At 38.8% G+C, this 72,089-nt stretch overlaps 2 protein-coding genes across 2 annotated transcripts; one reads left to right on the top strand and one right to left on the bottom strand.

The window, feature by feature from the left end:
- Window positions 1-17,868: 17,868 nt before the first annotated feature.
- Window positions 17,869-65,978, bottom strand: prkx (protein kinase X-linked). Its single transcript, XM_079615745.1, has 8 exons — window positions 65,261-65,978; window positions 39,420-39,588; window positions 38,515-38,778; window positions 31,571-31,690; window positions 26,614-26,709; window positions 24,166-24,223; window positions 22,637-22,714; window positions 17,869-21,749 (listed from the first exon to the last, which is right to left on the bottom strand). Exons 1-8 carry the CDS (start codon window positions 65,421-65,423, stop codon window positions 21,624-21,626), a joined length of 1,074 nt encoding a protein of 357 aa, XP_079471871.1. The 5' UTR covers window positions 65,424-65,978; the 3' UTR covers window positions 17,869-21,623.
- LOC307000390 (uncharacterized protein) lies at window positions 47,557-49,932 on the top strand. Its single transcript, XM_079615952.1, has 2 exons — window positions 47,557-49,824; window positions 49,878-49,932. The coding sequence occupies exon 1, from the start codon at window positions 48,724-48,726 to the stop codon at window positions 49,729-49,731; it is 1,008 nt and encodes a 335-aa protein (XP_079472078.1). The 5' UTR covers window positions 47,557-48,723; the 3' UTR covers window positions 49,732-49,824; window positions 49,878-49,932.
- Window positions 65,979-72,089: the final 6,111 nt, after the last annotated feature.

Genomic DNA, 72,089 nt, shown 5'->3' with positions numbered 1-72,089 from the left:
GCAGAGAGATCGATGATGATTCGTTTTTTGCCGGAAAATTTTCTGGTGGCTACTCCGATAGGACTTATACGGAATAATTCGAAAGGTGGAAAATCAAAAGGGCCGATCATGAATCCGGAATCTAGTTCTTTTTTGATGAGGGCTTCCACTATATCAGGTTCGGCTGTCGCGGATTGCAGATTGTTGCAAATCAGGCTGGAATCAGGTATGCTTTCCAAGCCGGGGTCAAAACCTTCTTTCAGGCCTGAAAGAAGAAACTGGGTGAAGTTTTTGTCTGGATGGTTGTCTAGTTCTCTAGCTAATGAGGAAATAATGATTGGACTAGAGAGGTACTTTTGAAATTTTTTATTAAGGTTTGCTGAGGAGCGGCGCACAGGGCAAATAGAACGGGCGTGAGCTCCGCCACAGAAGTTACAGACATGGAGGAAGCGACATCGTTGTCTGTTGCAGCCTGAAGAATTGAAGCTGTTGCACACTTGTCTGCCTGAAACTGAGGTAAAAATCTGATTACGGTCATTCCTTGATTGAGGGACATATGAAGTGGGTTTTTCTTGGAAAGGAGCTGGATGGGTTGGAAGATCTGGGTTGGTTTGGGGACATTCTGAAGTAGAATGAATGATAGACCTGCAGATGGCGCAAGAAAGGCTTCGAACGCCTAAGAAGACTCTGTTGTATAGTTCTAGGTCCAAGGCTCCCCAGTAAGGACACTGGTTCCAGTGGGTGACACGGGCGGCGCATTTAGCTGAAAAAAGCTTATGATATGTATAAAAATGACTACCTCCGAAAGAGAGACTGAGCTCTGCTATGATGGAGAGGTAGTCATTTAATTCCTTGCGTCTGGCTGGAAATGAAGTGCAAATTACTTCTGTATATCTGGCAAAAGCAATGCAGAATTCTGCAAGTGTGAGAACTCGTTTGGAAGGTTGTATGGCATTTTTAAGATTGATGGTTAATGGGCCGCAGTCAAACGAGCGGTGGGATTCATTGAGAGGGACGGAAGTCAGTAGAGAAGGAAGATCAATATCTGCACCTGATAGAATTAGGGAACGGAGATGGGCTGAGACTGGAGGTGGTTCCATGGCTACTGCATTGGGAGGAGCTGGAAGATGGACTGCTGTGGAGAGTGAATGGGCTGGCAAGCGGATTGTACCTGAAGAGCTAGTGTTAGTGTTGAGAAAAGTAGATGAATGTTGATCGGAGGGTCCCATTCCTGACTGGTGTACAAGATGGCTGGCATGGGCTGAAGTGAGAGGAAGGGGAGGGTTTGTGGGGAAAAAAGGTGTAGACATCCTTTGCGGAGGCAACCTCACGCTCGGATGTGAACTGGGAAGAATATTAGGAGATAATTGGAAGATAGAAGGGGGAAGAAATGAATGAGGAGAATTGGAATGGAAGGAAAGAGGAGGGGGTGGAGGGGGGATGGCTAGCGAAGGCAACCTCGCGCTAGGATCCGCTCTTTGAGTAGGTTGGTTTGAGGGTGAGAGAAATGTGACTGTGTGCGAGGGTGACCTGGCACAAGGGTTATTATAAAGAAGATTAGAGAAAACTGGAGAAGCAGAGGGAAGTGCAGAGGAATGTGTTTGTGAGTTTGGTTCTTGCCTGGGGAGTGGGGCTGACTGCATGAAGTTTGTGAGAGCTGGAGAAGAAGCGGAACTGTTTTTTGCGGCCCTTGTTGTTGGCCGGGTGGAAATACCGGCGGACAAGGAAGTGCGAGCCGCGGCGGCGCCGGCGCCGGCGGCTTTTGGATCGGCGCGTTGGGATTGTGTGGGTTCAGGACGCCGGACCGGGAGAGAAACGGAGGTAGAAGAGGAGCGAGTCTTGCCTTTATGGGATGTTGAAGTGTTTGATGGCATGCTGGAACTGAAAGAGCTGATGAAAAGATCGTAAAGTTGAGCTTTTGATGATCTGCGGGAGAAATGGATTCCGGAACTGGAGAGGACTTGACGTAGGCTGTTGACTGAACATTTTGAAATGGGTGGAATCGGTGTATTAGCGGCGGTAGAATGGAGAGATGATGTCTGAGAAGATGTACGAGGCTCAGTTAAAACTGGCGATCTTGAAGGTGGAGGAGAGCGTTGCCTTTTGGTGCGTGGTTTGTATGAGTCCGCTGGATTTCGCGGCCAGAGCGCTCATGAAGATTATCCGTGTTTGCATCCGAATGATCCGATCTTACGCGGGGTGTGGCTGTCGGTGTCTCAGGAAGGCTTGTCAGTTCGTCGTCTGAAGGAAAGAGTTGGATTTCCGGGATGTCGGACATTATTCCGTGTGGCAATACCACATACTGGAACAGCTGATGCTATGGGGAGAGGTAAGCAGCTGCTTATATACTGTACTCGGCTGATGATTGAAAGATTAGATTGGCTCACTCCTCCCTAACTTACGTTTAGAAACTTCATATAGTATTTAAATATCACAAAGAATTACAATAAGGAATTTCTGAGAAATGTGTTTGCTGCTTGTTGTATTAAGACAATGCATTTTACAGTCTAAAAATAAGACTGTTCAGATGTTCCTCCAATGCTCTCATAATGCTTTTCAGCTGAGTCAATATTTATCCAGAAACTGTAGGAAAACACTGCGTATCTAAGTCACATAATCAAGCTTTAGGCAAATGATTCACCGAAAAATGCACAGCACTCCTTTAGTGTGCACACTCATCTGTCATAGAAAAGCTGGTTTGATAAATATTCCTCATATTAGAGATTAATACTGTTAATCTTGCTCAGAAAAAACCTGAATAAATCTAAAATAGACATAGCACATGCAATCTCTCTGCAATGAAGGTACTGTAAGATGATCTCTTCACCAACACATGTCTTTAGCAGGCATGAAAGATCTTCTGCATCTCACTAGTCATCAAAACAACAGTTGGATCTCCAGGCAGGCAAACTTTATATGAGTTTACTCACAAATGCATTTTGTTAATGAACAGCTTCCTGCAACAGCTAAATCACATGTTGTCAGTTGCAATATAATACCTGGTCTTGTTTACTGTGATATAAAATGACAGTAAATCACAGAACTAGTGTGTACTACAGAGAAATCATAGCCAAGGTATGTGGAAACTACTGGATGTGATTACACACTAAACCAAACATGCCCTGGCACATTCTTATTTTTATTTTGTACAGGTTAAAGGCATCACAGACTTATGGAAATCTCCAGCCTTATCCAGGTCTTACATTAGTTTGTGTCCTCTAGAGGGATTTTACTTTCTCACAAATCCAGTCTCCAGAGACGGAAGCAGACCCTGGTATTCTGATTAAAACACTTTAATGAAGACCATCTGTGGAACGGCACTGCAATTAATACCTTTCTTTCCAGGTTGTCACAGAAAGAGAAAGAAGAAAAGGAAAACTAAAAATGAACTCTTAAGTGATGCTTTGTAAAGTAGACTACTTTTGAAAGATAATACAAATTGATCTGGAAAGAATAAGGATTTTTTATTAGTTATTATTCTTTTTACAGCTCTGACTTTTTGAGGTAACAAAACTTAATTGATGCAAATGTTGAACTCCAGTGACTGGAAAACCTCTCAGGTCACTGGAGTCAGTGAGAGTATAAATCAGAATTATCCCAGATTACACAGTGTAACATATTTTCAACATGTCTGGCACAGATCACAAACAGATGCTAAGCACATAAAATGCATACTGTAAGTGCATGATTATATAACAGATACTGTACCTGTAGCAACAGTAATGACTTAAACACAAACCTGCTCACATAATTAACTCAACAGCTGTAGAACGCATTCAAGGAATGCATTTCAAAACAACCACCTCAAAGAACAATGGACACTTCTTTAGCTGTTCTGCCAAGTGAAATCAGTCAGAGCATGAGATGTTTCTAGGAGATCAAATCGAACATTAGCTTGCTAATGAATCACTAAATGGTGTAACAGACCTATTTAACATCTGCTGTAGAGCAGCCTGTCCACCAAAGTGTGATAACGTGATACTTTTTTCAGATATGCTTCCAGAGCAGTTGTTTTAAATTGTGATTTTGATTAAACGATTTCTGAAACTTCCTAGACATGGTTGGGGTGCGCCGGATATGGTCTACTAATATAGTTCTCTGATTGCTAACTGTATAGGTTTGAATCTATATTTCTTTAGTGAATAAATCTGCAATCCCTAATTATATATTACACCATTGCAAGTTTAAAAAAAAAACACTACTTGTCTTAAACTCTTGTCAAATAGTAACTGAGAGAATTTGGATTTTTTAACAGATGTGCCTCTAAACAAATCCATATGGACTCCTTTGGAGGAATGTAGTGAAAGGCGAGAATGTGGAAAAAAGTTGTTGACCCCCAGAGGAAGAGACCCTGATAGGATCAACACACAGCTGAGGATCCACACACACAGAGGGGCTCCTATGTGAGAGTAATTCAATTACAGAGCTTTTAAGTGAATTTCATATATTGCTCATTAGAGTAGATCAACTGTATGATGACATTACGATACGATCTGGAAGCATACATTCAATTAGTTTTATCTCCTCACACGGCAGACATTAATGTGGTTGCCCTATCACACTTGACAGCCGGTGTTGAAATAATGTTGTGTTGACCTTTTGCTTCTGGAATGAGAGAAACTTGATGTCTGTTTAATGAGTGAGAAAGCAAGACATGTCTATCGGAATGTCCATCAACAGCAGCCCAGAATATGTATAAGAAAAATAACTAAAAACGACAGCAGCAGTCCAATCTTTAAATTGGAACCCAGTTTATTGAAATCCCCTCACTGTTATTTGGAATCAATTACAATTATATGCGCATTTACGATTGCATTTACAGTTATTGTTTTGCACGTGTTGCATGTGTTGTATTTCACTTTTACCTCCTTGAGCAAATGGACAACATAAATGTCGATTGTAGTCTGATTAACAAAGGTGTGCTACAATCACATTATCCAGGTCTGTAAGTCCAACTTCGCAAAACAAGGACTAATAAGATTTTAAGTCAGACTGAAACATTCACATGATATATTAAAAAGATAAATTAAGGTTTTTGTCCAATTAAAATCAAGCTCTTAAAAGGCCTGTAAAGGCCTGATCACACAGTCAAAAATGTGTCCTGTTTGACATTAAAATTTGTCTGATTTTCACATGCTCTTTGTCTGTTCAGACAAATGTTCAAACACAGAAAGGGAGCAGAATTAAAATGCACTTTCACTCTCTGGCACTTATAGAAAAGTCAGTTCCGAATTCTTCCTCTGCTAAAATAATCTGTTTAATCTGAGTTAAATAGCATCAGATGTTCATTCATTCAAATGAAAATGTTTATTGTGCCAAATTTCTCACCAAATATTCTTCTTGGTGTTTATGGGCCTTAAATGTACTTGTTGGTTTATTTTCCCAATTCATGGAACAGACCAACCTTTCTCAAACAAAAAAATTCACTTTTATTATTTGTTGGATGAAGAATACGGCCAGACAGATAGCTAGTTACTCATAACCTCTGTTTTGATGTTTAAAGCTACAACAGCAAAGGCTTTGCTAAGATGTCCTTGGTCACACTTCAAAGGGGAAGAGATGGTGAACTAATGGCAGTTTACATGCAAGGCAGTAATAACAGGGTGATGACAGGGGTCGACCTTTATGGGAGTCCATGTTTGCATAATAACTTGCATAATAAAGAGTTACAAAGGGTTCATGGTATAATCAAATTAATATATATTTTCTTCTCTTGATTTCATTGAATCCCCTCAATGTGGCACACAACAGCTATTTAGTATGTTAAAGTAAAATTGAAGAAAACAGAATCACTCAATTAATCCTTATAAAGTGTTTGTATCAAATACCTCGTCATCATATACACATACATCTGTTAAGAAATTAAATCAACCTGTTGTCACTGACCTGGAAATGTCTAAACTGATTTTAAAGGAAACTGCATTCAGTAACAAGATGGGTTGATAGGAAGGCCTCAGGCAGAGCTTAAACTTGCAGTGTGTGCTGATGGTATGATAAATCTTTGGATTGTCATTCAGCCATGAGCTTTAGTTTTATGTTTCCTTTCACAAAGCTAAGACATCTCCTGGAAACTATGCCAGAATACACTTCACTTCTGCCAGGGCATGACGCACTTGTCTACTGGTGCCTGTTGAGCATGTCAGTGTGTCAAGAACTGAGGGGCTTTTATAGGGGCTTATAAAAGGAATGACAGCTGGGACACTGAATTCACCATGATCAAATCGAATTGTATAGTAGAATTGTTCATCACACTTTATACTGCAGGATTCATATTATTCTGTTTTTGCATATAGTATTGAAATATGTTGCCTGCTCATTCATTTTTCTAAGCCATATCAACAAGCTTGATGCGACATAGATTATAATGACAACACACCAGTGGCCTGTCATTCTAGGTACACCATTTGCCTCACGCAGTGCAACACATCTCCTTCGCATAGAGTTGATCAAAGTTGTTGATTGTGGCCTGTGGAATGTTGGTCCACTCCTCTTCAAGGGCTGTACGAAGTTGCTGGATATTGGTAGGACCTGGAACATGCTGTTGTTTACGCCGATCCAGAGCATCCCAAACATGCTCAATGGGTGACATGTCCGGTGAGTATGGTCATGCAAGAACGGGGATGTTTTCAGCTTCCAGGAATGTGTACAGATCCTTGCAACACGGGGCCGTGCATTATCATGCTGCAACATGAGGTGATGGTCGAGGATGAATGGCATAACAATGGGCCTCAGGATCTCATCACGGTATCTCTGTGCATTCAAAATGCCATCAATAAAATGCACATGTGTTCGTTGTCCATAACATACGCCTGCCCATACCATAACCCCAACGCAACCATGGGCCACTCGATCCACAACGTTGACATCAGCAAACCGCTCACCCACACGACACCATACACACTGTCTGCCATCTGCCCTGTACAGTGAAAACCGTGAAGAGAACACCTCTCCAAAGTGCCAGACACCATCGAATGTGAGCATTTGCCCACTCAAGTCGGTTACGGTGACGAACTGCAGTCAGGTTGAGACCCCGATGAGGACGACAAGCATGCAGGCGGTTCCCTGAGATGGTTTCTGACAGTGTGTGCAGAGATTCTTTGGTTATGCAAACCGATTGTTGCAGCAGCTGTCCGGCTGGCTGGTCTCAGACGACCTTGGAGGTGAAGATGCTGTACGTGGAGGTCCTGGGCTGGTGTGGTTACACGTGGTCTGTGGTTGTGAGGCCAGTTGGATGTACTGTCAAATTCTCTGAAACGCCTTTGGAGACGGCTTATGGTAGAGAAATGAACATTCAATTCACGGGCAACAGCTCTGGTGAACATTCCTGCAGTCAGCATGCCTGCTTGCACGCTCCCTCAAAACTTGCGACATCTGTGGCATTGTGCTGTGATAAAACGGCACATTTTAGAGAGGCCTTTTATTGTGGCCAGCCTAAGGCACACCTGTGCAATAATCATGCTGTCTAATCAGCATCTTGATATGCCACACCTGTGAGGTGGATGGATTTATCTCGGCAAAGGAGAAGTGCTCACTAACACAGATTTTTACAGATTTAGGAACAGTATTTGAGAGAAATAGGCCTTTTGTGTACATAGAAAAAGTCTAGATCTTTGAGTTCAGCTCATGAAAAGTGGGGCAAAAACAAAAGTGTTGCGTTTATAATTTTGTTCAGTGTAGATAAAAATAGTGTAGAGCGGGAATTGATAATAATATTCATTAGTTATTGTTTGAATTGTGAAAAGTGAAAATTGCATACTAGATTTAAGGCAGATCTAAATGTGTTTGGCCGAACCGCATTGCATGTCAACAGAGAGAAGGGAGCAGATCACAATCAGATCAATAATTTTTTATTAAAAACTACAAGCAAATTGCCTAATGCATGTACAGTACTTGTTTTTTTAATTAATTTTAATTTATATATATTTATAAAATAACAAACGAATGTTCCATTCAATTCTCTCCATTCAAGTTTTTGGATTCTTCTTTAGAGATTATCTTTAGGTGTTCAAGCACGAAGTGCTGAAAACCTATTGTAATTGTACCGATTTTTAGGTGTTCAAGCACGAAGTGCTGAAAACCTATTGTAATTGTACCGATTTTTATTATTATTATTATTATTATTCTCCTGTAAAACGCATCGTGCAGCCCAAACCGTAAGTGCTAGAGACTTGAAACTTTGCCACAAGGTAGTACAAAAATCGAGGAGAGGTTATCAAATTATGAGCCCGATTGGCCTATAGGTGGCGCTATAGCAATCAATTGCGCGAAACTGCTCATAACTCCTAGACCGTATGTCGTAGACTCAAGTGTCTTATATCATTGGAAAGCTGACCACCTGACGTAAAAAATGTATATCTCTGATTTCATTTCCGGTATGCAAATTTTTCCGCCATTTTGAATTTTGTCAAAAATCTACTTTTGCAAACTAGTCCCTGGTTTTTTGCCCGATCGGAACCAAACCAGTGCAGAAATGTTCTCTGGAGTCTGAAGATCAATAATGATCGAAAAAAAGTTGAATTTTCAAATCGGGCTCGCTAGGGGGCGGAAAATTAACGTTGTGGGAGGAGCCTATTTGACTAAAATGCCTATAACTCGAGAAGTAAATGAGATAGCTTCACCAAACTTGGTACACATGTGTAGGAGGTCAATCTGAGGTCACGATAAAAAAAACGCGTCGATTGGCCACATGGTGGCGCTATAACACAGAAAAAAACATATAAACACCTGACCGTTTGTCCGATTGACTTAAAATTTGGTATGCAGTGTCTTGGCCCAAGGCCCCATGTATGTGTAAAAGGATATTGGCGTATCTCAAAAAACATGGCCGCCATTGGCCAATTAAGTTAAATCACCTATTAGACTAGGTTAACGGAGGCCAATCAGAACGAAACTCGGTGGGCGTGTTCAACTCATGGCCCCAGAGGTCTGTAAGAGTTTTGAAAGAAATCGGACACTAGTTGGCGCTAACGAGTTTTAAGGCTCTGTAATCACGTGGTGTTACAAATATCGTCACAATATGCATATCATTTGATAGATCTCCTCATGGTGAACATATTTGCCTCAAGAACCACTGCTGTCAATCAAACCGTTTATTAAATATTCACGAATATGTTAAAAACCTACTTTTGCGAACTAGTCCCTGGTTTTTCGCCCAATCAGAACCAAACAAGTCTAAGACAATTCTCTGGACTCTCTAGATCAATAGTTATTGAAAAAAGGTTGAACTTTTTCCTTTGGGTGGCTGTAACAGGGTCATTTTAAAAAATGGGCGTGGCAAATTACACTCAAAAGCCTATAAATCCTAAACAAAAACTCAAAACTTCACAGAAATTGGTAGGCATATGTGTCATAACATGCTGAAGAAGCACGCCGAGTTTCATGGAGATCGGACCATATGTGGCGCTATAACTGTTAAAAAGCTTTGAAAACCATGTATTCCCTATGGTGACTTGCCTGTATTGGCTGTAAATGGTATTTTCCATCTCTGTAATCACGTGGTGTTAAAAACATCCACATAATATGCATATATTTTGATAGATCTCCTCATACTGAACAACTTTGCCTCAAGAACCACTACTGTCAATAAAATTGTTCATTAAATATTTGCTATTATGTTAAAAAGCTACTTTTGCAAACTAGTCATATTGACATAAGTGGTTTAATACTGCTCCCTTCTGGTCACTTGGTCATACTACTCAATATTGTTCTATAATTCATATTTAGACTTAAATCTTAAACTATAAAATCACTATTTTAACATTTACAATCACATTTTGACAAAATTCATCTATTGGAGTATTACTATTGACAATTGTATCACACTGAGAAATGGGAATTGTGGAAGTGAAAGTGAAACGGAGGCCGCTATTTAGGCCACGCCCCCCGCAGTACAAATTCACTCATAACTCGAAAACGGAAAGTCGTTGCGCGCTCAAATTTTGATGGTAAGGTCCTCTCCAGGCTCTTAATCGAAATCTATTGTCGCGGAGCTCAGGAACGCCCCCCCCCCGCGAATGTCGAATTCGCGAGACCTCCGAATTTGAACGGCTGTAACTCCCGAACCAGACCACCCCGATCCTTGTGGAATAGCTTGTTGGAAAGGGCCCGTCCCCGCCTAGCTTCGATTCGATTTTGGTGCGATTTGGCCCGGGCATTCCCGAGATATAAGCCAAAAAAGGATTGCATTTGAACGGGAATAACTCCCGGCCCCAATCGCCCACCAACACCAGGATGGTCTCATTACACAGGGCACCTCGAGCACTATCTAAGCTCCGATTTTCAGATTTTTTCGCCTTCTCGTTCCCGAAATATAAGTGAAAAACCAAATTTCCATTCATTCATTCACTTCAACTGTAAGATGGAGGCTGTACCACTGTTGTCCACTAGAGAGAGCAGCAGGATTATATTTGTAATCTTTTTATCAGCTTTCAGCATTGACTAACAAACAAATGCTTAAAGCTATATCTTTGTTATTTTGATGGACGTGTAATGTGTGTAAGCATGCATAATGGAGTTAACATGGAAAAACTGGTTTGGTTTAGTGCAAAATACTGGTTAAAATCAAGACTTGTAACAGTACATGTTAAAAGACTATTAATAAGTAGAATGTCCAGCAGAGGGCAGTAGAAGACCACTTATTGGCTCACTTTCATTTTACATGTATATATTTAGACACTAAAAAATCCCTTACATAACGATTACTATTATAACAGAATCATATTTTGTCAGAGTTTATCACTTCATTTGTTCTGATGCTTCACATTATTGCTAGCAACATGGTAAATCATGGTAAATAACGCTAGAAACATGGTAAATCACAGTAAATAGGGTAAATCATGCTAGAATGTGGTGTATCATGGTTAATCATCCTGTAACATGGTAAATCAAGGTAAACAAAGATAAATCATGGTAAACTATGGTAAATCATGCTAGAATCATATTAAATCAAACTAGAATGTATTCAATTGTTGTAAATCATGCTAGAACAAGGTAAATCATGGAAAACTATGGTAAATCATACTGGAACATGATAAGTCATGGTGAATCATGGTGAATCATACTAGAACATAGTAAATCATTATAAATCATCCTAGAACATGGTAAATCATGGTAAACTTTGATAAATCATGGTAAACTATGGTAAATCATGCTAAATGTATGGTAAATTGTAAATCATGGTAAATGGACTTTTCTATCTATTATGTCAGTGGTTAAAAGCTTGCTAAATACAACTTAATGTCTTAAATGCTTTAATGTGCTCAAAGGCCTTAAAGGCTTGAACACCGATAAATGCTGCTTGCAGCTTTAATTATTATTATTATTATTATTCTCCTGTAAAACGCATCGTGCAGCCCAAACCGTAAGTGCTAGAGACTTGAAACTTTGCCACAAGGTAGTACAAAAATCGAGGAGAGGTTATCAAATTATGAGCCCGATTGGCCCATAGGTGGCGCTATAGCGCAAAAAACAAAAAAATCACACTCTTTTGCTTATATCTCAATAACCCTTTGTCCTAGAGTCAAGTGTCTTATATCAATGGAATCCTTGGCTCAAGACGGAGAAAATATCGCGGAGGTTTTTCATTTCCGGTATGCAAATTTTTCCGCCATTTTGGATTTTGTTCAAAACCTACTTTTGCAAACTAGCCCTAGGTTTTTTTGCCCGATCGGAACCAAACCAGTGCAGAAATGTTCTCTGGAGTCTGAAGATCAATAATTATCGAAAAAAAGTTGAATTATCGATTCACGGTCGCTAGGGGGCGCAAAATGAAAGTTGTGGGAGGAGTCTATTTTACTAAAATGCCTATAACTCAAGAAGTAAACTAGTTAGATTCACCAAACTTGGTACACATGTGTAGGAGGTCAATCTGAGGTCACGATAAAAAAAACGCATCGATTGGCCACATGGTGGCGCTATAACACAGAAAAAACGTATAAAATCGTGGCCGTTTGTCCGATTGACTTGAAATTTGGTATGCAGTGTCTTGGCTCAAGGCCCCATGTATGTGTAAAAGGATATTGGCGTATCTCAAAAAACATGGCCGCCATTGGGCAATGAAGTTTAAGACAAGGTTAACGATGGCCAATCAGAACGAAACTCAGAGGGCATGTTCAACTCATGGCCCTAGAGGTCTGTAAGAGTTTTGAAAGAAATCGGCCACTAGTTGGCGCTAACGATTTTTTTGGCTCTGTAATCACGTGGTGTTACAAATATCATCACAAAATGCATATCATTTGATAGATCTCTTCATGCTGAACAACTTTGCCTCTAGAACCACTGCTGTCAATCAAACCGTTCATTAAATATTCACGAATATGTTAAAAACCTACTTTTGCGAACTAGTCCCTGGTTTTTCGCCCGATCGGAATCAGACCAGTCTAGGACAATTCTCTGGACTCTCTAGATCAATAATTATCGAAAAAAAGTTGAAATTTTGCATTTGGATGGGTATAATTGGCTCACTTAGAAAAGGGGTGTGTCAAAATACACTCAAAAGCCTATAAATCCTAAAAAAAAAAATCAGAACTTCACGAAAATTGGTGGGCATATGTGAAATAACATCATTAACAAGCATGCAAAATTATATGGAGATCGGACTATAGATGGCGCTATAACAGTTAGAAACAGTTAAAAACCATATATTTCCTATGGTAAACTGCCTGTATTGGCTGTAAATGGTGTTTTCCATCTATGATCAAATAATGTTCATATCATAATGTTCAAAACCAGTGCAGAATAATTATCTGGACTCTCTAGATCAATAATTATCAGAAAAAGTTGAACTTCTGCATTTGGATGGCTATAATAGGGTCACTTCAATATGTAGCCTTGACCTAGTGTCCCCGAAAGCCTATATCTCTTCAATGAATGCTCAGATCTTCTTAAAAACAGGTCAGAAAATGTGAAATAACATGATAAAGAAGCATGAAAATTGTGTGTGTGTGTTTGTGTTTGTAAGCATGCAGATTACTGGTGAAACCAAGTAGTTCAAAATGAAAGTGAGCCAATAAGTGGTCTTCTACTGCCCTCTGCTGGACATTCTACTTATTAATAGTCTTTTCACATGTGCTTTTGCATTCATATATTTAGACACTAAAAAATCCCTTCTATAACAATCACTATTATAACACAATCATATTTTGTCAGAGTTTATCATTTCATTTGTTCTGATGCTTCACATAATTGCTATCAACGTGGTAAATCGTGGTAAATAACTCTAGAAACATGGTAAATCATAGTAAATAGGGTAAATCATGCTAGATTCCTGGTAAATCATTCTAGAATGTGGTATATCATGGTAAATCATCCTGTAACATGGTAAATCAAGGTAAACTAAGATAAATCATGGTAAACTATGGTAAATCATGCTAGAATCATTAAATCATAATAGAATGTGTTCAATTGTTGTAAACCATGCTAAAACAGGGTAAATCATGGTGAATCATACTAGAACTTGGTAGGCTATATCATGGTAAACTATAGTAAATCATGCTAGATTCATGGTAAATCATACTGGAACATGGTAAATCGTGAAAAATCACACTAAAATGTGGTATATCATGGTAAATCATGCTGAAACGTAGTCTTTTCCATCTATGATGTCAGTGGTTAAATGCTTGCTAAATACAACTTAATGTCTTAAATGCTTTAATGTGCTTAAAGGCCTTAAAAGCTTGAACACCGACAAATGCTGCTTGCAGCTTTAATTTTTGTTGTTGTTGTGATGAAAAGTGGCATGCACAAAAAAACACACAAAAAAAAACATAGACGATACAACTGTACCACAAAACACGTCAAGGACAATTAATTATATAACACTTAAACTAAAATGGATTTTGTAATGAGGGTTGATCCTTCTATTGGAGAAATTCGAGCTTGAAGTGCCATCCTTATATTTTTTTTTCGTTTTCTGCTAGGCTACTACAAGCAACGCACCTTCAAACCACACCTAACATAGGATGTGTTATTGCTTTCAATATGGAATAGAACAGAATGCAGCGGTCTGCAACACATTTTACAAGGCCCTTCTTGTTTTTCACTAGACCTTTTAAACAGCGTGGCACTCATTGCATTAAATAATAGTCAGGCGCAATACCCAAAGACATCCTTGATTAGATTTTTGTGTTTAGATCCTAAAACTTGTTTTCATAGGCAAAATATTTGACGCCATTACTCACAAACAAGGACAAAAACGAGATATAACAAATCTTCAAATAAATCAGTTCCTCATTTTGAATAAAAACCAGACAGACTCAGTTTGATGGTGCAGACTGACCACCAAGTAATTCATTTACAAAGAGCCTTGCAGTTATTTGAAGACTTTGGAAAAACAACCGTTAAAATGATTTGTTTGTGTCATACATGTGTGTCTGCTTTACTTTAAAAGTCTGAATAAAGGCAGATCAAATTCCGTTAACAATTAACACAAAACAACACTGCATGAACAATGAAGAAATCTGGTACAAGGCCTAAATAAAAGCATTACAGTTAAGTATAAGCGTTGAGTGTTTAGTCTTTTGTACGAGTCCAAATCATAATGATACTTATACATTCTGACAGTTACAGCCATGAATCATACATGTTCACTTAAAAGTCTCTTCTATTGCTCTTATCCACCTCTTGAATAAGACACAGACCCAGTGCAATATCATTTCAATTAGATCTTTTACTTCTCCATGCAAGAAGATCCTCTCTAATTCTATTCTCATTTCCGTGCAACTTCTTCCCCTCTAATCAGACCATTAGACTGTAATCACGAGAGCTACAGGTCACTCCTTCCCCAGAGGCTCTGCAAATGGACGTTTAGATCTGAGTAAGCATATTTGTGAAATGACCATCACCGGAGAGGCCTGCTCCAAATTCAGTTGCTGTTACACTCAACAGCTGGTTAATCAAGCAATATTACAGCATTGCCAGTGTTAAAATGGGGACTAGGCTGACCTAGATATGGTCTTCATGTATCTGCTGACCTTAACTGTCCCCCTGTACCGACAGGGTTTTGTGCCTGATAGCCACATGCTTTCACTGACACCTTAGTTCACTTAAAAATTTCATTTATGTCATCATTATACTCACCCTCTTTTTGTTCCAGATGTGAAAAAAAGACGATCCAATAAAAGGGCAACATTGGACCCCACTGACTTAAATTGTATGGGTAAAAATTGTTTTGTCAAACAGGTTTGGTCAACATGACTGTGAATTATATATATTTTTTCTTTTTTTTCTCTCAGATGATCTATCCCTTTATCCCTCAAGCCAGCTGTATCATATTTTATACACAAATTACTAAGGCCTTTAAATTATCATCATGATAAAAAATGTTGCTGAATATTTTTGAGCAAGTAAAAGTCCTTCTAGTATAATAGTGTCAATCTTCAGGTTGTGGTACACGTGTCCTTTTGCTGTGAAATCTTTAATGATTTTTATAACTTAACTGAGCAAAAATGCAATTTGGTGCAGTTGCGTGCTTTTTTTCGAATATATATATATATATTAGAAAAAAATAGAATTCAAAATTTGAATATAAATGCGTTAGATCCTCTTTTGATCATCAGTAACCCTCTCCATATCTGCAAAAGCAGTTACATTAGATTATGTGTTTACCTTGACCAGCTTAAGGGCACAGGGATATTGATATATGAGCAGTGAAATGCAATGAGTTCATGACTTGGAAACAGATGCACTTTGAATTATTCCTGTTACACTATCCAGCTGCCTGCTTTCTTTGTTTACTTGAAACAAATCTCTAGGAAGTATGTTCCACCAAGCTTGAAACGAAGACATTTCTTCTGATGACTTGTTTGTCTTCTGATTCATTGATGTTTTTTGAATTTAGTGAATCATTTTGCGGGTTTGCTGACATGTCTTTGGAAGGCCTAGTTTTGGAGTGAGTGCATGTAATTGAAGTTAGCAAAATGGTGGAGGCTAGTAAAATGCCTGAAACCATGTACAGCACCTTTAATTGCCAAGAAGAAGCTCCCGAGCATTTAAAGGGATGCTTAACTATCCCTAAGAAACAGATGCACTTTGTTTTGCACTTCCTATAAGTACTCCCAAGCCGTCCTATATACAGTATGGTCCTAAGGAGGACATGCAAATCATGGTATAAAGTTTACATTTTTATTTATAATTCATTAGTTTAGAGAAAGAATAGGAAAATCATGAAATATCAACCTGGGCTTGTTAAAATGTTGTTAAGTATATATATTTTTCCCAAGCTAAAATAGAGAAACAACCAAATGACCTTTAAGGGATGATTGCAGGATTCAATGCTATAGTGCTGGATCTGAACAAGGCAAAGCTCCTCAAGGAGACTGACTGTGTGCCAAATCTGAGATAAACCATCAGTTTTTCTATTGACCGAGACACAAACTCTCAGACGGCGAGCTTCCCTTCCTAAGTACTAACAGGTGTGTATCAGTGAAAGACCTGCACTTGATACATCTGCAGAGAAAAAGTTCATATCAGAGTCAAATCCAAACCAAATCCAGTATCTGAATGCAGCTCGACCTCATTCACACACTCCTCTCTTTAAAAAGATGGACATTACATGGTTTAGCCCAATAATAGCTTTTTGTTGTGTGCACAATGTGCAACACATCAACTTAAATACTATTTTTGGTCTTTAAATTAGTTAATAAAACGATTTAACATTGGTAACACTTTATTTTGATGGTCCCTTTTGAACATTCTGTTGACTATAAGTAACATTGGAACTACATTATCAACTAACTGTCATTAGAGTATTAGTAGACTGCTTAATATCTGCTTATGATGGTCACCCAATAGACATTCTACTGACTATTAGTAACTTTGGAACAACAGTTCAACTTAGTCTAACCCTAACCCTGCAGTCTACTAATACATTTATGAGAGCTAGTAGACATGTTGCTACATTACTTACAGTCGACAGAATGTTTTAAAGGGACCATCAAAATAAAGTGAATTTTTTTTTACTACAATGAATTGAATATATTAATTTAGTCAAAAATATGATTTATGATTTTATTTTTTATTTTATTGTTGGACACAGTTGAGAAGTTATCCAACCCACATCCAATAGTTCTCACAACACAACGAATTTGTTCCTGTAATGCATATGTGGAAAGTGTCATTTCCCATTTCCCAATTAGTTTGGCAAGACAAAAAGGTGTCTGATGCTGCCTTCGTGTGCTATCGGAAATGTCCCACTTTCCACTTCTGAAGTTGTAATTACGAGTTTGTCGCATTCAAGAGCTTTATTGTTGAAAAGAATATGAATCGTGGAGGACACCAGGTTCATTCTTGCCTATTTCTTGGGGAAACTTATTAAAGCTAAAATGTATTGAAGATATTTAGTCAATATCCGACATTTTGAATGAAATATAGCGTCCCATTCATTGCCAACCATTTAAACATTACTGTACCTGCACTATTGTATGCATTCACTGTACTGCGCATTTATAAGGTTTGGTAAAATAAACTCTTGTATAATAAATCTTTGTAAAATATATTACATTTACATCAAATGGTTATTTATATGTCAATATACGACTGTAACGGCAAGAGAAAGCAATGTAGATGTTGTTGGAAAAAACAAATAAAACTTACTTAACAGTCACTACAGCAATACTCTCCTCATGTTTAAGTTTATGACCTGCCAAAACTCGGGTAACAAAATGACCCGTTTCCCATTCGTAAAAACAACTTGAGAGGCCGTTGATGTCCGATAGCACGTGAAGGCAGCATGAGGTGTGGCTGTTTGGTTTGGGGTGAGGTTTCCTCTATGATATCTCATTGTGGGTGTGGTGGTGTTCTGATGACAGGACTCTTTGATGCGATCAGAACGGCACTGATCACTGTGGTTACCTGCTATTACAAGGTGTCGCCCCACATATCTAATGGAGTTCTTTGTGGTGGTTTGACCTGTTTACTCCAGTAGGTGAGGGGTTAAGTGAGCGACATGCAGGGGAATGAGGGCGTAATGGTAGGTTTGCAGTCTTTTTTTTCTTTATTTATGAAGTAGACTCCACCACACTCAGCAACTTTCAAGGTTCTTTGCTCCAAGCTACAAATTCACATCAGGTTTATTTCCATCACAGCAGCACTGATCCTGTAATTTATTTTCCTAATAAATAAAGTAACTGATGCAATGAAAAAAAAAACAAAAAAACACTTCTTTACCAACAATTCCACTACAGGACAAAGGGAGATTAGAGAACATTATTCAGTGCCCCTGACTCAGCCAAAAAGTGTCATCAGGTAAGTGCAGCGTTGACAGTATGAAGAATTAAAACAGCAGCTGCAACTTTTCACATCGCAGCTTCAGAGAATACATATCAACGGGTGATGTATCGAAATTCTGTTGGATTTGAGCAACCCAAGAGTGTACATAAAGTTGAACACACCATAGTCTTAGTGTTAAATGGAAATGTCATTTACATCTTACTAGTTAAATGTTTTTCTGCTTTCCTGTCACATGTGGGAATATATTACGCAGAACTGCCAAAAGTGCAGAGGCGTGCACACAAATACATACCATACATTAAAAACCATTTCATATCAGGTTGGGGACAGATGCATTGTGCAGGCATTTAGAAGACCGTAAGGGAACCATTAAGTAAAATTAGTCTGTCCCAGTGGTGTGTCTGACAGGACTAAATGTTTAAACTGTAGTCGAATTTTACAAGGAGCAGAGAGAAGAAAGAAAGTTACGTTTGAACATTTCACCACGGGTGAAGTCTAACCACAGGAGTTAGAGAATGAAATAACCTCTTAAAAATGCAATAGTCTCAATGGATGAGATCATTCATCTGCGTTTGCAGGGAATGAGGGATGCTAATTTGTTCTGTTAACTGCTAATGTACATTTAATATACATTTTACATTAATACTTAAGGAAAATGAGCTACTTATAAAGGGACCAAAAGAAGGAAATACAAGCATATGAAACTGTGGAAAACACTTGATCGTGGGTATAGGAAAATGAGAATATACTAAGACTCTTACAGTAAATGGCCTAATAACTTTAAGTTTAATAGGTTACAGAGGCTGGTTTGAAAAAGTTTGCTTAGAGGGTATGGCTTGGCGCCATCAGACTGACTCAATAAGACCTCAACAAGTTTGGTCAGAGTACACTGAAAAGTTATAACAGGCAGTAGGTGTATTAGTCAAAATTGTTTTGCCCACATGAAAAGTTCGGTTTATTTTCAAGATTATAGTACTTGCAGATTTTCATAACAGCTTGGTTGAAGGTAACATTGCACTTGTACCATCTCAAATACACCATCAATGTTCAAGAAGGCAAAAAAAGTAAAGTACTGAAACTTAAAAGAAAATGTAATCAAAAACCAGTATAAAATCCTATGCTGGGTTCGTTTCAATTTTTAAGTTCATAGAACTTCATTTTAGTTTTTGCTGTTGCAAATAATATAAAATACAATCTTTTCTCAAACAAGTGTAAAAAAGAAAATAACACACTAAAAATTGAGAATACAGCAAAAATGATCCACACTTGGTACAACAACATACAAACAATAAGAGAAAAATCCAAAAGATGGTAACAGCTGTAAAGTCCATAAGAAATCTGCAGGTTCCTCGGTATAAAATTGCATTTGCAATTTAAAAAGAACAGCCATTTCAAGAAATGATCTTCAGTAGACACTTTACAATGATAGATAACTGCTTCAAACAAAAGCAGTTACCAAAAAAACTAGGGAAGTCCAGAAAAAAGAACCGTTTTGAACATACACACAGTAGCTACATTTTTGAAGCATTTCAGACCATACTCCGTTCTCTTCCCATTATGCAAGGCTTTCCATGTGCCAACCATATATTAAGTAGCATTACAAAGCAATGTAAACAGTGTTCGCTAAATTCACCCCCATATAAATGCAAGGCAACTTTAGAAAACACATGGCTAGTAAAATTTTAAGTGTTTATGCACTTAAACAATTAGTAAACACATATAAAACATCATAAAGCACAACAGCCAATGTATTTGAGCAGGCATTTGATAATACAAGCATTAATGCCGATTTATTAGTTACCTACAGGTTTGTGAGGTCATGTTTGATTAGGTAAGTGCTACTGTACCTCTATTTTACCTGCTATTCTCAGTATGACATCCTGGCAGAAATGTGTTCAAAAGCTCTTTGGATACTTGGGGCCGTTCACACAGAACGCGTTTCCCCCCACCACTTAAGAAAAAAAAAAAAAAAAAAAAAAATCATATTATGATAAGCATAATTGAAATGAAAAAAAAAAAGAGTAAAAATTATTACAAAATGTCAAAATTATGAAACATAATTATGAGAAAGTCGAAATTTAGATAAATCAAATGACTTAAGTCATGATGAGTCAAATGACAAGTCAAATAAAATCTCTTAGTCGTAATTAAAATAAAAATGATATAGTCAGTTAATTTTTATCTTCATTTTGACTTGTCATGACTCATCTCAATTGTAACGGTCAAAATTGAGATACAAAGTCATAATTATGACAAAAAGCCATTATGAATAGTTTTTTTTTAACTTATATAAACATAATTTAGAATTTTTGTCATAGTTACGACTTACTATGTCAAAATTAAGATTTACCAAAGCATTTTTCCCTAATGTGTTGGAAATGGGCTTCGATGATTCATATGAACAGGCTATAGTTTTCAAATAGAATACCAGAGGCAAACTATTCACCTATTGTCGGAAGGAAAAATAAATACAATAAAAAAATTAATAAAATAAAACGCAAGCAGCACTTTCAGTAAATATGACTGAATTCAGGAGACTTAAGCAGTTTGGGTTCTGTTCTGTGTAGATTAATGACTATTTGGATGTGGCCCACAACCTCATGTAAATTACATTTTAGACTATACATTTTTGTAATCATTTTATTGAATAAAAAAAAAAACTACCATTTTAAAATGTATGGCCGTTATTAAAGGAAATATTTATAATAGTAACCACAAAATTTGACTGTTTATTTACCCTTTTCTTTTTTAGTATAGACTGGCAGTTTTGTAACGCAGTTGAAACGCTGTGAGTAAAAGCGTGATGCAGTTATGCTGCGGTTTTGATTATGTGCCTGCTCAAGTGTCCGGTGTGAAACAGGCCTTATGTTAGGAAATTTATATAGATAAACCATGTAGGAGGAAAGGATCAACACCACAGCAAGTTTAGATAACCAGAAAATAAAATTTGTCAGGCTTAAAGGTTTGATTCAACAAGCTTTTCAATATATATAGTCATAACAAAAGCATGACCATACATGATCAGGTATATAAGCGAAGACATTGTCTAGAATAGATCCCGCAAAAGGGACCTTGAACAAAACCTTGTTATTATTGCTAATTTAAATGATATTTTTGCATAATATAAAGAGACTCAGACAGTGAAGAATGATGTTATTCATCACTTTGTAGATGCTGAAGTGATAAACTGTTTCCTCCTTATTCGTTTGATGATAATTCTGATGCCAATAATGGTGATCACAAGAAGTCTAGTTCTGTTTCTCAAGTGTGCAGGACTCAGGGACAAGCAGGGAAGACATACCTATAATAATGCAACTATGACCTTTTAATGTCCCCTGAATGGCTAGGTTAAACATTTAGCTCCAATTCATTATCTTCTACCAAGTCCTGTCGTTTGTGTCATTAAAAAGAATATCCTTTCAGAAGTTCTTGAAAATTTCCAGATCCTTAGCTGGTACAGGTGTGTCCTTCTTCCACTCATCCTCTGGATAGGTGTCAAAGTTAGACGTGTCACCCTCATGAGATACCTTTGGAACTATGGGTGGCTGTCACAGGAAGGAGAGAGAAAATCATTAACAAAGCTACAGATACAGCTAAATGTACATTAGCATTCAAACGTTTGGGGTTACTACTTAAAAATAAAATAAATTACTATTTTTAATCAGCAAGTATGCATTAAACTGATCAAATCTATCAGTTTCCACAAAAAATATTCAGCAAAACTATTTTAACATTGACAATAATAATAATAAGTGTTTCTTGTGCACCATTTATTGACAATATCCAGGTTTTTTTTTTTTTTTTTTTTATGACCAGCTTACATCCTCTTTTAAAAGTGACTCATATCCGATATCTGTATTTATGCTATACACTTGGCAAAACAACCCAAGGTAGACATACTGACCCGGAAAAGCTTAGGCCGATGGACGTAGACAAAAACGATACAAGCTTTTGCTTTCCGCACCAGATCATCAAAACATTGGGTTTTGATAAACCCACTGAACCCTAAATCCACTGAATTATTATTTTAAATAGTATTTATTAAATTCTATAAAGAACTATAAATTCTATTAAATAGTTCTATTAAGTAATAATATTTCACAATATAACAGTTTTTACTTTATTTTTGATCAAATAAATGCAGCCTTGGTAAGCATAATTGACTATTGGTAGTGTATAGTGTACTTCCCATTATACAGCTAACAAGGTCTTCTGGGAAACGATGCAATGTGTCCAGTAAACCTTGGGGAGTATTCTGGCTTTGTAATTCTAACAATAAAGCAAGTAAAATAGTAAAAAATAATTACTTTTTAAAGAGGCGTTGACACTTATGTGGCCAGCAACGACTTACAAAAATGATTAGTGGTATTAAATGAATCTTTAATAACAGGGCATATCCTAAAACTCTATACGACAGAACTGCGGTGCTTACCTTGAGTTTTCTACAGGGCACAGACTCCCAGTCTACTGACTTAAACCATCTGTGCTTTTTCACATCATCAGCCCCATTCTGGAAGAAGACAAAAATAATATACAATAATGTGATGGATTACTATAACTAAATGAACACTTTAAAGTAGAATAAAGTCTTACATTTTGCGACAAACCATCACAGTTAAAACTGTGACAAGAATAAAAACCTGAAATGTGCTACAATGAATAATATATCTATTAACACTTTTAGATCTGACATTGAACATTGCACTTTTCATTTGAATCCATTTGATATCAAACAGTCTTTTCAGCCACTGTGTTGTCTTTTTAGTTTCTTAGAGAGGAAAAGAAAAGTGGGGCAACAATGCAAAGTCTTCTAGAAACCTCAGAATTTGGGCCACGCATTGCGCAGTGGGACTATGAGAGATAGACACCCACTCAAGTGGAATAACAGATATCTGCACTTGTGAATGAGCGCTGCCAGCAGGACCTGGGCTTGCTGTGGAAACAGTGCAAACACAGCTGTGATTGGGCTGCCGGCTATTAAACTCTCATAAGGAGTCAGAGGAGAATAGAGTGAGAGACAGAAAGAAAGAAAGAACGAAAGAAAGATTTACAATAGAAACATCTAGCCTGATAAGTCCACCCAAAGTGACATTGCTTCAAAAATTTGCCATCTTTGTCTCCTACTCTGAATATGCATTGACAACAAAAAGTTAATCTGATTAAATCACAATTTATTAAATCTAAACAAAACCAAAAAAAAAAACAGAGATATACACTTCAGCACGGCTCATTCCTCACATGCGGAGAATTATAATAACAGCATTAACTGTTGCTAATGGGAAAATGACGCTCAGACGCAACCATTCACAAACTTCCCATGACATCACAGTCATGATATGCATCACATTACGCGTGACAGGCCTGGCGCACTGCTGCCACCTCATCTGGCGCCAGTTATTGAATTATTTCCTCTCAAAGGACAATTTAGAAAAGTAACTGCCATTAAACCGCAACTGTTTGAATTACTCAAGCTGGAGATGCAGGAACATTTTGCACAAGGCCTCTGTCTGCAGTTCTTTCCTCTCTTTCCACCTCGTCTGATGGGGGTTGGAAGGGAGGTATGGTGGGAGAGTTTCCCGGTGTCAGAATCACTTTGTGAGTGTCCAGGGAGTTTCTCCAGAGCCTCATCTCATCCCCTCTAGGCAGATAGGCAGCCTCCTTATCATAAATGGAAACATGTGGCCAACTGTGGCCTTTGGGAGAAACATCTCGCAGGACTCAATCGAGGTTGCTTGCTTATTAAGACGCAAAACTGGCCTAGAAAGAGTTTAATGTGATGGATGATTCATGGATTCTCAACCTGGCCTTGAATGTGATATGACTATAAAGAGTCCATATGGACAGAAAGAAGAGTGTATCATAATAATGTTCTCAAATGAAATATCCCAGATGCTGATTCCTGAAATACCTTGCTCAATACAAGCACTATAGAAAATATCTTGTTACTAACACCTTGCTCACCTTCATGTTTCCAAGCCTTCTTGCCCGGTCAATAACCAGAAACTTCTTGATTAGGTCCCTAGACAAACAAAGACAGAAGATGAGAATCACTATGGTAAAAAGGCACATTATTTAATTATTCAATACACACAGGAAAGTTAAGATACACAAGGCAGAAATTAAGATTAGGAAGACTCCATTATTGAAATTCTGGCTGATTCCAATAATTGTTGTAATGTTATGATAACCGATACATTATTAAATACCAATATTGTACCAAAGAATTAAATTAAATTAAAAAACAAAATTAAATTATCTGTATACTACATTTTTGCCAACATAGCATTATAAATGTGCAATATTGAAATCTACAAATACTATATAAATACTATATAAAAGTCTTCAAAAAATTATCTAGGAATGTGTGTGTTTGGAAAAACAGTTTGTGGAACGTTTCAATATGTAACATGAATAAAGTTTGAACTATTCTGCTTGTACTATTCTGAACAATGTCTGAAACTTTGTATTATAGCACTTCTTGCATTTATTGGCTGCTTAGGATCAATCATTTGTTGTATTCCTCATTTGTAAGTCACTTTGGATAAAATCATCTAGTAAATGTAAATAATTGTAAAGGCAATGTTTGTTGTACTTTTTCTTTCAAGAGTTAAATCTGCACTATAATACAATTAAATGTTATGCTAGATAATGGCAAATGTAAATCTATATATTCAATTAAAACATGTGGAAATATATTTAAGGAATCTAATATCCACCTATACATCAAACTATATATAAATAAATGTACAAAAAGCAAAATATCTCATTCTTGCTGATATCGTGTGTGTCCCCATACAAGAGTGGCCTGCTTTGTACAATACAGATTGTACAAATATGCAAATGTATTATTGACAAATGACTGAAAAGTTTGAGAACCACTATCATACAGAGATGATTCATTGTGCAAAAGCTTAAATCAGCTTATGAACATAAAAACAATTTCTTCAAACATAAACATCTTTGCACTTTGACAAAAATAATCTGTATCTATGATCCAACACGCTTCAAGCTGTGAAGGCGAGCGCATTAGCATGTTGACTGCTGTGGCGTTGATATTCTCACTCAACAGAACACGAGAGACGCCTGGAGCGATCTTGCTACAGATGACCTTACCATTCACTCTAGCCTCACTGGCAGATGTTATTCATTCTCCAATGATCATGTGTGTTTGACTTCACGATACTATTATCTTATCAAGCTTGTTAAACCTCTAGTGACAGGAGACGTCGTTCGGCTACTTTCACAATTGTAACTAGAGTAAACATGTCAGTTAAGGAAACACGGATTAGCTTTGCCTGAAGTGACTGTCTGTCTCGATTTCCGAGAGCTTTCTTTAAGCTGTCTTTGTCTCTGGAGTGCAGACCGTTTGAAGCAGTAAACAGCAGTTAGCGCCAACAGTTAGTGGACAAAAGTCATATTAGGAAAGGCAGCTGAGATGTCATTTTGTGTACATGTTTGTACAGCTGCAAAGACTTCTTAGATGATACAACTAAGAGAGGATATTTTTCTGTAGCATTAAGGATTACTTTTGTATTTCTTGAACATCAAGATGAAACAGCAGCTTGTTTGCAGAATCCTGAGCTCCTTTAGTTAAAAGCACCCTGAGTAGTGGAGTAAACAGACCCGTCTGTCTGTAATCTAGAGGATGCCTCCACTCCTGCAGCCGCCAGTGTGCTTAGTCGACAAGTTTAGATGGGTTCATTAGAGGGCATGTGTTATGTGTATCTGTGAGAGCATCTCTCTTTGAACTATGAACTGTCTAAAAAAAGGTCTTCAACCTTTTTCATATCAAGGACCCTTCGCTGGAAAGAGAGAGCCTGTTATCACTGAAAATAACCAATTATTGTTACATTTTAAGTGTGGTCTACTACCATAGTAATGGATTTAAATACTTAAAGATGCTTTTGTTGCAAAGTTATTAAAATAGTCATTATTGATGTTCAAAGAGATATATTTTTATTTAATACATTTTAATGTGGGAGGAGCAATGAAACTGAATTTTAGCTTTTTTAATTTAACTTAATGCATTTTTGTTTTACCAGTGTTAGTCTAGGTTTATTTATATACTATTACAGTATTTATTGATATTTTTAATCATTTGAATCTTTTCAGTTTTCAAAGTTTTCATTTTAATGTTAAAGATTTAGCTATTTTCTAATTTTTATTTTTTTTCATCTAATAATTTAATATTTTTAAGAATTTTTTTATTTCAGCTTAATTTCACTAAATGAAAATTGGTTGTAAGTTTTAGTAACCAATTTTTTTAAACAATAATAAAAATAAATACAAAATTGAGAAAATATTTCTTGTTTATGCTGACATGATTTCACTAGACGTTGTGTTTTATGTATGCTATAAATATGGCATGTGTCATTTTTTTTTTGGTTGCGTTTTCTTTATCAAACTCACTTTACATAGAAATCCAGATGCCGTGGAAACTCCAGCTTTCCGGCCAGAATCTTCTGGTAGATGCCAAAAGGATTATCATCAAAAAATGGTGGATACCTTAGACAGAGAAAGACAGTAAAAGAGTAGAGATTTTTAAATACCAGTGATGAATCCAAATTTCCCAAAACCTTAAAATGATGTACCAACCCGAGAGTGACTGAAATATTTTTATGCTGGCAAAGACATTTTAAACCAACGATTAATTAATGTGTCAGTATGACCGAGAGCAGAAAAAGTCTCTAAAGATGTGATGTCCTTCGTCTCATTGACAGCTTAGCTGAATTTAATGCTGAAATGCTCAAAATGAATGCAGACTTAATCTCTGTCACCTAAATAAAAACCTCTGTAATGATTCATTAACAGACATGACCTGGACACTACAGACAAGACAAGCACATAGATGAACACAAAACAACTGTGACTTAAGCCATCAAGGACCAAACTTGAACTAGATAGCAAAAAAGTTGACATTCAACTCGATATAAGTGCAGATTTAATATTGGCTTAGAACAAAATCAATAACAACAGATCACTTTTGTTTGTAGCATCGTTTTTAGGCGTCATATGTATAATTGGTAAACAAATAAATAAATCTGGTATACCAAAGATAGAATTACTCAGTTTTGATTTAATATCTTTTCTTAGGGAAGTTTTACATAAATGCATTACGTTTTCTATTAAATAATTCCAAATGGCATACTGACAATAAAGCATTTTTTTTTTTACTACATTTAAAATAATAACAATAATTATTATCATTGTCCTTTTGTAGTGCTTTATTGTCAGTATGTTACTTGGAATTATTTAATATAAAAGACCTCGTCCATTATGTTACTTTTGCTAAACTCTCCCTGCCGGTGAAGGAGTTTTCCGTCATTTATGAGACACCGCTTCCCCGCCACTTACTGAATTTTCCGGCTTTCCGTGTTTTCACTGTTTTTCCACTGTTAACCTTTTTTTTTGTTTAAACGCTGGCAGGAAAAGAGTTAATACAAATATTCCAATGTAATCTAAAGCTAGTTAACTGAATAAAGTCTTGACGTTTTTGCTTTCAAAATGGCTAATTTCACAGATGCATTCCTGGTCTGCACTTGTTTAAATCACCAAAAGTAGCAGCATCGGAGGAGGACCGCGACTGCTGAATGTGTCGTTCAGACCTTTGAATGACTGCAGTGGACTGGGTCTCAGTATAATGCTATTTCTACTCATTTGTGTCCATGTGACGTGTGTTCTCTAATGTCTGGTATGTGATTCTCCAGCTCATGCTGTGTAATCCATTACTCCATTACAGACTTCCGGTTCAGTCCTGCATGCTACGCCCCAACCAACATGCCATCAAACATCCTTCCACTCTCCAAGCAATGAGCTTGTGTTTAATACCTGAGTCCAGGTGGCATTGCAAACAGCCATTAAATATGAGGGATAGATAAGGTGAGAGATGCTAATGAGCCTGTTACTAGGCGACCACCTGAAGTCGCATGAGGGCACAGATCACTGACAATGACAGAACTCAAGAGTCAACAGTGAAGATGAGACATACATCAGCAGCAAAATATAAAGTGAAATACCCTGCAGTGTTTGACAAAGAATAAGCCATTAGCTCAGAGTTGCACAGCGGGGAAGACACATGTGTGACGGCTTAAAAGAGCATTACACAGAATGGCCACAGTACAATTTTATTTAAGATTTAATACTGCCTGTTATCCTAGACCAACCCTGTACCTTTTAATTCTTGACAAATATGATGCATAACGAATCATAACTGTAATTTATATAGCACACATATTCAAGTCATATACATTACTGTTATTATTCTTTTATAGTGTATTTTTGAAGCTTGATAGCACCTGGTCACCGTTGCCTTTTATTGAATGGAAAATAAAATGTCCTTTTGTGTTTAAATTAAGAAAAATGTTAATTTAGGTTTGATATGACATGAGGGTAAATGATGACAGGATTTTGTATTCCTTTACAGACCTCTGCAGCCTTCTAAAAAGTAAAATAAGATGGTTCAACTTAATGGATTGAGCAGGACTGACAGTATTGACTGAGTGTGGAAACCATAAACAGAGAGAGAGAATCCAGGAGAGCATAACTTGTAGCTATTCCTTCTCGTGGGTGATGGAAAAAAGAGACAGGGTGAAGGAGAATAAAGGAGAGAGAGAGAGAGAGCAAGAGAGGCATATTAGTCTCAATAGTGTTACTGTAAGCAGTGGCTGGTGACAGAAAAAAAAAGAGAATTATAAAACTCAAAACTTTTACATAACTCTGCAGGTGTCGCCAACATTCCACTGAGAATGAGAATACAAAAGGAGAAGCCTTTAAAATTGTGCTCTTGAACGTGCTGGATCTTATAACATCTATTGTATAACAACTAAGACACTCACACACACACACACACACACACACACACACACACACACACACACACACACACACACACACACACACACACACACACACACACACACACACACACACACACACACACACACACACACACACAGGAAATTATATATATATATATATATATATATATATATATATATATATATATATATATATATATATATATATATATATATAATTTCCTTCAATGTCTGAATCAACATGGTGGTAAGAAAAGCCAAACAGAAATGTAAGAGTTGCCAGTTACATTTAAACCGGTGCGCAGAGAAAGTCGCTTCTCATACTGAATAGTGGTGAGCGATACTGAACCGAGTTCCTTACGCATCTTTTTGCACTTAAAGGTGGGGTATGTGATTTGCAAAACGGCTGGCAGATTTTGAAAATACACCACTCAAATGGTCCTACCTTCTTTCCTTTGACTCCACCCACTCAAAGAACAGGGACATGGAGGGGGGAGGGGGGGATGGTAAGACCGATTGATTGACACACTTACTGTCCAATGATTTTAGGTGGTCTTGGAAATGATTGGCTGGTGTTTTTCGAGTCCTGCCCGTTCCACAGATTATTAAATTGCTTAATTTTTATTTCAGTGCTTCTAACTCAGTGGCTGTAAGTGGGTTAGGAATAGGATTTTAAGTGATTTTGAAAAAATGGCCAAAAAAGAGAATTACATACCCCACCTTTAAACATACAAATACACACAAATGTCAAAATATTCTCGTAAACACAGTTGGTTATGTCTTAAGTGAACATAAACAGTTGACAAAGAAAATGCATGTGTAACATTCAGTGCTTAAAGTGGGAGAAAAAAGGTGCCGTACTCTCTTGCATTGGCAAATCATGACATTTGAGATTTCTACAGTGAAAAAAAACCCCTTGGAGATATTGCTGGTACAACAACAATTTATTGTTATTTATTAACAACATAAATGTATTTAAACAAGTCGTGTGTGTGCTTGCGCATTCTGACTAGTTTACTCGTTTTTATAATCTCCATTTTTGCTTTTTAATGCAATTCTAAAAGTTTTTGCTCAGACTTAGCTGACATTTTCACCATATTTATCCTTAAAAGTAGTTAGGACAGAAATACAAACACACCAACAAGACATCTGCTCAAACCCACATACACGGTCGGGCACTACATTGAGGTTGCTACCCCTTTGATGGCCCAGGAGGAACTATTTCAACTCTTGCTATATTTCCTGTAAAGGAGAGTCAAACAACTTTTAACATTCGAACAGACAAACACACAGTTCCAGATACGACTGAAGAGAGCTTTTGTATGTCTGGGCAAGCTGAGCCTATGTCCGTGTGTCTGTCTCTCTGAAAAATAAGGGATTTTTTCTCTCACTGACTTGCAGGAGCAAATACTTCAAAAGAAGTCTGGGATGAATGAAGAGGGTGGGTCACTCTTTCCTCCACACGAGAGCCTGTGAAAGCTCTGGGGCAGATTTAGATTCAGCAACATGCAGGTGGGAGAATGGAGCAGTTTGGAATACAGCATCCAAAATTATACCAGGAGGGAAGAAGTTTATTTTCACACCGGCTGTGGAGTCCATGTGACAAAATGAACACATTTTCTTGTGCAAGAACAAAGATTATGCACAAAGTGCAGCTGTGTGGTACTGATCGAGAAATAAAAATATAACAACAAATAATCTACAAATTTTACATGCCGCGTTTCTACCACACATTTATGCCCACGTGTGTTGGTGGTAATATATTAATCTGGATGTAATCTTTTTGTAAACAAGATCTATTCCAAGATACACATCCGCCCCCTGAGATACTGTAAATGCGAGCAGATTATCTGTCTGCATATTAAATATGCCAGTTTGTGCATGCTGAATATGGGCTGCAGGAATTAAAGTCAAGGCAAATAAGGATAAATATCACAATAAGGATAAATATCAAGACAGCACTGAAAGAGGACACTGAGACTTGCACATGGAGGTGTAGGCCCTTGGCAGAGCTCAATATTCCACTGCTGCCCTCTAGTGGTGTATTTTTGACAATAGCCGATCTCTCCTGACCACACCAATACAAATACAGTCTGAGCCATACATGATGGAATGGCAACTGTTATTTATTCATCCCTGGTTTTTAAAAAGCTGCCATTACCTGAAGGCCATTAGTTGGCCTTGGAAAATACTTGGTAATACTTGGAAAGTAGTTAGGATTTTAGATTTTCACTTTTTTTTAAGAACAAACGTAAGGGAAGTCACTTATAAATGTAAAAAAAAGAAGCATATATATATACATATATACATATATATATATTTCTTTTTTTAAACTTAGTAATGACACTCAGGAGGGGTAAAACAGTAATAGCATTCATTAAAAACCACCGACTAACACTATTATAATATATAATATGTATACTCCGATCATTATCAAATGCTTAGCTAAAAATATGCTTTATACATTCTCTGTGGACCCCCTTTAGTAATTTACAAACTTCCAGGGGTACACAGACTCTGTAAAATATAAATGAACATTTGATTCTTACCCTGCTAGCATTTCAAAGATGAGCACACCGAGAGCCCACCAATCCACAGCTCGCCCATGACCTTTACTCTGGATCACTTCAGGAGCCAAATATTCAGGAGTACCACATAGAGTCCAGGTTCTATAAAGAAAGAAATAATAAAATAGTGATGGACAGAAAGAGAGAGAAAAAAAAATCCTACAAGACCCAAAAGACATTGTGTTATGAATGAACAAGTTATAGAAGGCTTTCCAGTCCACAAATCATTCACCATGGATTTAATATAGAAACGCTAACTCTAACCATGGTATTGTGGCAGAATTAGTCGAAAGTTTTAACATTATTCATCTCAGGTTCGAACAACCTTTTGAGAAAGTCAAAAACTTTTCAAGGGCATCAAACTTTTTTCAGCATTACAAAGCTCTAAATATTATCCAATTTTAATGTTATGATTTGTAAAATGAAAAGTTTAAAGATGTAAGAAAACTAACATTCCACGGCAAACAAACACTTTTATTAAAAAAGACATGAAAGTACCACTATAACCAGTAGATAGCAGCAGAGGAGCACTTATGGACTTATTAGCCATTTCCACTCCCTAATATTATGGAAAAAAGTAGGAAGTCACAAAGTCTCATGCAAAACAAAAACTTCTTCAAATTGTGACTGAAATTAAGCAAGTGAGAGCGCTCATTTTATAATCACTGAAGCTGTCGGTCAGTTCAGTATGATACTATAGAAGAACAATGAGAACAACATTTAATGAGAGTATAATATTAAAATGTCCCCACATAAATTAGGTTTTTTGCACGATACTGTTGTTAATAAAAGTTAATTTTATCTGCACCTCAATTCAACCTCAGTGCTTTACTGTCAAATTTCCAAAAAACAAACATGCGATTTTATTAGTATATTAGTATCTTTACAATTTTATCATTACATTAACTATGATTTAAAATTCCCCCAGCGCTACATTACAAAAGAAGGGTTGAAGGTTTGTTTTGTGTTAATGTACATTATTATCACACTATTATATAGATATTTAACAAAATATTTGTTTTGTTGGCTATAAATTTAACACAGTAAAAAATAGAGATATAGCCATAGCCATATGACATAGCCCAGATACTGCAGTGACTGCTGAGATAGCACAGAGGGGTGCAATTACAGTACACCTTATGACAGCTGGCTATCTGGAACGGATTGTATAAGGTAGAGACAGCATATCCACTTCAAGCCAAGAATACTATAAGTGTAACTGTATATTGAGCTAGAAGCCAGGGTGAAAGCCCACTACTCCATGTTTTATTTGTAGTAGAGGGTTTCTGATTACACTGAGAAGTTGCAGCTCCATGAGGTGAAATGACATATCTGTGTTTGTTTGGGGCCATGGGGCTGGTCAATAAAGGAGACTGTTGACCTGTCCTTCACCAAATGGCTGCCCTTTGCTTCTTTGTCTGGACCTGGTTTTGTAATAGAATTATAAGATTGCAGCTGTTGATGCCAGAATGTCAATAAGGAAACGTAAATATGTAAAAGAGCTTTGTGAGTTATGTAAAAATCATAAATGTATTTTGCACTTGCAGTTTTAACAGAAAAAAAAAAAATTATATATATATATATATATATATATATATATATATATATATATATATATATATATATATATATATATATATATATATATATATTCACCTCAACCTTTTGATAGTTATAGCTTTCGGCCTGTCGTCAATTATTCCTTACATATATATATATATATATATATATATATATATATATATATATATATATATATATATATATATATATATATATATACCTCATCGGGCCATACTACTGCTGATGCTATCCTAAAACTGTCATGATGACAGCATGAAACTTAAATGCAAGAGGGTCTGGAACAGCTTGCGTGCATATCTCTCACAGTATTTCTTTTCCTTATTTTCTTGCTCTCTATTTTAGTCTTTCTTTATCTTTCTGTGCTCAGCTGTATGGTTTTAATCCTTCTCTCTGTAATAGAGAGGATTAGTCTCCCTTGTGTTAACTGAAGCCTCTCAGTGTCAGTTCACAACAGCATTTCAATGAACCGCAAGAGAAGTTTGGTGTGACATGGTTTTCAATTGGCTCTGATGATTTATGTTTACACTAATTATATCAGAATGCATACTAATAGGAGCAGTGAAGAAAGTGATCCTGTTATCAAGATCAGTTCCTAAGAACACCTGATGACTCACTTAACAATGTTTGCCTGTATGGCTGTGTTTGTGCGTCTTTGTGACTACAAAATGTAAGCCTGTTTTATTTAAAGGTACGGTAGGCAATTTCGGAGAGGCTAGCAATAGCAAGCTGGCCTATGAAAGCAATAGATCTCATCCTCCCTTCAAAGAGTCTCCAAAACCATGCCTCCTCCAAAAGAACGTCGACAGTAGTATGCAAAGCGTCATGTTAAATTACCTCATGTCTCAAAGCACATACAATTACAATAATAATGAACGTAAACAACGTATAGAGCTCTTACTTGTACCACCTGACGGCTACAGTTTAATTTAGGCATTGATAGTGTTGCAAGAAAAACACATAGGCCTACATCAGAGTCTGAGGAAGTGAACAGCTCTGGGTAGAACTTCACCGGTTGACATCTTGTAATTACAGTTACGACATGGCGTGAACGCAGCATAAGCTTGTTGTTTTGGTTCAGGAGGAACTGTAAAGGCCCCGGCAAATCTTTTTTTCATTCTTCACATATAAGGGGAAAACTATAGTTCGAAATACATGAAAAATTAATTCTATTTACACGTCACTCTAAATTAAAATTAAGCAGCTTTACCGTATTAAAAATGTACTTAAAAAAAAGTCAGTCTCGTTTCATCAGAAGTACAACTTAATTTTCTACTATAAAGCGGCTCTCCAGTGTATTCATGGTTTTCCTCGTGAACGTTTACCTCGACGGACTGAACAGGAGAAATTAACTGGAAAATATTTCAGCGTGAAATCCTTCAGCGAAGCCTCCGCACACGCCTACGTGATATTACGTAAAAATTACGCAATCGCCACAAACCAATGGTAGCACAAAGGTGCTTACTTTGACAAGCTGTTTTGAACACCCAAAATTAACTCCAAGCAAACTCCATTTGGCCTGATTTTGTTTGAAATTACGCCACATCAGTTTGTTTTTCAAGTATATCTGGGCCTTAAAGGGTGGCTGCTGTTTGTTTGCAGTGCTCAGTGACAGTCCGTCTACAACTCCGCATAGCCTCATGGAACATGTGACTGATGACATATGCTGACAGGCAGGCGAATCATTGGAACGAATGCAATGATTGGATAAACATTTTTTGGTCCTGAGACTTCCACAGAAGATACGTACAAAAGTGTTTATGAAAATAATTGCCTACCCTACCTTTATCCGTAACACTTTGTCATTGCTGAGTGTGTAAAGTGTGTAAACATCTCAAAATTCACAGCCAAATTTTCAAAAAGGACCTTTAGGATGTCAACGCTATTGTGATGGTGACTTTTCTCCTATTCCTTTTTATGTTTTCTTTTTGATTAGCCACTCGAAGCTGTGCAGCTACCGTTTGACAAGTTCCCTCCTTCACCTACAAAGACGACCACAATAAGAACCCTGCAATTCATCAGTAACTGTGGCACAAAAATAAGCTTTCATCTGGAGCAGACACTCTGACAAGATAAAAGAAAACAGATGAAAATGCCATAATGCGGTCTAAAAAACCCTGTCATGCCTGTTGTAGGACCAGATTTCCAAAAGTCCTCATCCTGTCCTGATCTTAACAATACAGCCACTTTAAATGGCCATCAATCAAGGCAAACAGCAAATATCCCGGTCTGTAATGCCAAATGCAACTATAGCCACCAGATGGCAATGTTGCCACATGACAATCTGTATAAATGTTATCTACTCAAACTGGAAAAGGCAAAGCTGTTGCATGAAGGGACCGCTGTCTTCTCCACTGGACTAGTGGCACTGGTTTGAGTTTCTATATGAGGGTCACTTGCGCATCACAGTCAGGCCCTCGTTGTACTGGGCCACTTCCCCATGTACAGAGAAACATAATCGTGACTCATTATTGCATACACACCAGAGGGGTCATGGGTTGACCTGAAAAAGCACTGACTGCAGTACTCTGCACTGCAGCTGGATACACACAAACAAACAAACAAACAAACAAACACAATCTCTCATTCTTTTTTATTTGAAAGATAATATAAGAGGGCACAACCAGAGGAATTTTCAATTTCAACAAGGTTACTCTCTTTTTTCATAATTGGTCTGTGTCGCTCTCATTCAGAATGAATAACGGTAGGTGGGTGGATGCTCTGGGGCCAAACAAAGCCGCTTTTTTTGTTAAAGAGGCTCATATAAGGACAGCTTCAATACCCACAGAGAAGCACTTCTGTATGACTTTTGTAGGGGAAGTCACACTGTATGAGTGAAGAATAAAAGAAGAGGGATTTTGAAGGATGAAGAGTGACGTGGCGGTTCGTTTCTGAGCCCAATCTCCATATTCATTCCCTAACATCACAGCTGAGATTCTGAAAAAAACTGCTGAAATTCTGTAGGCGATCAAATTAATTTCAATGTAGGACGTATGGTTTGCATTTAATCTGACAATGAAAACACTAGGAATGTTAAAATGCCATGAAAAGAATGTAAAAATTCTGAAGCATGCCTAATCCAATCTTAAAATCAACTATAATCATCAAGGACGCACACTTCACATAACTGCTGCCCAGCTATTTCTCTCCCTGGTTTATGTATTTAAAAATAACTTCAAAAGATTTCACAACATCAATAGACCTGTCTAGGAGTAGGTGTTGGGTAAGTTACTCTAAAAAAGTACGTGGTCACACTTTAGATTAGGGTCCAATTCTAACTATTAACTATGACTTGTGCCTCAATAAACTCCTAATTACTGCTTATTAATAGTTAGTAAGGTAGTTGTTAAGTTTAGGTAATGGGTAGAATTAAGAGATGTAGAATATGGTCATTCGGAATAAGGCATTAATATGTGATTGATAAATACTAATAGACAGCAAGTATCCTAGTAATATGCATGCTAATAACAGGTTAATATTGAGAATTGGACCCTAAACTAAAGTGTTACCAAGTAATAGCTACTTATTACATCTTCAACAGTGTAATTAGATTACTGTACTAATTACACTCTCTAAAAAGTATTGCATTACTTATTACTTACTTTCTAAATCCCATATCAACATTGACCAGTTGAACAAGGAACATGCAACTGCTCTTTTAATTATTTTAAATAAATAATATAAAATTGCATACATTATTTTTGAACTGACTGAAGTATTTAAAGGGAGAAGGTTAAATTAAAAACATACATTTTAACATTACACATGCAATTTTGATGTTAAATCGCCTATTGTTTTATATAGAACATAGTCTATACAGCATTAACCTACATTGAAAGTAAATTACTCACATATGCGAACAAATTTCACGCTAGGCGACTAAAAATATCGTTAAATAGCCAATGGCTAGTAAATTGTATGATTTCAGTCACCTGTGATTGAGTTAGAGGGAAAAAATAAGTTTAGAACAGACATTTTTATTGCCTGCTGAGCTTTATGCACCATCGCTTGGCTGAGAGCAGAGCACACTTTGTCGCTTTCTCTCACATGCGCGCGCACTCAATGTTAGAGAAAGAGAGAGCCTTTTACACATGCCATGTAAAGAGAATTGACACACTAGATCTAAGTGCAGGGCTCGACAGGACTGCCTGATGACCAAGAGTTGACAGAACTGTCACTGTCCTGATCGGGCCAGTGCTGCATCGACATGAAAGTTAATATTTTGCACATGTTTTTTAGACTTGTCTATTTAAACATTCAAGCTCAAAAAGACAAGAAAGATAACTCGTACGCATCTGAGGACGCAAACACTGATTTGAGCTCTTTCACGTCTTCTTGTGAACGTAAACTGTTGATAAAAAAAAGCATGTATAACATTATCAGTATATTGGATCCGTGCATTATGTCTTAAAGTGACAGCAGCCTAATAAACCTACTGCTGTCTGTGTTTTTAATGTTAATCAAACAACAAAAGAACTGAAAAAAAAATCCTCTATGCTCTTGACTAAATAACTTTGTAACTTTAATAAGGATCCATCTATTTTTAATGTATACAGTGAAGACTATGCAGTGTTATTTTACATTAGATTACTTTATTCAAATTCTGTACCTAATATGAGTAATTGATGACATTTTTTTCTAACTTTGGGTGAACTAACCCTTTAAATTACAGAAAAAAAATATCACTAGTCCCTTGGTTTACTTTTTCAAAGGAAAAGTACTTAGTAATGCATTACACCCAACAATGCTAGGAGTGTATTAAGCACAAATTGTATATTTCAATGTACTAATTCAACAAATAGAAAAAAGGTGTGATATCTGCAGTCAAATTCCATCATATGTTGACTGTTTGAGGTAGGAATGCACCAATGCCATTTTTAGAGACTAAATATGAGAACCTACACAGCTGTGTGCAGCTCTAATCCTTCACGGTATTGGCTTTTGGACTCTTTAACGAGTACATAAGCACAGAATTCGACCTTATATTAATTCTATGACCGTTTCCACAAAACCATTAAGTGGTACAACTATTTTCTACATTGATAATTATAATACATTTTTTTGTTTATTGAGTGCCAAAGCATATTATAACGATTTCTGAAGGATCATGTGACACTGAAGACGGAAGTTATGGATGTTGAAAATTTAGGTTTGCCATCACATGAATAAAAAATAGAAAACAGCTATTTTAAATTGTAATAATATTTCACAAAACTGTAATATTCTACAGCCTTGGTCACCATAAGATACTTCTTTCAAAAACATAAAACAAATCTTACCAGCCACAAACTTTTGAACAGTATGCATACACACAAATATTGTATAGATAACCAATAAAAACATACCTTTCTGTGAGCTTTTTAGCAAACCCGAAATCTGTCAGTCGAATGTGCCCCTCGCTGTCCAGCAGTATATTCTCCGGTTTCAGGTCTCTGTAGACTATTTCTTTGGAGTGAAGGTATTCAATGGCGCACACGATTTCAGCTGAGTAAAACATTCCGGTGCTGTTACTGAAACGTCCTCGGCTGCGTAAATAGCTGAAGAGTTCACCGCCATTCACGTATTCCATCAACATGTACAGCAAGCGATCATCATGATGTGTCCAGTACCTGAGAAAATGTCCACATCATATTTACATGTGATTTGGTCATACATCAGTCATATTTATACTTGCCATGAGCTTGGAGGCAGGCAGGCTATACATTATAAGACCTGGACTTAAATTACTAAAGCATTACACAATTATATTAATTAATTTAATTAACTTTTCCAGGTCTATAAATCATACTTTTAAAATTAGGCTACCTCAAATATCCCGTTTTTTATATATATATATATATATATATATATATATATATATATATATATATACACTGTATATAGATCCCTGGTTCTTCAAGGGGTTGTTGAGGGGTTGAATTAAAATAATAAATATCTAGATTTTTTTTCTTGAGGCCCCCCTGGTTGAGAACCACTAGTATCAGTATCTATATTTAGAAATATTTAATAATAGGTTTAAAGATAGAAAATTCAATGTTCTGAATTGACTGAAGTGATTGTAGCAGGTCCAAACCACATTTGACACATTGATATGTTTGGTACTTCAGCATGTTTAAATGTTTATACAGCACACTGAAATATTTATTCAGATCATAACCCAGTGTATGTTTATGAGATAACAGTACCGGTATATAAACAGTGTTCTCAATTCTGTTAGCCTATTTGTTAATGTTGTGTAGTCTTCACTCACAGTCTGACAAGGAAAGGATGGTTCACCTCCGTCAAAACCTCTTTCTCATTATGTACGTGTTGCTCCTGCTTTAGACGAATAACATCTGGGATCTTCATCGCCTTCAGAGCAAAGAAACCTCTTGTCTTTTTATCCTTCACCAGAAAAACCCTTCCAAAGGTTCCTGTACCTGCAACAATGTGGAGAACTGACATAATGAGAATGGCTACAACGCAAAAAATTACATAATAGCCTCAACAGAAACTTAAAGGGATACTTCACCGCTGTAAAGATGAATGTGTATTTAAATTGGGTTATTTATGTAGTAGAAATGTGAAATTATTTTAGAAGTTGGTGCCTTCTAGACTGAGAAAAGGCTCATGTGGATGAAAGACAACAACTCCCAGAATGCACTTGCTTCGCTGCCCTACGAGGCCACTCCCAAGCCACGCCTACCGGTTACCGGTTACAGGGTATCGGAATAAATAATACAACTAGGCTATTAGTTGACTCGAAACTGAAAAGACAACGTTTTATCGTGAGTCTCCGTGACGAGTTAGTCCGCCCCAGCTCGAGTCTGCCCGGGCTCTTCCTCCTGACCACCAAGCAGGTCTTACTCCTCTGCTGCAGCAGCAGCTCCGGCCGCCTCTTGTTCCTCCATCATCCGCAACTTTTCCTCGCTGTATTGCGGCTCGTACAGGTAGCCACGAGCCACAATTTGTCCTGCCGGGATTTCGAGATCGCCCAAAATGTCCGGGATTTTGCTTTTGCTACAGTCATCATTCATTATGTTTACATCATTTGACATTGACACGTACGTGCCAGCTTTGCAGGTCATACATTCTGCTTCACACGGATCCCGACCGAGACGAAAACACAGGAATTTTCTTAGCAATGCTAAAACGCACATCAACCGATCACTTGTTTAGCGTTCATGTAAACACTACATTCAGATTCACCAAACGGAATTAATTCAGTCCGATTGAAACAAAAGGTGTTCATGTAAAAGTAATGAATGGCAACTGTAGAAAGCAAAAGCCGAATCCCGGACATTTTGGGCGATCTCTCACACGACATGTCCGGGGAAAAAAGAGGACGTATGGTCACCCCTACTACTCAGCTTTCTCCACAGAGCAATAGCCTGTAAGCTTAGCTTAAAAAAAAGATGGCTGATACTATTTACAAGTACATTCTGTGAGTGAGATCCCACCCTCTATGGGTGGATTGAAAACAGGCAGAACAGCTCCTACTACTGGCTGTCGTTTTTAGCGTCTGGCCAAAAAAGCCTCCGATGACGCAAAATTACGATTTTTCCGTCATCAGAGGATTTAATCCAGACAAAAAATACGGAAATCTCTCGTCTCAGGAGGACATGAGGGAGGGAAGCACGGTCATTTGAAAATACTACCAGGTTTCTACTGATACAAAGCTTAATGCTAATCGGTGAAGTATCCACTATCCCATTTTTTTAATACTGAGAATAGAAGCATGTTTGTGTTTGTTCTCCACAGAGCTCAGTTATGCACAGATGAATGGCACTCAGAGCAGGGTGCGTAAAACTCTCAAAGATGACCCACCTCAAAGAAGTCTTTGAGTTCTACTGTATGGGGACACTTGTTTCAGTGGGTAAAATATATTACGCTACACACATATGATCAATGGCAATAGAAAGAGCTCTCAAGCTGAGAGAGCAGGGCACCTTTAACCACCCACCAAATTACAGGCTACTCAGTCACACCGGAGCGCTGTTACAAGCTTGACAGGTCAATACTAACAACAGGATACAACTCGACAAGCTATTTGGACCAATACATCCTATTATATGCTCTTAGACCTAAGCCTCACACTAAATGCTTAACTAATCCTTGATGATAAACCAAACATAACCTTAAAGCATGATAAGAAAGAAAAAAAGCCCATGTGCAGTTGGCATTCTCTGCAGGTACTATTAGCTCTTGGCTCAAGAGGCGAAATAACCACAGTCGTGAAGTGGTAGTTTGGGTTTAAGGGGCATGAAGTGGATTATGCAGGTACCGAAAATAGGCTTGTATTTTATTTGTTTAACCAAACTTCCGCTTGAGAAATACTATTAAAGTAGAATACACACTTGTGACAGAACAAACATCCTTAACAATTTGAGAGATATCTCTTAAAAAAAAAAAAAAAACCTTTTTATGACACTACCATTCAAATGGTGAGAGTCACTCAATATTTCTATTTCAAATAAAGTGAACACTTATTTATCAAAAAAAAAAAAAAAAATGAAGCACAGCAGTTTTTAACATGGATGATAAGAAGAAATGTTTTTTTCGAAATAAATCAGAATATTAGAATGTTTTCTGAAGGATCATATGACACTGAACACTGGAGTAATTGCTGCTGAAAATTCAGTCAGTTTAATATAATTTAGATAGCCTATATAATAGGGGTGGTTAATCTGTCTGATTTCCCGATTCGATTCGATTACGATTATTGAAGTTCCGATTCGATTACAGTCGATTATCGATTATTAACGATTCTCAATTCTCGATTATTGATTTTCCATTTCACAACTGTAAATTCACTACAGTAAAAATCACAACAATAACAAATTATAACAAACTTCAACATATTCTGAATCTCTATTAACATAAAATACGGATGTCCACGCATCACATGTTACAGCTATCCTACCCGCTTTCTTCAGTGATTCCATGACTTCGGTTTTGGTCTTGTTGTAGAGTGTGGGGATCGCTGTGTCTGTAAAATATCTCCGAGATGGGACGTTGTATCTCGGCTCCAAAGTGTGCAACATAGCGCGAAAGCCCTGGTTCTCAACGACTGGATGCAAATCCTTGGCAATAAAAGTTGCGATTGATTGTGTAATGCGCTTTGCCCTTTCCGAGCCGGGTGGAAGCTTTGACAATATTGTTTCCACGCTTCAGAGTTCCGTCTTTTGCGTTCCGTCAATATTACGTTATTATCGATTTTCAATTTTTTTTTTTATTTTTTTTTTTTGGAAAATCGATTTTTGCCATTTGTGAATCGATTCAGAATCGTCCACGTCCGCATCGCGATGCATCTAAGAATCGATTTTTTTCCCCACCCCTACTATATAATACCAGTTTAATGTAATTTAGATAGCCTATATAATACCAGTTTAATGTAATTAAAGGGATGGTTCTCCCATAAATTAAAATTATTACTAGGCCTAGTTCTAAACTAAGAATTTCGTTCATCTTCGGAAAACACAAATGAAGATGTTTTTAATGAAATCTGATACCTTTCAGTCCCTCCATTGACAGTCTACACAACTACCACTTGACGCTACAAACGTTCATAAAGAGGTCTTAAAACAAATCCATATGAATTGAGCGGTTTAGTCCGAATTTTCTGAAGAGACAGAATTGCTTTATATGATGAACAGATTTAATTTAGGCTTTTATTCACATAACATTGATCATCGAACATAAACAGAAGCTCAACCGAACCTGATCGTTGCACGAGAACAAACTTCATTGATTATAACTTCACCCATTCTTGCTGAAGCTAAAATGTTGCTGCATAACATGAAAATAAACCTAATTGGTTATTGCATGTCAAGCGAACATCTTTGCGCTTACGTTTACCTCAACTGATGTGCGAGTTGATGAATGTTTAAGTGAATAAAAGCCTAAATTCAATCTGCTCATCATATTAAGCGATTGTGTCTCTTCAGAAAATTGTGACTAAACCACTCAATTCATATGGATTAGTTCTCTTACGTAGAGTTCTCTCGTACTGCGTCGAAAGAACGCTACGGGAAAGATATTTCTTTGTCGAGATTGAAGCCTAAAATTAATCCTTAATTTTGTAATATTGTAAAACGCTTTTCTGAAGCATACAACCTAGGCGGAGCAATACAGCTCACCCATTGGCTGCTCTGCCAGAAAAGCACAGCCTATGCGAGGCCAGAGACGCTGACCAATGAGGACGCTTCGCGCCCTTCTGCGTCACCTCCCGCCCAAACAGGCGTGGCCTAGGCCTATAAATACGAGCATAGCTGTCTAACACGCCGATTTTCTTAAATTCAACGAAGCTGCACGCATCGCTGGATTGATTCGAGCCGCCACAGCCGTTTGGAACAAGCACTTCAGCAGGACGAGCCTCTTACCTGAAGCCGCTGGTCATCGCCGCCTTCAGCCGCCGTTCCCTGCTGCGCTTCTCCGGCGTGGAATATCCTTTACATTATGTGTGTGTGTTTTGTGTGTGTGTTCGCCGTCGCGACACACAGTTTTTCCACCACTAAAAGAGCCGAGCGTCTTTTTCAAGATGTCTCGCACCTCCTGTGGCTCGTGTAGAGCCCCGCTCAGCGACGGGGACCACGTGCTTGTGTTTCCTGCCTGGGTGATGATCACGCAGCTTCAGCTCTCGTCGATGGCGGCTGCCATCACTGTGATTTGATGCCTACGGTGACTCTGCGGACTCGCCTGGCGTTCTTTACTGAAGCTGCATCTTTCCGCCCGCTGCAGTGCCGCGCCGTGAAAAGCGCCGTGCTCAGCGGATCCCGGAACCTCCCTCCACCACGAGGTGCTCGCCGCTGCTGCCGCCAGCTTCTCCGCCCGCTTCGCTGGACTCTCTGACCGACGGACAAGGGCCGCTGAGTGCCGCCGCGTCCGTCATGAACGAGGGTGAAGCCGCGTCTGTGGAGGACGACTGCTATTCTCTCCTCGCTTCGGGTAGCGAGGGATGGGCGAGCTCCGAGGATCTCCCCTCCCCCGCCGCTCTTGAGCGTCGACGGAGAAAGACCAGCATCGATGCGCTTACCGGCTGGATGGCTGCTTTTCTGCAGAGGAACGTACGTTACCGTCCTCACGACCCGCGCCTTTTTCTTCCTGAATTCACGAAGAAATCGCGGAGTCCCGGAAAGCCCCGTTTTCAGCCAGGATGCGCACTTCTGCTTCGAGGAAAGCTACAGTGTTAAAATCCCGCCGCGGCCGGATTTCACTAAAATGTCTCGCTCGCACAGTCCCAACATACGCGACCGTGCCAGTGTATTTTGCAGTCACCAAATCGGCATCAATGCCCGTTTGCCTGCACACAGACGCCGTTTTCACGACGCCCCAGGTAAATCTGAAAATGTATTTTCTGGTGTCCCGGCCACGGCCGAAGGTGTAATGTGTGTATCCGTAATGCCCACGACCTAGTGCCCATTCGTACACACGAGCACAGCCCTACACAATACAGGGCTTGCACACATAAAATCGACTCATGTCGGTTGTGCTTCACATGTAAGTTAGTGAACGTGCCCGCTTTTCAGTGCCCACAATCACTACACACTGCATGTCCCGTGGTTTCTGTAAAAACGAAACGAATGCACGGTCAGTCGGTTCTGATAGACAGTACTCTCTGTGCTACATGGTGTCCCGGCCACGGCCGATGATGTAATGTGTGTAACTGTATGCCCACGACCCAGTGCCCATTTGTACACACAAGCACAGCCCCACACAATACAGGGCTTGCACACATAAATCGACTCATTTCGATTGTGCATTATATGTAGTGAGCGTGCCCGTTTTCAAGCGCCCACAATCACTACAAGCTACATGTCACACGGTTTCTATGAAACGAAACCAATGCACGGTCAGTCAGTTCTAATAGACAGTACTTCCCAGTGCTATAAATGTACCCGCGTTCACGCACCCACATTTATTCTCAAACATGCCGAGCCGTACGGGGCTCGCACCGCGCGCTCTCTCTTTCAGCTGAGAGAGCTGAGCGCGCGTGGGCTGCCCGCTCGATTAAGCGCGCCCCCGCATCACGCTGCAATGGCGCCCATGTTACAGCACACGACTGCTCTCGTGTCGCCGCCATTTCGCGACCAGAGCCGGGTTTTTCAACCCGTGCAAGCACAGCCCTGAACAACACAGGGTCTGCACACATAAAATCGGCTCATGCCGATTGTGCTTTACATGTAGTGAGCGTGCCCACTGTCCAGTGCCCACAACCACTACATACTGCACGTTCCGCGGTTTCTGTAAAAACGAAACTAACGAACGGTCAGTCAGTACACAAACACAGTGTCCCCGGTGTTATAAGTGTGCCCGCCACCAAGCGCCCACGTTTATTCACAAACATAACGAGCCCCGTAGGGCTCGCCCCGCGTGCTCTCTCTCTCAACTCAGAGAGTCGAGCGCGCGCGGGACGCATACTGTGTTAAACATGTCCCCCGCCTCAGACGCCACGGCGTCCATGTTACAGCACACGGTTGCTCTCGTGTCGCCGCCATTTCGCGACCAGGGCCCAGATTACATTCAACCCCTAGTCACACGTGCAGATGCATGGGAAAGACTTCCCGGGGTCTCAGAATGGGTGCTAGAGACTATAAAAAGAGGCTATTCGCTACAGTTTCATCGACGCCCTCCCCGTTTCACGGGAAAAGTCGAAACCACGGTAAAAACAGAAGTAGCACATCTACTTCGAGCCGAAATAGCGAAGCTATTGAGCAAAGGGGCCATAGAGCCTTTATCTCAAGCTCAGAGCGAAGGGGGTCTGTACAGCAGATATTTCCTGGTACCGAAGAAAGACGGGGGTCTCAGACCCATTTTAGATCTAAGGCGTCTGAACAAAACGCTAACAAAGCGGAAGTTCAGAATGCTCACGACCAGAAGAATCCTCGCGCAAATTCGCCGAGGAGACTGGTTTATGGCGATAGATCTGAAAGACGCGTATTTTCACATACAAATTGCGTCACGTCACAGGCGATTTTTGAGATTCGCCTTCGAGGGCCGTGCATATCAGTACACAGTCCTGCCATTCGGCCTGTCTCTAGCACCTCGTACATTTACAGTGTGCATGGACGCGGCGCTGGCACCCCTGAGACTCCGAGGCGTTCGAATTCTGAACTATTTGGACGATTGGCTAATTCTGGCTCAATCGCCGTCAGAACTCGCTCACCACAAGACACTAATACTCGATCACCTCGAGTGCTTAGGTCTGAGAGTCAATTGGGAGAAAAGTTCACTGTTTCCCAGTCAAAGGATCTCCTTTTTAGGACTGGATCTGAACTCACTGTCTATGACAGCACAGCTGTCATCACAGCGCAGGCGAAATACCCTGCAAATGGCGAAATCCTTCCGCAGCGGCCACATAGTGCCACTCAGGAGATTTCAGAAAATGCTGGGCCTCATGGCCTCAGCCTCAACAGTGCTGCAGTTGGGCCTGCTGCGCATGCGCCCACTACAGTTCTGGTTGAGAGCGCGCGTACCGCGCCGAGCATGGTTACACGGTCGTTATCGCCTCAAGGTCACTCAGGAATGCATTTCAGCCCTGACACCATGGAGAGCGTCAGACTGGTACCGGTCAGGTGTAAGCCTGGGGACTTCCTCGAGCCTGAAGGTGGTGTCCACGGACGCGTCCACCTCAGGCTGGGGAGCACTGCTCGACGGCAGACCGCTCTTTGGCCAGTGGGCAGAGCGGGCCAAACTACCGCACATAAACTGCCTGGAAATGATGGAGGTGGACTTTGCGCTGAGGCGCTTCTGTCCCCGGATAAAAGGACACCACGTCCTGGTCCGCTCGGACAACATGTCGGTAGTAGCCTACATAAACCGCCAGGGTGGCGTGAGATCCCGGAACCTATTCAGGTTAGCGGAACGCATACTGGTGTGGGCCCAGCACAACCTGCGCTCGTTAAGAGCAATGCACGTGCCAGGCCACTTGAACGTAGGCCCGGACAGACTCTCACGGAACAACGTTCCTACGGGAGAGTGGTCCCTACACACACAGACAGTGCGTCTGCTGTGGAAAACGTTCGGCAGAGCGGAAATAGACCTGTTTGCAAACCAGGAAAACGCTCACTGCCCAGAATTCTTTTCGAAGAGCACGAACGCGCTGGCCAGAGTCTGGCCCCGCCGTCCGCTCTATGCTTTTCCTCCTGTCTCACTCCTGCCTCAAGTGCTGGAGCGTATCAAGGAGAGCGGATGCTCAGTACTACTGGTTGCTCCATACTGGACGAATCAGACCTGGTTCCCAGCTTTGATGCGACTGAAAAGTAGGGGTGTGACGGTTAGTATATAACCGTGAGACCGACGGTTATAGTTAAACACCGTCATTAGAACTCTATAACCGCCAAAACCGTGTTATTAAAATATTTTTTACAAACATAAAAAAAACATTTTTTTTTTATTTTTTTAGATAGGATCATAATATGCGCCATACAATACATCGGGAGACATGGTTTTTACCACTTAATGAAGTTTTGTTTTGTAAATCGACAGAAATGATTTTTACCACTTCATATAAGTTTTGCTTTTTAGCCTTTCCTTAAAGCGAATTTCGTTTTGTACAAATTGTACCTTAATTTTAATAAATGTTTCATCAACCAATTGCATGTATTTAATAATATAGCAGACAATATAATAACCGTGACATGGAGGCGCCGGGCCGGCGCGCCGCGTTCACTTGCATTGCATTGTGAACTAGAGCGCATCTCATCGTAAATTAATGAAACTATGCCTATGCCTCATGCATTAGCATTAAATATCTCTGCTACATCCCTTCTAGACGGGTGCGGCTTTGAGAAATCTTGGAGATCTCCCTAATAAACGGAGGTCTGAAATATCTGCCCCTTTACCGATCAGAGCGCGCGCTGACACGGAGTTAACCCGCTATCTCCAAGAAGAACCAATTGACTCTACGGCTAATCCACTAGCATGGTGGGGAGACACACGCTATCCGCTCTTAGCAAAATTGGCACGTAAATACATGTGTATTTGTGCTACAAGCACAGCATCAGAGCGAGTTTTTAGCACTGCAGGTAACATAGCTACCCCTGTCAGATCGTCACTAAAACCGAGTAAAGTGAACATGTTGGTGTTCCTGTCACGGAACTTTGAAGTCGAAAAAGATTAGGAATTTAAAATGTCATTGCACTTTTTTTGTTTCCTGTATTTAGTTAGTTTAATTAAGGTATTATCACAACAATCGTTGTTCGACTTTTTTTTTCTTTGATAAAGGTATGTAGATTTTATCATTTGTAATTTAGGCCTACTCATTCATTTTTATGCAGCTCTTATATAATTTAAGCAGCCTACGTTTTTAAAAGGATTTGTTTAGTGTGTGTGATTTATTTAAAACAAAGCATGTTCATTGCTTTTTTTTTTTTTAAGGATTTAAAAAAAAACCGACGGTTATGTTACGAACCGTCACATTTGACTCACATCATAACCGTCATCACCAATTCTGAAACCGGCACACCCCTACTGAAAAGTACTGCCCCGTGGCCGATTCCAGTGAGGAGAGACCTCCTCTCACAGGCCAAGGGCTCGATTCTGCATCCTCACCCCGAGCTTTGGTCCCTACACGTATGGGCCATAAACGGGTACCCGCTAACCTCCCAAGAGGAGTGTTAGACACGATCGAACAAGCTAGGGCTCCGTCTACTAGACGACTCTACGCTTCCAAATGGTCGGTGTTCTCTGGATGGTGTTCAGATCAAGGTCTGTCACCACTTCAGTGTGGAGAACCGGAGATTCTCTCCTTCTTGCAAGAGCTATTGGATAAGGGAAGAACCCCATCCACGCTCAAAGTCTATGTGGCTGCCATATCAGCGTTCGTTAATCCAACGCTTGGCCATTCACTAGGCAGGAACGACCTGGTGGTCCGCTTCCTTAGAGGCGCCAGGAGGTTAAACCCTCCAAGGCCTCCTTCAGTCCCCGTTTGGGACCTTTCTACAGTGTTGAACGCTATGAAAGGGGCCCCTTTCGAGCCTATTCACTCAGTTGACATGAAACACCTGTCTTTCAAGACCGTGTTTCTTTTGGCTCTCGCTTCAGTGAAGCGTGTGGGAGACTTGCAAGCGCTCTCAGTGAGAGCTTCTTGTATGGAGTTCGGGCCAAACGACTCTGTAGTCGTATTGAAACCGAAGCATGGGTACGTGCCTAAGTCCCTCAACACACCGTTCAGGGCTCAGGTCATCTCCCTGTCGGCCCTGCCGGCCTCAGAGGACGGAAATAGCTCCCTTTGCCCGGTCAGGGCATTAAGAGCTTACGTGTCCCGCTCCGCTGTTTTTCGACAGACGGAGCAGCTCTTTGTTTCGTTCAGCGGGCGCTCCAAAGGGCGAGCCGCAACGAAACAGAGTCTGTCTCGATGGGTAGTGGACGCCATTGCGCTAGCCTACGCATCTAGAGGTTTGGAATGCCCTTTGGGCATCAGAGCACATTCCACGAGAGGCATGGCCTCTTCATGGGCTTGGTATAGCGGAATCTCGTTACAAGATATCTGTATGGCGGCAGGCTGGGCCTCCCCGTCTACATTTATTAGGTTCTATAACCTAGAGGTTCCTGCGTTGCAGGCTAAACTGCTCTCGGTCTAGAAGACTATGTATAAGTGTTCCTGCCCCGCGCTGCGGCCCAGGTCACTTCAATGTTAATATGTATAAGTGTTCCTGCCCCGCGCTGCGGCCCAGGTCACTTCAATGTTTAATATGTATAAGTGTTCCTGCCCCGCGCTGCGGCCCAGGTCACTTCAATGTTTAAGCATCACTCACTGACAATGTGTCCCATGAGCATGCTATTACCCCTCATATATATCTATTTTTACATATATATGCTATTATGCCTTAAGAGGCACTACTATAAAGGGATGATGCTATTTTAGCCGCTCTCCCTATACTTCTTGGGGTAGGCACTTGTATACCAGGGCGCGCGCGCCCTTAGGTGTCTGTGTCGGTCCAAGAGCACGCACGGCGGTTTACATAGGGTTCCCGTAGCGTTCTTTCGACGCAGTACGAGAGAACTCTACGTAAGAGAACGTACTCGGTTACTAACGTAACCTCGGTTCTCTCTAGGAGAGGGAACGAGTACTGCGTCTCATGGCCGTGCGTGCCCACGCTGCGTCGCTTCATTGACGAAAATCGGCGTGTTAGACAGCTATGCTCGTATTTATAGGCCTAGGCCACGCCTGTTTGGGCGGGAGGTGACGCAGAAGGGCGCGAAGCGTCCTCATTGGTCAGCGTCTCTGGCCTCGCATAGGCTGTGCTTTTCTGGCAGAGCAGCCAATGGGTGAGCTGTATTGCTCCGCCTAGGTTGTATGCTTCAGAAAAGCGTTTTACAATATTACAAAATTAAGGATTAATTTTAGGCTTCAATCTCGACAAAGAAATATCTTTCCCGTAGCGTTCTTTCGACGCAGTACTCGTTCCCTCTCCTAGAGAGAACCGAGGTTACGTTAGTAACCGAGTACGTTTTACGATCTCTTTATGAACTTTTTTTAAGCGTCAAGTTTTTTAAGCGTAAGTCTTACAAGTTTTGAACAGTAGGCTAGTGTATTTTTTTGTTGTTGCTATATATGCAATACAAAGCTATATAAATACATTTCACAAATGCATATACACAATAAAAAAAAATAAAAAAAATAACTTGATAAGATCTTTAAGTTTGATATTTGATAAAGATTCTTAACATTTTCCCACAATTCTAAAAACATTTAGTAATGCAATTTCTGAAAACTATTTCATAAAACTGTTGCCTAGTAATATTACAAGAGGGACAATATAGTTTGGAGACTCATTGCTCTTATTCCATGTACAGTAACAATGAAAGTGCAAATGTCAAAAGGAAGTTATATTTCACGACACAAGCCAAAAAATAGAACTAGAAGCAAAATGTTTAATGTTGTACTGATCATCACGGAACTAAGCTATGCTCGTATTCGTCACAGAGTACTAGAGTAGTTTCAGACGCCCTACATTTCCTTGTAGTTGCATTCGAGCTACAACACAGACGCAATAACTGACGTGGAATGTTGGCATTCAACACGTTTACCTCACACAAGGAATCTTTGTTCAGAGACCACTATGTTGACATGGTTACACAACCATGGAAGAAAACAAATGCCTTGGCTGTCAGTAGGGAGGAGACGGGATTGGTAAGATGTGAAGTAAGACACTTGTGATGATGACACATTATTAGATCATGTTTCCTGCCAGTTACAGATAAATCTTATTCAGCTAGCTACATTTTCAAAACTTCAAACATTTCGCCACATTTTTATATCGCGAGATCTCAATATAACGATGCATTTTACATCGTTACATGAAAGGTAATATCCAAAAAAACATAACAGTGCCATTTTAAGTTCAAGACATTTACTTAATGATATATTTTGTTTGTACAAAACCTTGCTGAGGTCTGCCTTAAAATGCAAATTCAGTTTCTGCTAAATTTTGATATGGATGCACACTCAGAAAAATACTTTTGTGCCATGATCAAATAAGCCAACAGTAACCATGCATGTGTCAAAGGAAAATATGATATGAATCATGTTTTAAGAAATAAATATAAATAATATTTCAGCAGCTATTAGAGAAAATGTGATGACACAGTAAAAAAAAAAGAAAAAAAGATGCATTGCTTAAATTTATTTGTGTTTTTTTTTTTTACAGGCTATTCAACTCTTTGGTTCTTTGAAGGATTGCTACAGTGTCAATGCACTGAAAAAAAAAATGCATATGAGCTTTCCCTCTACTTACATTCATTTAGAATAAACCACAAATGGATTTAGAGTAAATTCACTTTGTGGAAGTGTTTAACAGATTATACTTTGAACTATGGAGCCCCTAAAGGGACCTTTGTAATAATACAAAATAGACAAAACTTTCACTTGTGCACAAGAAATATTGGCAAAATTGGACATAAGGCTGTGATATTATACTGCCCTAACGAAAGCCAAATTTTTACACACAAAATAAATAGGTTAGTATAGTAAATAGGTTATAGTTTCTCGTGCACACACAAAAGTCTTTAAGGTACCTTTAACATATGAATCGTGATTCTATCTTCTAACAATTCGAATCGATTCATAAAATTAAAAAAAGCTATAATTCTAAACGTTTGTTAATAACAAAACAAAGAACAGTGCAGCACCAGGACAGTTTAGAGAGTGCACATGCTTGCAACGGGGGACAAATTAAGCAGTTCCATATCAATATTTAAAGGGATAGTTCACCCAAAAATGAAAATTAGCCCATGATTAATAAAGGCCTTCTGAAGCGAAGCGTTGCATTCATGTAAGAAAAAGATCCATGTTTAAAACTTTATTGACTAAAATAACTAGCTTTCGGCAGACGGCCATACACATCGTTTTACGGCGAAAGAGTAACCCTTGACACACACGTAATGCCGAACGCGGAAGCGCAGAGCAAAACAAAACACCAGTCACGAATTAGAAGTCTAAAACGACAATTTTTAAAAAGAAACAAATGTCAGAGGTGCTTGAGTTTGTTGCCCAGCCCCATTAGTTATAACCGCTTGAGGCATCAAAGCTTACATAGCCTACGTCATCAAGTGTTACTCTTTTGGCGTAAATCGAATCGTAAATATGGGAATAGGTTTTACTTTTTCAATTATCGACCTTAACCATTATCTGGCCATTATCATGAGACACCAACCTTATTTTAAATCATTAATGAATACCTAATTGAAGGCATCATTAATGGATTAGTTGATGTGTGGTATTAGACTTTCTCGATAAACCATTTTCTTCTTTGGGGTTTACACTTTGAAACTGGTCTTCATAAAGGCTTTAAAAGGTGTGTTTTTATTTATTTATAAAAGTAGGTCTCAGTAAAGCACGATTTCAGCCTTTCACTGTGAAACCCATATTTTAGTAGTCTGGCATTACATCTGACTTTACACTGGTGGGCAGAGATAACCTTCACTGAGCTGCATTTAACCTGTGATACCAAATGCCTTAAAATCACTAGAAAATGTTCCAAGCTGTATATTTGCCATTACAGCAAAATAACACTTGTGCCATATTATCCAGATTCAGCCTATTTTCTACCATAAATCAAATTAGAGCAAAAAGTGAGTTCTTACGATGATTTCCTCATTATTTTAATGACAATTTAACGATAAGAGCATTCAGATAGGAGCTTAAACCATTCGTCGCAGACCGTAAATCTACCATCCCACAAAAAGCTCTGCAAATTGGATTATTTATGCTGGGCCTAATGCTATAGTATACACTTCGCATCCCCGCTATCCATTTTTATACAGGAGATCGCCTCTCAAAATGTCATGAGCAAAATGTTCCCCTAAACCACAAAAGTAATTTCCTTGTACAGTAAATCACAGATATCACATAAGGATCATTGTTTCTTGGAAGTACATTTCCGCTCCAATAAAAACTGTGAGGCTGCTCTGGGGTCTCATTTATAAAACTGTGCGAGCGTAGGATCCTTACTAAAAGTGTACGTGCGCACGTAAGCCAAAAACGGTGTACGGCAAAAAATATTCAGACTTATAAAACCGTGCGTACGCCAGAACCTGCGCACAATTCCCTTTATACTGTAAATCCCAGTCAGCGGAAGATTGTGCGCACATCTCCACCGCGCCTCCTCCCAGAAATAACTATGAGCTTACAACGCCTAGTTTTACTACGCATATCCTCATCTGCATATGCATATTTATACACGTGATCCCATGCTAACTATGAAAATATGAGATACGGATGTGAGGCACATTAAATTGCAATAAATAAAATGTAGTAGCTTATCTTTGCCTTGTTTTTGAATAAAATAAAATACATTTCAGAGAAAGTTTCTCTCAATATTTTCCACTGGCCAAGTAGTATTTTAAATGGATTTATATATGTAATGGAAACAGATAGGTCTTATTTTGCATTATGTGTGCGAAAATATTTTCTCAGACAATCTGCTATTATCATGGTAAGCAATCATCGCTGTAGTTAAAACATTAAAACACAGCATGCCACAGAAAAAGTGTTCAAAAGCATTGCATCCACAGCAAATATTTATATTTATATAATTTTTCTTCTTCTCAGTAATGATTTAATGTAATTTAAGTGCATAACTCTAGAAATGAGAATGGCATATTTAATATAAAATTTGCATATCAGATTATTATCAAAAAATGTAAATCATTATTTGATTAATTTAAACTGTTACTGTGAACATGCACTATTTATGATTAGGACTCTGTGACGAGCACGGCAAGGTCGAGGGCCGTGGGAGGATGGCGCGAGGCCGGTGGCGTGATTGATCATGAGCGACACGTGCGCGACGCACCGGATCGTATCTCTCACGGAGGAGCGGAAGCATAAAAGGAGGAGTGACGACAGTGGTGATCGAGAGAGGAACAGGCCTGGACTTATGTTATGTTTTGTTTCTGTTTTGTGTGGCCAGCAGTCGTCCGCGAGGGGCTGCTGGCTTATACTTTCATTTTTGTATGTTTATTTATTCAAATCTGTTTGCCGGTTCCATATTTCTTGTATTTTTGGGCTGAATAGCAATATACATATGGGTAATTTCTACTTTTATCCATTTAGATTATTTTTCCTATTATAATACATTTATTTCACATCCTGCCCAATCTTGTTCTACTAACAATGTTCATATTGAAGGCTATCAAAACAAATATGTAAAAATGTAACCATTCAGAATATACTATGCTATACTGCATATTGTGTGCAAAGAAAGGGTTAAAACCATTACAATCTTTTTAAAGTAAAAGTTAAAATCACTAAATTAAAAAATAAAAATAAAAACGCACGGACTAAGTGTTAACTAAGAGATACACACATTTATCTGACATCTAATTACTCCATTACAATATCACATAAATGCAATTGTAGGTTTACAATTCTACATATGGCACATTTAATGCCAAACAATAAATATTTTATTTTTCTATTCTATATAGTGGTTCAGGCCAGGGATGACATCAAAACCTGGAGGACTAATTTGCCACTGGTTCCCTCAAGATTTTCCTATGGGGTTTCATAAGGTTTTTCAATTTATGAGTAAAATAAGGTCTGTGGTAAACATACTGACGATACTTGCACATTTTGCTCTTCAACGTAAATTAAACATATTGAAATCGAATTTTGAAGCTGTAATGTTTATTTATAAAAAACAAACAAACATATGTTTCTAATAAGTAAATCGATAAGAACGTTTGGGGTGAGATGTGTGTGTAATTAATACGTTATAGGACAAAACGTGCAAGTATTGTCAAGTTATGTGTGCAGTGGAACTCGTTTACTTAAATATGAAGTTTAGGAGAGACTAGCTTGAATAAGGCTCATCCACTCCTGACAGCAAAATGGAAATATTTGCATGACTTCCTAACATTTACAGATGGAGAATATATCTGTGAAATGAATGCACAGAGTAAAACGGATCTCACACATTAAACAGCACAAATAGCCTATCTGTCAGAGCGTCTGACAGGCAAGCAGCGTTTAAATATAGCTACACGTTAGGCCTATATCTTACAAGTTATTTTGAAGCCCTTGGCTTAATATAATCATGACTCATGTTTAGGATAAATTAGATTATCCGCTTTCTACGCTATTTTTCGGATGTGCTCATAATATCAAATTACTGTCGATATAAACTGTCTCATATGGTTTATAAAAATAATGTATTGATACATTGTACAAACTCGATATACAGCCCTACTCTGTGTGCTAGTTGTTTAAGCCCAAGTATGTATGTTGATGAATACTTTATTTTGTATTATACTACACCTTAATTATACTATACCTTATTATCAAACTTTAATTTTTTCAGACAAACACTAATTTAAAGGTTGACTGAACTAGGGAAAAGTTAAAGAAGAAATAAGTATAAAAGTAACAAACTTTTCAGTTTGCTTATAATAAGCTGATAGTTATAAACTATAAGAAAGATATAGGCCTCTTTATGTAATTTGAATGCTCAGCTTAAGTTAAAATACAAGCTCATTGAACTTGGATCCACAAGTAAAAAAAGAGTTTATGCCCTAATGTTTGATGAAAACATAACTTTAATTGTTAAGTTGATACAACATGTTGGTACAAGGTTTTGAAGCTGATTGCCTGAGCTTTTTCACATTCAGATTTTTACAGGGCTAACAGGAAAGGCTTCAATGCTGCTGGACATACAGTAGCCTAGCTAACCCTCACGGTTGCTAACCTGCACTTGCTTGCTATAGGCTTCCAACAGGAATCCAGCATGACAAGCGTAAACTTGTGAAACTGAAACCTGTTGAGTTTCGATGTACTTACACAGTCTACGACTAGCCTACAGATGGTACTCAACCAGAATGCCTATTACCGCCGCGACAGGCACCGCGGCGAAACTACCGCGGTAAAAATAATCCAGTCGCATTTCAAAGTCATTCGCGAAATGACCGCCAGGTGGCGCAGAGGGACATTGTGCAAAACAGCCGCTATTGCCGTATTTTGAAATGTAAGCGGGGTTAATGTCAATTAACAGATGAAATAGGCTACTATAGAACATGGTTTAGGACAGAAAAATAGAATCATAATTTTAAAATAGAGACGAGAACAATATAGCCTTTATTTCATATTGTAACCTAGACGTCAGTGGGCGACATAAGCCCGTTGGGAGCAGCGTGATAAAATTATAATAATAACAAAAATAACGAACAAAAATAAATTAGGTGCAAAGAAGCTGATTATTTGTTTACTACTCAACTGAGGAATGAGACGAATGATGAGCGCTTTTCTGGAACAGATTGGATAAACTGGGCATATTTAAATGAATATATTCATGGCCGAGTGGTAGAACTTACATATCGGTCATATGGATGACACGGGTTCGAATCCCGTACAAACAAAGATTATTGTACATTTTATATTAGCCTATTAATGCATGTCATAGCCTATTATTAATGCAGACAATCAAACAAACAAAACATTTTTTTTATACAGGATAGCCTTTTTTTTGGTTCATATAGAGTTTGTAAAACATGGTTTTAATAAGGTGCGATTTGCCAGGGGGGACGGGGATTTCCTTCTGGTCTAAACATCCCTGCTTCTGCTGAATTATTTTAATCCCCCCTCCCTCCACAGTAACCAATGCTATAAATTACTTCACCAATAGACCATTTAAAATATATAAAATAAAGATATGCAACAGGCACGTTTAAACGACAAACAATAAAATCAGAACCAGTTTCAGTTCATGGTTCCAGTGCCTTAATGCATGCACGGCTTTCAAAATGTCACAAAGCGTTTTGAGATTATTTTGAATGAAATATTGAAGTTTATAATTAAGTATTTTGGCACACCACGCCGAGTGGCGCTATCCATTGTTCTAAAGTCGGGTATTCTGGCATGTTGAATTAATGTTCGGCAGACGCGGCTGCGCGTTCATTTGGATTTATTTTTCTCATAACAGACAGCTAAAATAACTTAGGCCCTAATAGGCTACTCCGTAGTTTTTTAGTCATACAGATCAGAGTAGAGTAGCCTAGCCTACATCGGTCAAAACTGTAAACTTGTATTCATATTCAAACTTTTATTCAAAAGTTTATCTGTCGTCTCTATCTCCGGGAACTGCGCGTCACAAAAATGAACCGAAAGCCACTTTCCTCCGCTCAGTCACGATAAGAAATCGGCTATGTCTAAAGCCTTTAAATGTCTAAATATTTAATAAATGTTATCTGATTAGGTAATCCGTATGAAACCGAGAGGTGCAGAGGATCTACTCAAAAGCTGTGAGCGCTTCCCAATGATGAACGGACAAGGGTGAAAATATCGCTATAATTAAATGTAGTCTCTAGGCTAAATCGCCCTGAATTAAATTGTAAAAATAGATCAGATAATTTATTTGTCGAAATGTTGCGATATTGTTTCATTTAAGTTCATAAATATTATATAAATGTTATTTAGTTTAGCAGCAGCACAAAGCACTGTGGTTCGAGATTTATATATGAAAAAATAATAATAGATAATTCACAAATCGCGCACCCTGGTTGTAAGGATCCAAAGATCCCCTTGGAATTTAACATTGAGTTGAACATTGTATTCATGACAACAAGTGAACATGCGTTTGAACAAATGAACATGCGTTTGTATTCAGGCTTGCTTGGAAAAAGCTGCCCAAACCGAGGTAGCGTTTTATTTCTTCAATTATTGAAATAATTAAATGTTTATTAATAAACTTTTATGACAGAAATATTAGCCTATTAGCCTACATGTAGCCTAAATAATTAAATTATTTCATTATCAACACTTTACTAGCCTAATGCTATGTCTAGAATTAAGTGTGAATTGCGACTTCTCTTTGTTTTGAGTCGGTCTCGAGCTCAGATCGCCTGTGGGGGGTTGGGGGTTCAGGAGGTGTTAATGTTCCGTCTTTCATATGCAGAGTGAGTCTGATGACCAGGCAAAGGCAAAATACTTTTAAAGATAAATCTCTCGATGTGTCCAAATGTAGGCCCTTAAATTATAAATATTGTAGTTTTATGTAGGCTATTGTATTTAAAGGGGTTTCACACACACTTTCAGTTGAAGTGTTCAATCCATTTGTTTCAACTGGTTTTGTAGAATTTTAACACGTTTGAGTAGTGTGTTTGTCAACAATCTGGCATTATCTAAACATGAACTATCGACGAAACGCGTTCTTGCCAACTAAACGAATGCAAGTGAGCAGCAGATACAGCGCTTATTCGCGATCCACCTCGTTTTATTGTACGGTGAATTCAACCAGGCATTCTGTTTGAAGCAAGACTCAATCATGTTACAGTTTTTTTTTCGTGATTTGTCTGAATGACACACAGCGACATCAGTATTATCAGCTGTATAATGGGGTTTTACCCTGAAATCTTGTTTAATTTCGAGAGAGACCCGGCGCGCGCAGTGCAGGGAGACATAAACTAAAATAAAAGAGATCCAGCGCGAGAGAGAAGCAAAGAAAATCTTAATTTATGTTGCTTTGAACTATTTTCGTTTTGTAGACTATAGCCTAGGCCTACTGTTTTAATTGTTTATTTAGCTGCAATTTCTTTGGCAATACAGATTTAAAATGTTGCAAGAATAAGATTCTGTTTCTTACTTAATAAACTCTAACTCGATGCAACCCTGTTTTAAATAAATAAACTGCCCCGACACTTTATTTAAACCTTGAAATGTCCAGGATCTGTTTTTAAAAATTTCTTCCTTTGCTATGGCGGGTATCAATTGTAAGTCATCTCAATTTCGTGGATGATTCACAAAACAATAATTTAGCAGATTAAAGATAGCTTCCATTTTCATTTTCTGACGCGATCGGCTGATAATCTTTCCTTCATCAGTTTTGTCGTCTGTGCAGCGGCTCTACTGGAAAGTAGCAAATTTATGTTGTAATGTGCCATTGATAATTAAACAAAACGCTTGACTTCAATAAACAGTTACCCATCTAAGCATCAAGAATGGTAAAACATTTAACGCTGTCAGCCAAAGCTAGTGAGATTCGATCTCGCATCGCTGGAAGCTCCGTGATGCTCGTGCTGTTGCGTTGTCCACTGCGCTACCGTCGGTCCGCAGATAAAACGTTGCTCTTGCAAAGCCTCATTGATGTAGCCTAATATTTTTCTATTGCAATGTTTTGTGTTGAAATGTTTTCATTATTTATTAAATGTATTAGGCCTACATTTAATTTCAGTCTTGTGATTATATGAATTAATTTAACTACATGTTTAACTTGAATTGATCTGTTTTTCCACATTTCAATCACTCTCAATGAGCCGCGGCGCGGCGGCAGATTACACAATAGAGAGAATAAACTGACACTTTTCAAAGTCTGCGATTGTAGCGCCTCTTAGCGGTCAAAGCCAGCAAATACACCCCCGCAATTTTACCGCCGCGGGAACGGCGGCGGTAAAAGTCTCATTCTGGTTGAGTACCATCTGTATGTAGAACAGTGATTCCCAACCTTTTACAACTCGAGTCCCACACAACCAAACACAGTTTCCACATCCCATTGCTAGAATTTTAACGAATCTGACTATTTTTGTCGGGTTGGTTAATAAGGACTTAGAAACAGAGATTGTTAACAGTCTTTATTGAATAAACCGGCATTTTATATCAAATGTAGATAATGGGTAACTGAGCCCAGGCCAGGTTCCAGAATCAAATAGGGTGATTTAGCCTGTAGTCTCTAGACATAGGGCCTAACTGCCGTAAACTAGTGTTTTTCCTTGATGCACATAGGGCTGGGTAGAGTTCAATACTTTTAGGCACCGACCAAATTGCCTCGATACCATTGAGTATCAAAACATCTCTTGTTGTTCGGTACAAAATTTCGATACCTGAGGGGTTAATCTCATCAACGTCAAGTGAGTCAATAAGCATGCAGCATGATTGTCTGTGGCATCAAGGAAAAACACTAGTTTACAGCAGTTATGTCCAGAGACGTGGCTCACACGTGAGGCTGTAGTGTCCCAACCCCCATAGATGGAAAAGATGTGGAAAAGATCAAAAGTGTGGCTACATTTCACCAGTGATGCCAACATGCAATATTTGCAACAAGATAACTGCTGCCAAGACTGGCAACACAACAAATCTGATGAAGCACTTGACAGTGCACGGAATAAACATAACAAATTAACTCTGCGTACAGGCTACTTGCTGCAGAGTAAGAAATGTCTACTTTTAAACGAACTAATTCAAATTGAAAAACAAATACTCTGATCATGTAATCCAAGTGAAAGGTGCATTTCTCTCTATAGGCGCGCGTTCACAATACTGCGGAGATGACGAGACAGCAACTTCAACTTCATCTTCATCTTTGCAGCCAACACTGACTCAGAAAACACTAGTTTATTAATAAACAAATACATTGTCACCTTGCTATTTTCTCCTGACACATTCATAATCATTAAACTACTTTGCCAGTGCTTTTCAGCCAGTTTTTGCCAATACTTTTTAATGTGTGTGCTTAAGCGTGAGGCATATTCCACCCCCCAGTGGCCTATATGAGCCATTGAGTCTGTAAAAAGTCAACAAATTGAAAAAATAAAACCAACGTTTTTTGTTTTTAAGTATTATGTAATCTTGTTAAAACGGATTTCCAAAAAAAAAAAAAATGTGTGAATTCTGTACATGGCCATTAATCAATGAAGGAGTCTACACTGCACACAAAATCTTTTTACATGGCTTGCTGCGATAGTCGGTGTTGCCGGTGGCACCGTGGCACCCACCGTGGTACCTCCCCCACCGTCGTTTAGATTTTTTTATAGTAATAAATATAATTTAGTTAGAGAACAGACACTACAATAAAAAACTGAATGTGTGCTTAATTAAGCAGAAAGTCACAGCACAAATCAGCAGCAGGAGTCAGATTTCCCCTCACTCTTGACTGACAAGATGACGGCGGAAGATTTAGTTTCAAAGCGAAATGTAAAAGTGCCTATTTAAGTCAGTTTGTCATTGTACTATTTTGTTGTATTTTTCATTAAGAATAATAATGAACCAAAAAGTTAAATGAAAAAGTGAAAAGTAAAAGCAAAGAAGCAGAAGTAAAATGCACACAGGCATTCAATAAATGAATGAATGAGGCATTTATATAGCGCGTTTTTTATAATGTACACCCAAAGCGCTTTACAATCATGTCGGGGTCTCTCCTCAGCCACCACCAGTTCCACTTGGAAGATGCGACGGCAGCCACAGTACAACAGTGCGTATAATGGTGCGTGTCCACTGGCACGGAGTGAGTGTGTTTGCCCTGAACTTAAATAGGAATTCATCAAAAACACTCACTCTGCTCCGTATCGTTATTAATGCCTGTTCGGCCGCGCACATTTTACATTCGCTTTTGAATTAGCGATTTAAAAGAGAGTTGCAAAAGAGGGAAAAACTCCAACACCCCGCCCCCCATTGATACCGGTATTACAGGTGTTGTCACACGTCAATTAACCGGTGGGAAAGCTTCTTCAACGTCACATCCCTCCCTACACACTTTTTTTTTTATTAAAGAGGATTTTGAAGAATGCAGAACAAAAATTCCAGTGTTTTGAGCATTGAGTGCATTCTGACTACACCTCTGATTGGCCATTGTGTTCAAGAAATCAACAGATAGGCTATGTCTGTGATTGGCTACATTGCTCAACACTGAAAAAGCATGTTGTAAATAGAAACATTTGTCACTCTCCAGAGCGCAAACACAACTATGCACAGGGAACATTTGCCAAAACGGTTTCACCAATATTACAGCTTCAACAGATTGTGCTCTTGCTTTCATTTGAGGGTGCTTGGTAAACCTTTGCACCCCCATGGAACCGGGTCTGACCGAGCCTCAAGAGACTCTGGCATAATTATTTGTATGTATTTTCTTTGTTTAGCTTTATTTTTTGCGTTTTGATGTCAGGCATTGCAAAAGATGTATCCTTACTTGTAGATGAAGAAACATCTGCATTTGCCCCTGTTGATAACCATTTATCCATGTTTAAAAAATTACTAGATAAATTGCTGGTTTAACAAGCATAAATAGTGAATACACAGTTTAATATTTTCTTTATCTCATTATATATTTAGCCTAACTGTTTAATATGATATTTTTACATAAACAAAAATTTTTTTTTTTTTATTAATAGTAAGTGCGGCCCTCTGAAATATCATCACGGACAAAACAACTTTTGTCTTTAAAATAGATTAGTATTTTGATCATGTTTCAAATGATTATTTATCATTTGAAAAAGTTTATTGATACATCATCAGATAACTTCTGAACATGGATTGGAGGCATTTAATGTGTTAAAATGACAAAACATGCTGACACATGTGAAAAATACTTGTGTACACATTCCGACCTGACCTGGTTATTTTCTTAATGTGAACTGTTCTCCTCCTCGCCCTGAGGCCCTTAAACAATGAGTTGTCCTTTCAGCTTCACATAGCCAGGTAAAAGAGGTAGATGGCATGACCACAACTACTAGCCTAATAACTAAAGCATCAGGCCTTAAAAAGGGTGCAGGACAAATAGCCACTATGCCGATCACCATAACTCGATAATGAACGAATTCTTATTTAAGTAGGCCTATGTATTCAAGCACTGCTACTCTTACCTATGGCTAAACATCGCTGGTGGAGTTAGACTACTTGACTGATACATAGGTTGTTCTCTTATGTCTGTTCTATGGCTTGAGTAATAATCCTGCCAGTTTCTGCCTGAACTCACATGGTGCTAATGAGAACGAGGAAGTTTGTGGTGCTCAGAAAGGAGGTAATACGTTCTCGTCATGCATTTCAATATAAATAGAGGGGCTTGTTTAGAAACTGAGCCTTCTTTTAACAGATAGAATTTGGTCACATGAGATTTACTCCTTGTCAGACAGGCCTTGTTCCTTTGTGTGCGCAGTACATATTTAAATTACTTTTCACTGCCAAATGTGGGAGTAGAAGAGAAGGTGTGTAATGAAACTAATTAAAATGTGTAAGAGGTGTGAGTGAACTAAGATGGTGAGGTCTTCAGGGGCAGAAGGGAGAGGAAGAACAAAAAAAAGGTATTAAGTATTCTTATTGTGTTAAGTTTTAAAAGAAAAGCACTACCATAAACTGCAAATTAGTAGTAGTAAATTACAAACAAATTTTATAATTAGCATTGTGCAGATGTATGTGAAATATAAATAAATGAAGGCTAAAACATTTTCGCTGCTGAGTGGATGGACTTTCAGTTTGTCGTGTCCATGTCATGCAATGTGCCATTTTGGAATAAAAATTAGGCTAAGGTGGGGGAGAAAAAAAAGGTCAGCGAATGACTGTTTGTAATATACTACCATTCAAAAGTTTTGGGTCGCTAAGATTATTTATAAAATAAGTCTCTCATCAAGGCTGCATTTATTTGATCAAAAATACACTAACAATAGTAGTATTGTAAAATATTATTACAAATAAAATAATTGATAAATTAATTGTTTTTTAATGTAATTTAAAATGTAATTTGTTCCTGTGATGGTCTGGCAAACCTGAATTTTCAGCAGTAAAGTCCTGTCTTCAATGTCACGTGATCCTTCACAAATCATGTGTATTTGGTGTTCAAGAAACATTTCATATTTTTATTGTGTTAAAAAAAGTTGTGCTGCTTAATATTTTTGTGAAAATTATGATTTTTTTTGTGTGTGGATATTTTGATGAGAAGTTTAAAAGTAAAAGTAGCTATTATTAATTTTGAATATTCACTGCATTTCTTTCCAAGAAGTTTTATTTTTTTTAAATGTGAATCATGCCAAATTATGATTTACTTCCAAGAATGTTATTTGTTTAATAATGTTTTTTTCTTTATGATATCAACACAATTATATAACCGAGACAATAGTGACTATCCCCCCAACAAAAAATATTAATATGAATTTTATTATAAATCATGAGGTGTATTCAAGTCGTCAATATGTGAATGAATACGAGGCTAAGAGAGATAGACACATTTAAAGGGTTGGTACTGTTGTGCAACTGGGTGCAACTGGCTTTCAGCTGATGCAAGTTTGAAAACATTCTATTATTTTTTTTTTCTTTTCTCAAATTACTTCCTGGTGTTTTTCATTCGTGAAAAGTGAATGTCATCCACCCTTACAAATATAAATGGAGGGGTTGCACTCCTGATACATTTCATAGTTACTTTAGCAGTTTCTTCACCCTCCTGATAATGTTGATCTTTACTTCCGGGATTTCCCACCTGAGCCTTGCTTCAAAATGTCAGTTAAAACCAGTCGAATAGTTTTAGAGAATGGCCTCAAGTAAATATAAAAGCAGCTTAAAAATCTACTGGTAACAAGTAAAATATCAAAAGTGTATTTGTGAACTATATTTAGGTCTCTTTGGTGCTCTATAAAGAAAGGATGCAGGTGTACATGACAACTGCATTCCCATGGGAATTCCCAGGGCAACTTAATATGCTGCTACAAAGCTCTGGTTTGTCTCTTTGTATAATTGCTTGGTCTAAATGGTAGCCTAAGCTAGGATCAGAAACGAACCCTTGAAATGCTAAACCAAGAAATCACTTTATAGGACAAACATGAGTGTACACATTTTAGAGAAATATGAAAACATTTTGGAGGATATTATTTGTTGACTAAAACGTGTTTAATCTGATCCAGAAGGACCAACTTACTTACCGACAGTGGCAATGGTGTCCAGGTCATCTAGTGTGTAGGTCCTGTTGGTGGTGAGGGATGCGGCCCCTGCGGATATCGTGGGACTGCCTGCGTCTGTCCTGCCACTATCCCGACCAGAACTGCTTTCATTATTTATTCCAGCTTTGCCTTTAGTTGATGCCATCTTCTTCCGTATATGACCAATCTAACTCTAGCCACATTAATGGCCACTTCTAGATATCAAGTCCAGAATTTCCGCTTTTGGAAAACGCGCTATCGATAACATACACATTGATCTGTTTTGGTCAAGTTAACGTATCCTTTGTTCGCACAAACCAGACTGTGACCCTCTGCTTTCCATCGCTTGGCAAAAAAGAAATGTATCAGAACAATAGACTAGACTAGTAAACAGTCTTGTCATTAAAATATTAAGCGATTCATGTCAACGGGACTGTCATTTATTCTCCAACGTTACTTTATTACGGACGTCCCCTGTGCGACTACTGCACGTTAACAAAGACAGGAGTGGACACGATTCAAACTTCAAGTCTTACGAATCCAGGCGGTTTATCCAGTCGAAAATGTTCAGGAGCAAGGATGCGGTATAAACGCCGGTTGATGGTCCCCCAATGTAAATTGCCAGATACCAGAGACATTTAAATTATTTACTTCCCCCTTCTGTACCCATCAAGAAATCGGAACCCATTTCCCCTTCAAAACATCTCAGCGGCAAGGAAGCAGAGAAACACTTGAAAACTGACAGGCAGCGGTGTTGACCAATCATATTCAGCACGCTTGCGGCAATGTCCAATCAATTGTTAGAAAAGGCGGACCACTGTTTGACTGACAGCTATTGCACGTATTTTCCCTGTGGTTTGTAGCACATGTAGACATCACCACGCCTTGGTTACTGGATGCTATTTTGGGGGAGGACGACACGTTGTAGTCTTTTTGACATGAGAATTTTCACCTTTCAGATAAGATCTAGGCTATTTATAAATTTTATTTTAATATATATATTTTTTCTTGAACATTTCATCAAAACACTTGTTTGCTATTGGGCTACTATATCCGTTAATTATAGCACATCACTATAATTATCACTCATCTAAAGTAGATGTCTAATACTGAACAGTGAACACAATACAAAAAAACAAGAATGATACAGAGCTGAGCTTAGATAGGTGCAGTCCTTCATCTGAGCTGTTAGTGTAAAGCAATAATGGCGATTTCATAAATTATTCAATATTAGGCTACGCAGTAGGCTACCCTTTCGAGTTTAGTAGTTGACCATAGTCATCCACCATATCTATCTATCTATCTATCTATCTATCTATCTATCTATCTATCTATCTATCTATCTATCTATCTATCTATCTATCTATCTATCGTATGTTAACTGTAAGAGAAAGGGAATCAAAGGTAGCCTATAAACTTATGAATTGATTTTTTTATTTTACTTTTTTATTATGGACTATATTTGGCCTATAAACCAAATATAAACATGGCCTATAAACATCTGTGGAATAGATTATTCGGGTAATACTTAAAAAATTAAAAATTTAATTTTTATGATCCTTCTTAAAAAAACATTTAGGAGATCTATTTGGAATGATAATATATCTTATATGCACAACTTTTATTGAAAATGGAGGTTGTAGGAGGGAATTTGAATTAAGGTTTTTTTTTCTTTCTTTTTTTTTACTCGATGTGCTCTTAATAAAATACTAATTTAGAACCTAGACAAAACTTACGACCCACTCACTCACACACTCACTGCTATGGACCCACTGACCCATGTGCAAACCTTAAGTGTCTATTTATGCACTGTGCTCTCTGAACAGCCTAGGGGAGATGATATAAGCCAGTTTACAGGCACCATGAACTTTCTCTTTAGACTTTCAAAAATGTGTTTTATCCTGTTACACGAAACAAGCATCTCTCCCAATGTTGTCATGCCTCTTGCCTTTTGCGTTGGAGGCACAAATGCATTAATATGCATTAATATGTTAGCTACAGTAAACTATTATCAAACATAAAATTAACCGAACATAAAATTTAGTTTTAAAACTAATTTCAATCAATTACCAATACATTATTGTCTAATTTTGTATGATGTGATTTATTATGGTGATTTAATATTATATTAGCCCCATAATAGTTTTTAAATGTAATTACTAAAGAAATAACATAATTTGAACATTTTCTACAGCATAGTGGAAGTAAAAAAAAAAAATATTCAGATATGCGTGGGCTAAACATTGTTAAAATACAAACGACACCTGTTTACAATCACAGTAAGACAACGAGCTACAACCCAAATTTACTCAAAACGAGCGTTATAATATGACTGAGAGATAAGTCCGAATGCCGTCTGCAAAGACAAATCCCAAAACCCTTCTGCACATTTTATATTAGGCTAAACATATTCAATAGCTTCACTGTGACACACTTTCACCAAATTCAGTCCACACATCACTGCTCTTTATGATTATTATGAATCAAAAATCAACAACTTATAACTTATAACAATAACTTCACACTGTTATACAATGTAATGCCATCAAATTCAGTAAGCAAGTATAATGCAAAAGCTATGGTTGTAACTATTATGTTAGCTGCGTACAGTACCAATATAATTTGTGTAAAGAATAGGCCTACTTATTTTTAATGTGCAATTACTTCCCAAACTAAGTGTTGTAGCCTATAACCAACATTAGAGCAGTGATGTGTGAACGAAATTTGGTGTGTTACAGTGAAGTTGAATATTTTGCATAATATAAAATGTGCAAAAGCAGTATGACCAGTGGGACACCATTGATGTGTAATCTGAATTGGGTGGCATACAGTTTACACATCGGAGTTAATGACTATTTTTGTAGTCAAGTTTTTTTGGGGGTTATATTGCACTTCACAGACGGTCCCTTCGGACTTGTCTCTCAGCCGGCCTGCTCAGATCCATTTAGCCTTTAGCCTATTATAAAGCTCGTTTTGTGGGAAATTTGATTGCAGCTCTACGTTACTGTGATTGTAAATAAGTATAATTTGTGTTTTAACAACGTTTAGCTCACGAGTTATTGATCCGAGAAGTTATAATCTGTGAATATAACTCCACCTTGAGTTAAGCACTGAGTGACCATATTTCTTTATATGAGTCCAAGTTCAAACACTATGAAACGCTCTATTAACGTATACGGAGCTCTGAAGCACTGCCAGCGGGACATTAAACAGGCCGTGTCTGTCCGAGCTCACAAGGTTTTGCGTGGGAACGCAAAGTTTCTCCCATATCCTACATTTTTTCCACGTCCCTTTAGGGCAGGGATAGGCAACTCCGGTCCTGGAGGGCCACTGTCCTGCAGAGTTTAGCTTCAGCCTTGATAACAACTCACCTGCCTGTATCTATCTAGTAATCCTGAAAACTAACGTAACCTCGGTTCCCTGAGATGAGGCAACGAGTGTTGCGTAAGCTGGGTTACAGCCCGCCAAAATGGCCGTGGCTTCATGTTATAAAAAGCCGCGCCGCCCATAGATGCCTTTTTTTCATCGACTAAAGCGATACCAAATCGGAGCACAAGCACGACAAGGTTACGCAACACTCGTTCCTTCATCCCACACGAGAAGGCGTTTGGCCATGGCAAAAAGGCTCCGGGATCTGATACCGCCCTGGCGGTTTATGTAGGATACCACCGACATGTTGTCCGATCGGACTAGGATGTGGTGAGTGGTGACCCCTCAAGCATGGGAGAAAAAACTCCAGAGCTAGTTCGACCGCTTTCATCTCTAGACAGTTTATGTGTAGGCACTTCTCCTGGTCTGACCATAGACCGGAGGTTGGCCTGCCCTTGTGTTGCAGACCCAGCTGAAGCACTGCTGAAGCCGAGGCCATGCGGCCCAGAATCCTCTAAAAACTTTTGAGAGGAGTGACGTTGCCGGCTCTGAATGACGCCGCCAGGCGCTGGATAGAGAGCTCGCGCTGTGACGTAAGCTGCGCTTTCATTGACATATATATTTATATTTATATTTATATTACTGAGCAACAACAAACTCTTGTTCCAATTGATTTTGAGACCCAGATTTTCCAAATGACTGAGTAACAAAACTTTGTGAGATATCAGTTCTGTTTCTGACTGAGCTAGAATTAGCCAGTCGTCTAAATAGTTCAGAACTCGCACGCCCTGTTGTCTCAGGGGAGCGAGCGCCGCGTCCATGCACTTCGTGAACGTACGTGGTGCTAAAGACAGGCCAAACGGCAGGACAGTGTACTGATAAGCTCGACCCTCGAAGGCGAATCTCAAGAATGGCCTGTGACGGGGCGCTATTTGTATCTGAAAATACGTGTCCTTTAGATCCACCGACATAAACCAGTCCCCCGGGCAAATTTGCGCGAGGATCTGTTGTCATCAGCATTTTGAATGATCGCCTCATAATCGCTTTGTTCAAATGTCTGAGGTCTAGGATGGGTCGGAGACCGCCATCCTTTTTTTGGGACGAGAAAATAACGACTGTAAAAACCTGACTCGCTCTGTGTCAGATTTTTGTCAGCTTTATATAGCCCTTTTTCTCAGCGTGAAGCAGATGTGCTACTTCGCTTTTCACCGTCGTTTCGACCACGGCTTCGGTGGAATGACGGCGCTGGAAAGCTGGCGGCGGAGGCGGCGCCCTTGATGTCTGGGCAGGCGGCTGCTTCTTCGAGCGGCCTGGCGCAGAACTAGAGCGCCGTGGCAGAAAGTGTCGCAAGGCCTGTGATGCTTTCTGAGCTTCGGTGAAGTGCTCTGCGAAGCCCTTAAACAGACTGGCCGAACAGACCAAAATCTCCGTGAGCGTCAGCCACAGATGGCGTTGCAGAACAGTGAGAACCGCCATGTTCCTGCCGATAGCCTGAAAGGTGGTCTTTGTTGCTCGCAGGGCTAGATCAGTTGCGCTGCGCAGGTCTCTAAATGCCTCAGGGTCTGGACCAGCCTCGTCCAAAGTACAGACAAGGTTGGCCTGAAACACTTGAAGCACCGACATGGTATGGAGTGCTGATGCAGCTTGACCGCCGGCGGTGTAGGCTCGACCGGCAAGAGCTGACGTAGTTCGGCAGGTTTTAGAAGGGTGAGCAGCCTAAGACTGCCATCCAGAGGAGGGTCACAGCCTCTTAAATAGGGGGAAGATGCTGGTAGCCTTTTTCAAGGGCGCCGTCAACAACGGAGAGCATCGAGGAAGCAGATGATTTCAGCCTGGCGGAAACCCGGCGCCTTCCATAACTTAGTCAACTCGTCGTGGAGTTCAGGAAGAAAAGGAGCGGGCCTTTGTTGAGGGGTCTGGCGGCACCCCTGCAGAAACCACTCGTCGAGCCTGTTGCGTGTCGGCTCCTCGGGTGTAGACCACTCGAGGCAGAGGTCTTCAACGGCCTTAGTCAGCAGGCGAACAATCTCTGAGTCCACGCTGGCCCTAGTTCCGCTGGTACTGGCTTAGGTTGAGGGGGCGGGGTCTGGAATGGAGCCCGACCAGTTCTTGCTTCCTGAGGCGGTGAGAGAACAGCTGTCCTCGTCGACGTCGTCACCAGCTGGCGTGAGCTCGCGTTTCATTGAAGCCTCCGGAGCTCTCTGAGAGCAGCGCTTTTTATGGCGCGGCCCGTGAGAGAGCGGGAGTGTGATGTCCTCGCCGAAGCCGGCTAATCGAGCCGTCTCGCTTAGGTCTGCTTGCTGCAGCAAGTGCGTTTTAAATGAAATAAAAATTATAAGGATTATTTTTGGCTTCAATCTTCTCGAGAAAAGGGGTTTTCCCGATACGTAAGCAAGCTTACGCTACACGAGAGTACTCTCGAAAGGGAACATTGATTGCCTTGTTCAGGTGTGTTTAATTAGGGTTGGAGCTAAACTCTGCAGGACAGTGGCCCTCCAGGACCAAAGTTGCCTATTACTGCTTTAGGGGCTCCGTACATCTTTAAATAACAAAAAAATATTAATTACAGGAAATAAAACAGCTAATATGAAAGTTTTTGTTTACCTTTTATGTCGACATTTTCCTAAGCTCATTTCTGTGAACAAGTTGTAAAATAAATAGCATTTAAAGAATTTTCAGGCAAATGTTTTACTCTATGGGAAGTGCCTTATTATCTCTCAAGCACAGAAGCTCAAACCAGCTCAGTGTATTTTTATTATAGATAGATTCTGTGAAATACAGACCATTCCTGCAGATCAAAGTAAAGCATGCCTTCAGCTTAGGCTCATCACTAACTGTTCAGTCTTTCTGATGTATGTTTTTTGCAACCTAACAATGATTGAGCCTTTTCTGTGTTGCAAGTAATGCAATGTCATATCATTCAGCCGTCTTTGGGGGAGGAAAAAGACTGTTGGCTTGCATGGTTAGCTTGCAGAACTCCATTAAGCCTTTCAGAGGCTGTCAGTCTGAGTACATATCATATTCACAGACAGGGTAACAGCCGCTGCCGCCACCAATGCCCTTGGAACATTGCATTTCTGAGTGTTATAATCAGCTACAGTGCATGCACACAATGCCTGCTCTAACATTTACAATCTGTAAAATTCTGTGACACTGCTGCAACATACATGGCTGGTAATCTTACATACTCACAGAAACTGCATTGCAAGCCTTTGTTGAACATGAATCAGTTGTATGTCAGCTGGGTCTTTTTAGGCCTTGTCCACACTAATGTTTTTGTTTGAAAATGCATCTTTTTCTCTTCGTTTTGGCCTTCCGTCCACATTGAGACTGAGTTTTTTGTCCTGCGAGAATTTAGTTTTTTTGCTTTCCCAAGTGGATGAATTTGAAAACGCCGTAGTGTGGACTTTGAAACCGATGGTATTTGAAAACAATGACACGTTTAGACGTGATGCATAATGAA

The sequence above is a fragment of the Phoxinus phoxinus genome, assembly GCF_949152265.1.
Source record: "Phoxinus phoxinus genome assembly, chromosome: 6".
In the NCBI taxonomy this organism is placed as follows: Eukaryota; Metazoa; Chordata; class Actinopteri; order Cypriniformes; family Leuciscidae; genus Phoxinus; species Phoxinus phoxinus.
Note: the sequence above shows the minus strand (reverse complement) of the source record. Positions and strands in the feature narration are given on the sequence as shown.

Coding starts and splice junctions, on each gene's coding strand:
- LOC307000390 (XM_079615952.1), top strand. CDS start 48,724: ATGGGCCATAAACGGGTACCCGCTAACCTCCCAAGAGGAGTGTTAGAC.
- prkx (XM_079615745.1), bottom strand. CDS start 65,423: ATGGCATCAACTAAAGGCAAAGCTGGAATAAATAATGAAAGCAGTTCT. Junction 38,779..39,419: donor CATCCTTTCCTTGTCAGACT/GTGAGTGAAGAC, acceptor ACATTTTCTCAG/GTACTGGACACATCATGATG. Junction 21,750..22,636: donor TGCCCTGTAGAAAACTCAAG/GTAAGCACCGCA, acceptor TTCCTGTGACAG/CCACCCATAGTTCCAAAGGT.